Below are 72,089 nucleotides of genomic sequence, written 5' to 3'. Positions count from 1 at the left end.
TTATGGTGATAATCATTTTATAATACATAGGTGCATCAAATCAATACATGGTACAACTTAAACTGAAACAGTCTTATATGTCAATTATATTTCAATAAAGCTGGAAAAAAGGGGAGAATGTTTCTGATCGTGGGTAGTTTGAGGTTGCTGTTTTTGCAACTTAGATTTAACAATACTTTCCATTAGACCGTTTACAGTTCAGATATTAATTAAAAGCTCATCTGTTTAATTATTGGTTATCTTTAATTAAAATGTTAATTGAAAACAAATAAAATAAAAGCCCAAAAAGATCACTCCATTTAAGTTTGCTTAAAACTCTTCAACAGCTTGTTACTTGTAAAGTAAAGCCCAAAATTCTTAACAAGACTTACAAATTTTTTAAATGTGGCTTTAAAATAATATTTTTAATATGGCTTAAGACCAGCATTTTTCAAATGATAAATCAAACAATCAGTCAAATTAATGTCAAACTAAAGTATGATGATGTCAATTTGGTGAGTTGAGACCAGCATTTTTAAGAATAAAATGAGGTAGAAAATAATATATTAGGGTGTACTGCATGTAGTATTATTTCATGAAGTTTTTTCAATTATACTTATATGAGATATGAGGTTATATTATATACTATAGTAAATATTACATAGGAAAGCTATCACGTCACATCATATATTAGCTTAATATGTATTTGCTGGAAAAAATGAAAGTTACTGAAAGTAATTATCCCTAAGAAGTAATTGTCATGAAGATAGGTATCCCAATAGTAGATTCTTGAAAGAGAAGCAGCATGACTCAAAGAACAAACTTTTAAGGAGGAAAGTCAGGGCTGTGTTATGAGCAAGTGTTCTCCCCAGGTATCTTGCTCAAATCTGGCTGTCAAGGCTGTAGTTGGATAACAATCCACTGGGTCCGTTAGTCTTACAGTGAAAGCACTTAATGAAGAGTTCTCATCAGAATTGTCATTTTGTAGGACCCATCCCAGGTGCAGAATCACGAGCCCTTATCAATTCTTCACTCCTATACTCTTTATAGAGATGGAGCAGAGGCTCTATCTGTATATATATCTTTTCCCCAGGCTCCCATATGTTAGGAGATCCACTGGAGTCTCTTTTGCTCTCTATTTTAGGAACCATAAATTATGTTGCCTGATCCTGTTCTGAACCAAGTCAGCCTATCAAAAGAAAAAGGCTTTGAGAGAAAAAAATCATTCATCCCTAATTTGGATATCTTCTGTGGGTCAGGAAATGACCCACTGACAACTTGGATTAATATATTTCAGGAGTTACCAATGCATCAAACAATCTCTGAAAGCAAGTCAATGATTATTTTAAGAGACATCTTCGAAGCCCTTCCAAAAAAAGTGAATTTGAGTATATGTACCGACTAGGGAACACAAAATTATAGGTCAAATTTGCATGCATTTGTGAAATTTTAGCTAATTACTGGCAGTGGGAAGAAAAGCCGGCTAATAAACTGAAATATTCCCCAGAGGTCAATGACTATAATAGGTGATCAAAGTGTAAAGATATCCCTTGTGAATGATTTTTTTTCCTTCAATAGTTCACAACCTATTAATCACTCCAATTTGGAAAATCTTAATATAAAATTGAGATGCTGCGTTGAGTGAAGAGAGCCTGGATTCAAGTTCGAAGTCCAGGGTTCCAGTTCAGCCCTCCAAAATCAGCACTATGAGCCTGGACCGGTGGAGACACTTGGGCTCTTAAGTCTTCTGTGTCCCCAACTAGGAAACTGCTTTGGGCTACCTGGGCCTGCCTTTCAACCTTTGCCACGCATGACTCTGTATATACTTTATACTCCCAAGTTGCTCATTGTTACTTATTTGCCACGGGGGATAATAACTTGACTCAAATGACATATCTAAAGAGAGCAAATTAAACATTAACGTGAGTTTTTCCTACTTTTAAAAAATGATATTGCTTCACACCAAATGTTTAAGAATAACTGACTACAGCTTTCTCTTAGTAAATATAATGTGAATAGACAGATAGATGGCCATCCCCACAGCAGGTTGCAGATAGAGTGAGTCATTGGTCACCAGTTTGTATTGCTAAATGCAATTGGGATTAAACAGCTTCCACTTTAGCTGAAGCAATCTTGGTTTCAAAGCCAAAATGCCGACAGCCTTTTGATTTTTACACGGTTGCTATTTGAGCAGTAAATCTGCAGGTAAATATTTTTGCAATTATGCAGCACAATAATGACACTGCATTTTGAAGCAGGTAGAGAAGAAGAGGACTGATTTCGTAAATGTAGCAATGATAACATGGAATGATTGCTCAGTGGTGAAACATTTTCTCCTATAGGACATTGGGAAAGGCTGGGTCGAGAAGTGCTTTGTCATTATATAATGATTGCAGTTTAAATTAGTTTGATGCTAAAGTTCACAGTTAAGATAAAAGTTATTCTTTAAAAGATTCCCTCCCCCACTTAAAGATAAGATATTCTTGATATGACTGAGTTTCCTAAGGAAAGCTTCTGAGACTTAGGAAAAAGCTAAAGATATGTGCAAAAATTTGCTAGAAAAAGGATTCTAATGTTTTTCTATAATCATACTAGACTATAAGATACAAGAGGAGATTATTTTAAATAATACTTCCTCAGATATTTATTGAACATCTCCAATGTTCTAGGCGCTCTCTGTGGGTTGTTTATAAAGGGCAAGGCCATGCTGGGATAGGTCATTCAGAGATTGCAACATTCTTGACTTTTAGGACATTGGTTTGTTTTGAAGGCAGGGAGTAGACCTAATGACCTTAGCTATTTGTTGCCATATAATTATGAGATAGTTCTCTAAATTGTGTTTCCATGATAATTATTTGAAGAAAAGTCCCTATCGAGGTTGAAAATGGATGAATGAACACTCAAGACATTTCATTATTAGTAAGGAGCAAGAAATGCAGCAAGTCAGAGCTGCCTCGAGGCTGGTCACTCTGAAGTAGCTGGCCAGTCTTGGTCCTTCTAATCCTTTCTCCACAGAGCCAGACAAATCCTTCTGAAACACCAATCTGGTCGTCATCTCACTGCTAAAACCTGCTGAGTGGATCCCCATTGTGCTTTGGATGCTAAAATTCAGGCTCCTTGGCCTAGAGTGTTAAATTTGCTTCACTGTGTAGGCTTGCTTACCTCCCAGCCTCACCGCTCACTTTTCTGTCCTAAATGCTGAGCTTCATAATATCTCTTTATTCCCTTGAACAGAACTCCCTCTGCTTCTGTGAATTAGGATATACTATTTTCTCTCTCTATAAACAACTCTCCATTTCTTTTCTTTTCTTCTTTCTTTTTTTTTTTCCCCCACCTTCCCTGTCTCTCTTCACTTGGTTAATTACTACTTCTAGGACTTTCTTCTAGGAAAACTTCCCAGACCCCTTAAGACTGTTTGGGCTCTCACAGCACCTAATGCCTTCCAGCCACGGAACTTATCACACTAGGGTGTCCATGCATCTGTCACATCCACTCAGCTGTTACAGGACTGTGTCTTGCTAGCATTATATCCCCAGAAACTAGTATAGCATGTGGCTTAAAGTAGGTGTATTGAATAAATAATTATTAATTGCACAAATAAACATTTATCATCATCCTAGGGGGTAATGCAAGAAACCATTGCCTATGTGTGCTAGGTACATAACAGATTTTTTAATAAATGGTTGTGGAGACAGAGCAAGCCAAATTCAGAGGCACGTTAAAGTTTGTTCCAAGAGAGCTGTGGGCAGCAAACTAGAGAACGATTTAGAATCTCACACAGCAGCACCGGGAGGACGAGGAAATTGTTTAACATAACTATGTAGAATAGGTCCCCTGAGGAACATGGCTATAAAAAGCAACTGCTTCCAGTTTTAGACACCTCGCTTCAGCCCAGCTTGCAGCCAGGTACATGCTGTCTCTTGTCTGGCAGCCTGGGATAGGGTTACACCCTCTGCATTGCCTTTCATTCCTTTGATTATTTACATAATCACTCCGGCTGCGCCTATCAATTTACGGACCAAAAGGAATCCCCTCATAAGCACACTAAGTCATATACTTGGCTGCACCATGCAAATGCTTTTTACCTGGATTATGTCTGGCAGTACAAGCCCCCAAGAGATGAGAATTTCATTGTACTTAACATAAACTCTCCCTAGAGACAGTGGGGGATGCCCGAGGTGAAGGAAAATCAAGGCCTGTTAAGCATAATCATCCTTGATAACTTGTCTTCTTTCCACAACTTGTGACTTTAGAAATTAATACCATACAGGGTATTTAAAACTGGATTGCAATAAAATGATTCCAGTGCCAGCCCCCTTTGAAAACTTCAGACGCATGCTAAACTATCATGCTGTGATCATTGTGAAATACTAACTTGGAGAGACGAAAAATGGTTCATTTTTTCCCACTGAATTGTGAAGTTGTTAGATCTCTGAATATGTTAAAGGATAAGAGAGGATACCCTATGAACATTTAAAAAATATACAAAATGAAAATACGCAGATGCTACCAGAAGCAAGTTGAGAAAGAAGCTATTTTATGAGCAGAAGGATACAGAGTACCTCTTGGCTGCAAACAATAAAACAATTATGATGGTGCCCATAGTTCATTGATGTTCACAGGTTTATAGGCTAATAAAACGACATAGTACAGAAACATTAGAATGTCTCAAAGTGCCAAGGGAACTGACTACTCTTTCACTGGTGTGCTTTAGATGAATTTTCTGATACCAAGATGAAGAAAAGTAAGAATGTATTTGAATCCATCAATGTGGTTTAACACATTAATATCCTACAAGAGACTTTTTACTTCTCAAACAGAAGCACTGAGGCAGACTTCATGAAGATTTTGTTGAGCACTTTTAAACATTCAGATTTCCCATTTGTAGGAGATGTGCCTAGAAACAGAAACAAGTGAGTCTCAGCAGAGAGCCATTTTCTCCAATATGATCTTCAAAGTCAAGAAACATTTAATAAAAAGTATTCATTCCTCATTATATTCTCATTTATTTTTTGCATTATTGAAATATGAAAATCCATGCTGTCATTAATTTCTCCAATTTAAGTAAGTCCTGGAGAAGTTCTGTTTCAAGAATTATCCAAATAAGTCTTAAATATAAGTGCATGAGAAGCCTGATGTTCACACATACATAGAGTCTGGGGCCAGCGGATCTGAGCTGGGAGTCAGGGCACATGGTTCTACTTCTGTGTGACTTTGAATGATTCTGTGTCAGCTTTCACCATGACAATGGTTCTCAAACTCAGATTCACCTGGAGGCCTTGTTACAACACAAATTGCTGCTTCCCATTCCCATAGTTTCTAATTTAGCAGGTTGAGTGGGGCCCAAGAATTTGCCTTTTCTACCAAGTTCCCATAATGCTTCTGGAATGGAACAGACTTTGAGAACCACTGCAGTACACACCTCTCCCGATCTGCTCCTCTTTATTTGGGAGAGAAGCAGAGGGGTTACAGTGGATGTGGCAGGATGGCAGAATGTGTTATGGTCTTTAGCTGGCATTGTGGAAGTAGTGTGCTTTTATGGGAAATGAAGGCAGGGAAGGAGAGAGGAAGAAGCACACATTTGGATCCAGCTCCCAATAATCTCAGTTTCTTTATTTCATCAACAAGGAGATGGGCCTAGCATCTGCAGGTGAAGAACACAGAGCGGTTTATGGAAGAGTGAAGAATGTACCAGAAAATTCCGAGTACATTCTCTAGCTCTCCATCCTGCCCTTGCCCATCCTGTATCCTGGGGCTCAAAAATCCGAAATTATGCATAAATGTAAAGGGGCAAAGCTGACCTGCAGTTAGCCTGCTGGTAGGAATATGATTTTTCCCCACATACGAAGTGACAACTCTCAACTGCTTTGCATTCAGAAAAGCACAGCAAGGTTGGATGTATTGTTTAAATAAAGAGTATGAAGAATTATTACGTTTTAATTAGACTATTTTAAAATGTAAACATGAGTAGACGTGTTCTTTGTGATACCTATGAATAAATATTAGCATTTCCATGGCTAAATGTGGCATTATACATTGGTGAAAAACATTTTCCAGTAGGAACACCAAAATATGAAAGAGATTTTGTTAGCTTATAAGCTCACAAAGAATATCAAGATGGAGCTTCCTTTTTAAATTATGGAATTCAAATTCCCTTGTATATTGCCTTCAAAATAAAAACCTGTGGAACAGAATGTTTTTCTATACCTTAACTGATATATGACTTATTACGAACAGAACAGCATTACACACAATAAAATGCCCATATAAAAATTTTAAGGTGTGTTAAAGAACTTCTTGCAATAAGATTTGTCTTATAAAAGCTATTTTCCTTTAAAGGGATGAAGCCGCACATTTTTCCTATTTGCATGTCATTCTGTGCATGGAACACTTCTTTGTCGCTGCAATTCACTCCCTCTTCATGGAGTTACTGGACAGTTCAGCATATTTATAGTGGCATGAATTACATTGCTGGAATAAATATTACAATGCTTCTCTATTCAGAGGACATCACGTACAGGAATATGGCAAGACTTCTGCTCTCTCTGATTTCTGAAGGAAATTACATGAGCCCTCTGTCATTTTCAATGGGAAGAAGAACAATTTGTGAACCTTAACCAGTTGGTGTCATTTCCCCGTAAAAGTCATTCAAATGCACACCAAATCAAGCGCAGACAAAGGTGCCAATGTAGTTGAATAGATTTTGCAAACTGGAAACATTCAGTAAAGGAAGACTTGAAATTTTAGTGATTAACTGGCTCCCGGTATTTTGGACACTTTTTCACTGACTGGTCTGGGGTAGCAAAATTCATATAAAGCTTTCAGACAATGAAGGCTTGTAGTGTGATTTTTTTTCAGTATGTAATTTTAAAACAACATAAGTTTTAAGGAAAATTATTTTACATGACTTTCCATTATAAAATTTTGGTCTTTTTTTATCTCATCAAAGTGTCAAACACAAATTCCAAGATATTTTTAGAAAAACTGAGGCATGAATATTTTCAGTGAATAAAATCAGGAAAGTGAAAATATTTAATGTCTGAAATATTAGTATTTCACCTAATACTATTAGGTGCAAATGTATTTTTACATATGGAATTAATGCAAACTTGCAACGTTTATTAAGCAAAAACGCATCAAGAGTCTGAGTGATGTTTATCCATTTACTTAGAAGGGAAGGTTATTACGTTCAATTTTGCTTTCTTTTAGAGAACATATATTCAAGATTGTCATCTTGTTACTTAACGGTGACTAACCTTGTATAAAATAATAGAATAGAACAAATCCTCAAGGAATTTTTCCCGTCAAAATAATAAAGCTTATCTCTAAAAAGTGAAATTTCCCAGAACGTATGAGAAGGATATAAAAGTAGAAAAAATAGTGCAACAAAAGTTGCAGTAAACATTGATTTTTTGAATGCTTGGTAGATGTTTGCAATTCTTGCCTTGTTCCAAGGACTAGGAAAGTAAGCAGTTGAGTGTAAATACTCAGAATTTTTTTCACAATTTCATTTTCCAAGTTGCAACTTAAAAAAAATTAATAATATAAAGCATTAAAGTTAACTTCTCCAAATTCTTCCTCTTTATTGAAAGGCCATTCTTCTTAACAAAGAAATGAACTGTTTTCCCCTTTCTTTCTTGAAAGTAAAAAATACAAACTTCAATCAAGTTAGAAGATGTGGAGGAGGAGACACTTTTTTTTTTTATTGAAGCATCATTTGCATCATTTTTTAAACAGAAAATTATGAACGTGGCTATTACAGATATGAGTCATTTTGTGAAAAAAAGATAATCAACAGAGTAAGTTAATAAGCAACTATAGAAAATTAATATTTCAACAAAGTAGACTTTCATTACCCTATAAAATCTTTTGTATAAATCTATGTATTTTGTTAAAATATTACTTTTTAAAATTTAATCATTTACTTTTTAATTTAAATATCATTTTTAAAAAATTTGTTATATTTTCCAAAATCATACCTTAAGATTATCCAAAAGTCTACCTGATGATTAGGTACTTGAAAATTTTTATAGTAGCAACACATACTTGAAAATTTTTATAGTAGCTGTGTAATCAAACCGTGCTATCCACTACAGTAGGCACAGGCCACATGTGGCTACTGAGCACTTGAAATACGGCTAGTGTGACTGAAGAATTGATTTTTAAATTTTTTTTTGGTGAGGAAGATTAGCCCTGAGCTAACATCTATGCCAGTCTTCTTCTATTTTATGTGGGATGCCTCCCCAGCATGCCCTGATGAGTTGTGCCAGGTCCATGCCAGGGATCTGAACCTACGAACCCTGGGCCACTAAAGTGGAGCACGCAAACTTTACCACTAAGCCACTAGGCCAGCTGTTGATTTTTCAATTTTATGTTTAAAAAATTCTAAATATGCTTAGAATAACTTTACCAACTGTAAATTTTGTGAAATCTAAATACAGATGAAGTATTTCTGATGAAAATCAAAATCTCAGAATTGAGATTTGCTTTAAGTATAAGATACACACTGGATATCAAAGACTTAGTGTGAAAAATGCAGAAAAAAATAAAAAAGCAATGATTTTTTTCTGTTGTTTGCATGTTGGATTAATAATATTTTGGATATAGTGGGTTAAATAAAATACTGAAATTTTTAAAATTTACCTGTTTTAATATTTTTTAATGTGGCTACTAGAAAGTTTCAAATGACAACATGGCTCTCATTATATTTTCAACGAAACAACACTGATCTACATTGTAAATAGCAATTAAAGCTTAACAATCTTTGCAATTGGTGAAATCTGTGGCCAATTATTACTACATGTATTTCTGAGCATATCCAATAAACTTGTGGCCAATTATTACTACATGTATTTTTTAGTATATCCATTTGATATAGCCTCAAATAACCTAAGCACACAGGGCGTAAGTTTCTCTTTACTTATGAGGAGACCATTTTAGTTGTTAGTAAGTGTTCGGGGCCCATATTAGGTTAATTTTTTTTAGCGAAAACCTGAGTTTTTAAATTAAAGCGTATTTGGTGGGTCACAGTGCATTGTTATAAAGGTTGTTCACAACACAAGGGTTCCTAACTAAAAGACCTAACCCTTGCTTCGCTCACCAAGCCACAGCCCTGGCAAAGGCCTGCATCTGTCTGGAGGATGGGGTTCCTTTCCATCTGGCACAAAGACAGACATACAGGCTGGCTAACTGCGTGTTTGCATCAAGATGCAATATGGCGACATGCAGTATTATAAAATGCTTTCGCAGAAAATTGTTTTCTGCTCAAATCATCCAGGTAGAGTGCATTAATCTAAGTGATCTGCAGTAAGAATTCTGGTATCATCTTAAGTTTGCCAAAGGTTTTATTACTCTCCCAACTTTCACACACACTTTATCAGTATTCTCATAGTAATACCAGGAGATAAGTAAAGCACGTATTGTTCTTGTGTCACAGCCGAGAAAATGGAATAGAATTTCCTCTTTGAGTTGGTACAGAACACAAAATTGCCACATTTTTCCCTTGCAAATAAAATTATAACTCTTATAACTGGTGAGACAGCCCCATAAACATAACTACTGCAACTAAAAATGAATGTAACATTTATAGGCTAAGAATAGATGATAACAAAGGGAAACAATTCAATTATATTTTTGGTTGCTAAAATTTGACCAGAATATTGGTTTCCAATAAAAAATATTTAATTATGTTTTGTTATTTAATCGATGTTTTAAAAGAGCCAAAAATAAGTAGCAATGTAGTGTACCCAAAATCTAGTTTATTATTGTTTTAGTTCCATATAGTTAATCTAAGGGAGCCTATGAAAACAAGCTCTCTCTTGAAAATCTTCCCAACAAAAATAGTTATCTTCGAGAAAACACTTTACATTATAGTCAATTAAAATCTATATTTAGTTAGTAATAAACACTGTTTTCCTGCTATATGTTTTATTTAAAGATAATGAAAAAGCAACTTAGCTCATACTTTTATGAATCTAGAGGACTCTGAGGAGAATACCTTTAAGATAATTCCTTAATATCCCTTTTGGAAGAGTATTAGTAGTTTCTTATTCAATGTAGATTTCTTAAGTAGCTGACATTTATTTTGTTTCCTACCAGCTGATCTTGGTACCTTAAAATCTGTTTTTCATTTGTTTTGCATTTATTCATGTTCTAATGGCTCCCAGTGATTTTCAACTAGAATTTTCTTAAGGAGTGAGTTTGAGCTCTTTCTACATATACTATGAATATTGTTGGTACCTATGTATTTAAAAAAACCTTTACTTGTTAAACTTTAATGATTCATTCATATTGATAATATTCTTATCAATTACTAATTTTTAACCTTCGAATTGGAAGCTTATATTCACTTGAATACAGTAAATGGCATGTATACTTAATTATATCAAATATTATGCTTCTCTTTTGATGTTTTTATAAGCAGCATACTTGTTCATTGAAACTTAGACCAGATCTAAACCATATAGATTTTGAAGATTGCAGTGTCTTACCCTTATAACTAAAGTTGGCCTCGCAACCTACACACAAAAGCAAAATTTCCTTTTGGAGTATCAAACAACATCATAACTGCTAGATTGCCAATAAATTGGAAGTAATGGATCCACAATCTTTTATAATTTATTTCATTCTTACGTTTATCAAAACACTGTGGTCGTCAAAAGACATTATTCAGGCACATACTTCATCCATATTGATTTGAAGTGGGATTTTAATAAAAGGTGACAAAAAGGGAATTTATTTTAAAAGTAAAAATGTAAATTTACGCAGTACTATCACACCTACCACTCATTCTGTAAATCACGTAATGGACAGTGTCATTTTGACATGTAGAGCATTTCTTTTCTTCCATCACCTTTGAATTAATTGGATTGTAAGGGGCAGGACAAGGGAAAGAGGGATGGAATTTGGAATGTGCAATGGCTCCCAGTGCTATTTGTAGCACTGGAACATTTTGAAGTCAGGTAGATATTAACCTAATAAGGGAAGCCCCACTGGCTTTCTGTCTCCTCCAGACAATAAAACGACATAATTGTGTCTGTGCCCCTCTTTTCAATTGTTCTCCTATAACACAGATTGAGAACTAACCACAGATTCTAATTAACTCAAATCAGACTAATGAGAGAGATGATAAGTACTACAACAGGAAGGTTAAGAAATTAATCCTAATTTTAAACCTTAAAGATGTTTGGTACAAAGGAAATAAATGTTAAAGGGACAAATTGGACCACTAACTACTTCACAGATGTTGGTAGTTAGAGCTAACCAATCAATGGCTTTAATCTATTTGAATGCAAGTTCCTGACTTTCTACAAGGAGGAATTTCAACACCTGAAGGAGAGTGGCCCAAGTTTCTAAGCGCTGTTAAGCTTTTTTTCACTTCCTGCACTTGAGTCTGCATTTATCATTGGCTTGGGGAAGAGAAGGGTGGAAGCAGTGGGAATAGGAAAATAACTCATTGATTTAAACATAATTTATTGATTTCCAAACTTGCTTAGCAAGCTTTTTAAAGTTTAGAAAATTTAGAAAGATTGAATATTACAACACATTATTAAAAACATTTGTAAAAGATGTATAATGAGAACTGTTATTCTAATTTAATTGTTTGAGGAAACCATTTATTATGGAGGTGCATTAATGAAATTCCTTATTGAAAATGTACACACTTTCCATTTTTCCATAATTTGCAACTCACGAAAAATGTAACTTTTATATTATTGCTTCCAATGTTCACTAATTTCTCTGAATTCTCAATTGTTTACCATGAAAATAAACCTGTAGAGAAAAAGTCATCTTTTTTAGTGTTGCAAGATTCTCCTACAACAGTCATGTTGTTTGAAATGCATATTAGATGATAAATTTATTTGTAAGTACATGTTTGTAATTCTAATCCTTGTTACACAAAGGATTAAGATAGAAAAAATAAAAATCCATTAAAATAATAAAACTCTGTCCTTCAGTCACTGACCAGTACCTTCCATGAAAGGTTCTCTGGAGGCCCGTGTGACAGTAGGACCAGCTAGTCATCTAGTTGAAATTATATGAGTCTTCCATTTTGTCCGTGGGCCATGGGAAAGAACAGGAGTCCTAGGACCGGGGCACTGCTTTGAAGGACTTTAGGAGGCTGACTTACCAGGTTCTTGTGTCATCCTTACAATCAGAAAAAGTATTTCAAACATCTCTTCTGTTCTGTTGCAGGTGGAGATGGCGATATTAGAAGCCCTTGTTATTGGAAGTCATACAACACTGTTTAGGGTCTTTCAAGTGCTATCTAATTATCCTAATTAGAATACTTTGAATGTTAAGAATCCATTCTAGCATGTACATTACAGTTAATTTATCCACCCATATATCATACTATCTATGCTGAAGGATTTAAAATAAATTGTAAGCAACATAACAGTTGTTATAGTCTACCTGTGGGAAGACTCAGGGTTTTCCTAAGATGTCTATATCAACTCTTTCCCTTGAATATCTGCTAATACAAAATATTTAATTTGTAATAATGAAGACAAATATTCTTCTTTTTAGTACTTTATACATAGTGTCTAATGTTTCAAATTATTTCCCATATATCATTTAATTTATCCACTGAAACCTTGTAAATTGAAACACAATAGAGGCCATTATCGCCACTGTACAAAAGAAAGCAGAAAGACTCACCTTGGTATGGCACAGTATCCAGAGCCACACAGCAAATCTTGGCAGAGCTGCCATTTCTAGTCTTGTGGTTTTCCATTGTGAAATTATTCTTGGTGATCTTTTGTAATGTTCCCCTTGCTGTTTTTCCAAGAAAATCTACAAGAGAAATGTATTTATATTCTTTACATGTTTCATTTCCTCTAATTATTCAATAAAATGATTTTAAAACATTCTCTTTGGCTAGGTTGGAGTATGCTTTTAAATTCTCTGATGATTCCTAAAAAAACCCTAGCCTCTTCAGCATGGAATTTAACTGTAAATTGAACTCCATTCTTATTTAGCAAAGTTTGAATGGCAGCCTGTGCTTTACAAAAATGACAAAATATTTACCACATAATAAGCCTAATTTAAAAAATAAATGGAAATTTTTGTCCACTTATTTTGTATGGGAGAGTTAAGAAACTGGAGTATTCCAGACAAAGTTCTTAAACTTATTTTCGTTCTCTGGCTTATAATTAGATTTGAGTTATCTCTATTTATAATTTACTTCTTCTCCACTATCAATGTTTTCTTCAAAATGGAATTAGCTACTCCTAAGGAAATAATATTGCTTCATGAAAAAAGCACTAGATATGAGTCAGACAAAATGAGTTTGCTTTGTCCCATTTCTGCCAGTTATTTGCTAATTGACTTTGCCTAGTCCTTATAACTACATTAAACCTGGCTTGAAATATCTGAAGAGAGACAATAATATGAATGAGGACGTCATAGAGTTTTATAGAAGTATAAAATAGCACCAAAATAAGTCAGGGTTTTTTGTTTTCCTGGCAAACTCTCACTTCTTTTTCATGCTTCAACTCAGGCATCACCTCCTTGGAGCATCCAGCCCTTGTGTGTAGCCTCTTATCTCACCATATTGGACATACTCCCCTTAGATTACCTCTGTCAGTGCATTTATTCTATGTAGTATCTGTCTAACTCTATGCCTCTCCCATGAGACAGGTAGTCTGTGGAGAGCAGGGACAATATCTTATTAATCTTTGTAGCTCCACTCCAAGAGCTGTGTTAGACACAGAATAGATCCTCAAAAAAGGTTGTTAAATTAATGGATGGATGAATAAATGAATGGAATGGAAGAATATTTACTCACTGTTCTTGCAAGGTTTTGGGGGAAATCAAAACTGGTAATGGGTGATAAGTTAAACGTTTTAAATTCAATCCCATGTGCAGTTTCCCTGAGCTTGCATAACCTAAATAAATGATTGGGAAGTTGAATTAAACTGAACTGAAACTTTAAAACATTTGTTGTGAATACGTGCCTAACCATACGCAGTTTGTGAATGCTGACCTTGTGCAGATTAAACCCAAAGGCCTGCGTGAAGTCGTCTGTCCTACAGCTCGCCCTCCTTGGCATGGCCCTTGCTGAGGTTGAGAGCTGTGGGTGTCTCAGACTGCCAAAACATAAGGAGATATGACAAGTAACCAAACGGGAAACTGCTGGCTGCCTTGGGCTCCCTGAGATTTATGTCTAACAAGGCAGACTTGTCACTGGGCCCTTTGGAGGGGAAATGAAGCGATGAACTAATGCTGGGCACAGGAGGCGCCAGGTCCTGACAGGCTAAGGTGTGACCCGCTGAATCCTAACCATCCCAGACATCTTTAGAAGAACAAGTGAGCTGGGAGAGGGCTAGGGGCAGGCAAGGTTGCAGGGGAAAGGAGGTGTATACAGAGCCCACAGAGAGTAGCAGAAGAAAGGGCAAGTGAGATTACTGGTCATCTGGTGTCTTAGATTCACGCAAAGCAAACTTCAAGCACAACAGCAAATACAACCTTTGAGCCTGACTGTCTCCAAAGAGTATTTACCAAGTGCCGTCTGGCTTGATCTCCCAGACTTGGTTAAATATGCATTTTGTTAATGTTGCATTTCTGACTTATTGTTATTATTATTTCTATTTTTTTCTTAGATTTCTTTTAACACCTCACTTGCTTGAACACTATAATTCTGATACCGAGGAAAGGAAGAAATAAAAGAAAAGTGAGGAGAGAGGAGAAAATTCCACATAGCACTTTTAAAAGGTTTTCTAATAGAAAAAAATGATATTTGACATTTATAATTATATTCTTAAGTATAATATATTATGAATATAATAGCATTTGATCATATTATTAAATATAATATATACATATGCTTCTACACATGTTATTCTCCATTTTAAAACACTAATATTTAGAAATTAGCAGGCAATTCATTCAACTCATGCCGTTTTTATAAGCTACCTTTTCTTAAAGTGAAAAACAGGGTCAATAGTAACATTAAAATGTGTTTTATTTGGTGGCTGAAGGCACACAAACATAATCGAAGCAGTTACATATATCATTGTACTTTATTATATTAAGGAGAAATGGGAAGTTATAAATGAAGTGAAAGTTCTTATATGCCTTTATTGTGACCATTTTATCACATTTTATTACAGTTCTCTACTTATATGACCAATGCTCCAACTGAATCCAAGATCAAGGAAAATGGGGCGATATTTTGTTCACCGCTGAATTTTCAGCACCTAGAAAAATCCTTGGGGCATAATAAGTTCTTAATTAAAGATATTTAATACATAAAGAAATGAATAGAATTAAAACCTCACACATATCACACTATTTGTTTTAAGAATATAGTTTTAGAATGGTAGCAATTAATTTTTTTAACATAGTACACCTCTCATTTTTCACACATTGAAACTAGTCATAGAAGTATAAAATATTCAAAGAGGTAGATTTTCTAATGGGTTCATCACTGGCAATGAATATTTAATTGCTCACATTATTTTCAGCTCTATGAGAATTAGAAAGTAATAAAAGAAGATAATATGTGAATAGTCTACAATAAATTGAAGAGTAGAAAGCATTTTATCTGAAAAATATACCGAACTTTGTTTTTTTTTTTTTAAATTTTATTTTTTCCTTTTTCTCCCCAAAGCCCCCCGGTACATAGTTGTGTATTCTTCGTTGTGGGTCCTTCTAGTTGTGGCATGTGGGATGCTGCCTCAGCGTGGTATGATGAGCAGTGCCATGTCCGCGCCCGGGATTCGAACTAACGAAACACTGGGCCGCCTGCAGCGGAGCGCGCGAACTTAACCGCTCGGCCACGGGGCCAGCCCCAAAAATATACTGAACTTTTGTCTTTATATGGCATTCAGAATATACGGAGTGTAGAAGAGAACACATTTTTCCTTTTGGAGACACACAATGAGCTGGATTCTTTAGATATTTAATAAAAGTGGCTTAATTTGACATAAGTTTCAGAATGTCAAATTTATGTAACAAAATAGAAATGTTCACTCCTTACTGAAAAATCTCAGTAGTAGTTAGGGGCAGATCAATTAATATAGCACAAACCCAGAAAACCCATTTCATTACTTCTCAAGGATAGACACAGTTTTCACCACTAAGATAAGGAAATCACATCAAGCAAGGGTTTCTCTTCTATCCAGGTGGTACCTGCTAAGCCTCAATAACCTCAGGGGCACATAATACTGGAGGAAAAACCATCTCTCCTCCCTTCCCCAGACCTTGAGAAACCCTGCCAAGGCTAGTGCGTATCATGAGCGTCAGTCATGAGCATCAGTCACTGAAGCAGCAACAGATCATTGGAGATAACCTGTTTCCACACTGGGAGGGTGTGGCAGCAACAGCAGAAAAATAAGGCAGTGAAGATTTAAAACAGATGTGACATGGAGTTCCACATGGTTCTCAAACCTTCCAGACGAGAGGGATTCTTAAAAATAGAGACTTGTGAGCTCCTGCTCTAGAAATTCTGATTCATTATGCTTGGTATAGAGCTCACCCTATCTGAGTCTGTTGACCCTGAGTTTGGAGAACATCTAATCTAGTCCAGGCTCCTTTCAATCAGAAACTCCAGGCCCAGAAAACAGGAGGAACTGAGAGGATAGCAAACAATGTTAGAGCAAAGACCACATACTGGATTTCAGTAGTTCCATCTTCACGATGCCACACCTTTGACTGAGAGGGGCTTAGAGATTTTGAAAACCGTTGTCCATGATGCAAGTTACGCACAGCCCTTCCTCATGTGGAATCTACACTATTCATTAGCTGGAAACTTTTATTTCCAGTCTAGCAAAGGTAATCTTTAATCCCAGCCACTCTCTTGAGTATTATCATTTCTGAAGCTATAAATTAAAAAAGCATTCCAAGTTCAATGCCTTTAAAAACAGCAATTACAAAATACTGCTTATGTTACTATCTATTTTCCTCATTGAAAATAGTCTTATCAGTTTTTCTGATTATATAAATAATGTATAATCTTTGTAAAACTTTAAAGAATGCATCAAGTTATAGGGAAGGATGAAAAAAATCCTCTGAAATCCTGCTACTCTCATATCCATTTGTAGCATTTTGGTCAAATTCATTAGGCATCTTTACGCAGTCATGCAGATTTATATAGAAAACAGCATAAATGGGATGATATCTTACATGCTGAGTCAGTCGTTTTGTGAACTGACATCCCCTCTCCCTCTACTCCATACTCCCCTCCTCACTTCATTCCCTAGTCATCAATGATGTCGCCAACAATTACCTCCCTGGTGTATGTCTTTCTAAACCTTTCCCAAGCATATAGAATCAAATAAGCATACATACAAATACACAGGGCACAAATAAAACACATTTTACCACTTTGTTTTATATAAATGGAATGTTGTATGTATTTCTCTGGGTCTTACTTTTGCCCCTTAGCTGTATCGTGAACATATTTCCTGGGAAATATATAGAGATCTAGTTCATTCCTTTTAATGATTAAGTAATATTATATGGAACTATCATAATATATTAAATTATTTCCCAGTTGGTAGACATTCACTTTGTTTCTGAAGCTGTCATATCTTTGTCACATGTCCTTATGCACTGATACTTTCATTTCTCTGGGCTACAATACGAGGAGTGAGAATAGTGAGTAAAGGATACGTGCCAAGATGTATAATATTTATAGTGTCAGGATGCTTTCCTAGAAGGTTGTAATTATTTATGCTTCTGCCAGTAAGGTGAAGGACAAATGAAGGCACTGAGCCATCTTCTCATGTGCATCTCTCAAAAGCATTTCCACTTGATGATTATTACTTGCCCAAACTTCTGACTTGGTTGGCCATATAACACCCAGTTCGTGAGGGGAAGTTCAGATTGCATGGTCATTTTGATGTTCCACGGTCAGGAGTTCAGGCTCCACAGGATCAAAAGCACTCCAGGAACTGTTTCTCAAAAGAATATGTCAAAGAGAATATAGATTTGCTCCCAAACCCTAGAGGTCCGCAACGCAATCCTCTTATTGGAGCTTGCCGGAGACGCCCCGTGGTGCTCCTGTTTACCACAGACTCCCGGGGTCTTAGGATCTGCAGCTGTGGGTCTGCAAGCGGAAGACCAGCTTGCCCTGAAGCTGGGACTGGCTGCAGAGCCTTCTCTTGCTCTGGTTTCCACTCAAACACCAGTTTTAGGGGTGACTCGGTAAATGGGGGTAGTATCTGGGAGGGGACACTGCCCTTATGCTGGTACTACCAAGGCCTGTTCTGGGAGTGCTGAAAGAAGCTGGTGAGTGAAATTGCTGCAGCTTGTGACAAGACAGGCCATTGCTGAGATGACACCCCCTAGAAACAAATAGAAAAAGCATGTCTCTTCCCCGTTTTTGCCTTTCAGTCTCCTCTAGCACCCCTATTGGGAGAATCTAACAGGAAATCAGCTGGGAAAGAGAAAGATTATTTGCAGATTCAAAACCTCAGAATCACAGAGTAGAGTGTAGGAGGATGGGTTTGGAGATGATTTATATACAACAGCACCCATAAATTGATAATCAACTTAGTCTACTGCACAACATGCATAAAAGCAACTTGAATTGCCTTATTGTTCTTATTATAAGAGTAGTACGTATTTATTGAGGAAAATTTAGAAAAAGAATAAAATAAAAATCACCCATAATCCCACTGCTTAAAAAAAATTGGCACCTCCATTGCCCTTATTACATACACAAACACACATATACACACATATGTATACACCTTTATATTTGCAAAAAATGAAGTAATATTCTACATTCAACTTTTGAAACCTACTTTTACACTTAAAAATCTAGTGTACTATTAGCATCGTCATTTGTCGTTAAATAATCCACAACATCAATGTTATTGTCCACATAGGATATTAGTGTATCTCCTTATGGCATATATACTAATATATTATAAATCATTCCTTCACTTTTGAATATTTTAAATAATTTGTATTAATAAGTTATACTATGATAGATATCTTTCTTTTAAATTCTTTACAAACATCTGTTGATATACTAAGGTTTGGAGTAATGTTCACTCTACTTATTACATTGTGTTTGAATCTTAATGCTATTTACTCTGCATATAAGTTCTTTTGAAAGTATTGTTTGTCACATATAGTGAAGCAATTTCTTGAATGGCAGTTCAGAAGCAAACTTCCTCCCTTCCTTCCTCTCTCCCTCCCTTCCTTCCTTCCTTCTTTCCTTCCTTCTTTCCACCCTTTCTTTTGCCAATCATGTTATGGTCTTAGGCTTAGGCATTACTCACATTGCTGCATATTCCTTTCTAGAGCAGAAATTATGACTACAAATGCACATAGGGAGAGATTTTCTGAGTGTAAGTAGTGATGAGAACAGCTGGGATGGAGACTGAGGGAAAAGGCAAAGACATTTCACATAGATATAAATGGAATTGCTTAGCACAAGAACTTAGAATTTCTTGTGCTTGGAGAATAAATTGGAATCAAATATTTTTTTTCCTTACAAATATTAAATGCTAAGTCTTAAAACCATCTGTGCTCTTTCTGAAAGTTTAAAATTTGAATGTAGGTAAGCCAAAGTGAAAAAGCCTAGAGGGGGACTGTTGCATTGCCAAGCAACTTTGCTAATCTGAGATGTCACAATCAAGTGCCATGAAAAACTTGGCCACAATAAGTGTGTCCCCAAAGCCAGTGAGTCAGCATCAGCTATTTCAGGAGGAGTTTGTGAGGAGCCCAAAAAAGTCCCCAATGAGGATGAAATTGTCTTCAGTCTGTTTCATCTTTCTTTTGCAAGGCAAACTCTCATACCTCAATTCACTGGTACCCAAATCAAATATAGTCAAGGAGTTAAGACGTATCATGTGTCATCCTCTGAAGGTACTCACAGCGAAATGAGAGGATCTCCTGAATTTGCAGTGGCTAGGAGCCCTCTTATTCAGAGGACAGAAGCCCATGGCTGGAGTCGACTAACAGAGAAGTAGGAGTCCCATATGCATCTCCATATCAGCCTGAAGAACAAGAAGAGGATGAGAAAGTTTGCCTGTGTTCTTGTTCCTGGAAATGTTCTGTTTAAATTCAGATGTCTCTTTTCCTGTCCACCCATACATCAGCTTCACCTGTAGTTCTGTTTGTTTGTTTATTTCTCCCCTAAACTGCTGTGAAATGGAGTTTGTTGAAGTTAAGCATTTGTCACTTTCTATTTAGTGAGTCTGGCCAAGTGGAACTTCTGGGAATTTTAAGGAAATGAGTGAAACCTGCTAGCTGGGGCTCTCCTCCACCTATGAAGACCTATGTTTATTTAAAAGTGAAAGAACTTTAAGCCTTGACTTTCTGTGGGATTAAGAAAGAGGATTGATGGAGATAAATGACCCAGAAGAAAGTCCTCTTCTCTGACATAAGACTCGGGCAAGAATGAGAAGCCCAGCATGGGTAATGATGTTCATATCTGCACATTGATTTATCTTTTTTTTCTGAAACGCGGGTACCTTTTCTAGCTGTTCTTGAGTGAAGATGACAGAACCTGTTAATCGTTGGCCTGAAAATTTGTAATTGGATTTAGACCCAGTAGGGAAGCTCAGTTACCTTTCAAAAATTTTTAGTTAAGTCTAGTAAAAGTGAAAAATACTTTTGGGTTTTAGTCTTTGAGAAGGTAGATCCCTCTAATTTCAATTGTTCTTCTCTTGTTAGAATACCTATAATTGTTTATGTGAATAAATTATGCTGTTTGTGCTAGTTATGTTAAATATGGTTCATACATTGCTTTCATAGGTTAAGTGAATTTTGATAACCTGCTACTATTAGTTGTTATTGTTTGGTCAAATTATAGACATGGTACCATACTCCGGTGATTCTCTAATGTGCCATTGAAGACGTGATTTAATCTTTTTTATTGAATTTTATAGAAAGGTTTCAATAGAGGACTATGAATTTATTATTTCTGTTACTGAGACGCTGAACTTACTTCTGCCATTTAATGCTAACCTGACTACTAACCTTGAAATTACAAGGGTTATGGTTTTCAGGCCAAATAGGAGATATGTTGAATATTTTAAATTGCTAATCCTCTCAAATAAATAATTATTCCCCTTACTTTTTTGTAGCAGAATTTTTTTTTTTAAATGTTGGTTTTTTGGTTTTTTTTTAAGATTTTATTTTTTCCTTTTTCTCCCCAAAGCCCCCCAGTACATAGTTGTATATTCTTCGTTGTGGGTCCTTCTAGTCGTAGCATGTGGGACGCTGCCTCAGCGTGGCCCGATGAGCAGTGCCATGTCTGCGCCCAGGATTCAAACCAACAAAACACTGGGCCGCCTGCAGCGGAGCGCACAGACTTAACCACTCGGCCACGGGGCCAGCCCCATGTAGCAGAATTTTTTAACATGTTTTTTTGTGCTTGTGTGAGGAAGATTGGCCCTGAGCTAACATCTGTTGCCAATCTTCCTCTTTTTGCTTGAGGAAGATGGTCCCTGAGCTAACATCTGTGCCAGTCTTCCTCTACTTTGTATATGGGACGCCACCACAGCGTGGCTTGCTGAGTGGAGCTAGGTCCACACCCAGAATCCGAGACTGAGAACCGCAGGCCGCTGAAGCAGAGCATGCAAACTTTAACCACTATGCAGTTGGGCCAAGCCCTGTAACACTTCCTAATGATTTAAAAGTAGTATCACATTTATTCTAGAAAATGTGGAAATATAAAAAATGCTTAAGAAGAGGGAAAAAAACCTTCTGCATTCTTAGCATTCAATGGTTAATTTCATTCCGGTTTTTAACTCTTTCTAACTATTTTTATCACAATAAGATGTGCTTCGTTGTCTGTAGTGACAACTTTTGATAATCCCTCTCTTTTCTACTCTATGACTAATATATATTTCTATGTAAGAAATAGATATATAATACTTTATATAAAATACTATATATAATTAATTCTTTGGATTAAAAAAATGTCTTTTTTTTAATATAAAGAAGTAGTGATTCATGTCCTCCTGTAATTCCAGTGTTTTACTTTTGTTTGCGATGATTCAGTAAGTCTTAAACAATGAGGTATGTATTCTAATGGCAATTATGTATTTTTGTCTTATTGTAAATGGGCTCATCTTGAAAAGCGATCTAAAGGCAGCTCTTAGCGCTGCATACATGTACTTCGTTCAACAGTAGTTTGTAATTGTAGCTATTGTTTTTAAATGCTTGTTTTTTTTTTGCTTGGAAAATACTAGTTTTGTTTCACAATATAGCTACAGTCAAGAATATGGGCAAAATTCCTAGTTTTGTCTTGAAATTTATATGTAATCATCTCTTGTTTTCTTTCCTTTTGAAATATAGAATAATACCCTGTAAGAAATAAAAGAAATTTATATTTGTTTGTAATTGGATTTAGACCCAGTAGGGAATCTGTGTCTAAAAAGGAATCATCATCTTTTTTGGGGTTTTTTTTTGGCAAGTTTGTTTTGGCAAGTTTATTTTGGCAAGTTTGTTTTAAACATATTAATGCTTCTAAGTTTATGGGCATTTTTACTAATATCCAGTATACATTGCATCTAGAGGCAACAATATTGAATAAGTGCAAAACATGGCTGTGATTCTCACAAATTATGTAAAATTTAATGTTAATTTATGATCAGTGTTATCTCAGGAGAAATTATAGGCTCTGAGAACTGCATACTTTTACAAATGTACCCCTTAATTCATCCAGTATGTTTCACTAATATCTATACTGTGTTCGTATTTCATTTATCTAAGAGTATAAACCTGGAACCTGGATAAGTAAGAACATGGAGAAATTATGCCTCGAATCATGTTATTCAACAATAAAATATTTATCTCATTAGATTCTTTAGTCACTCATAAGCCCTCACTGAGGAACAGAACATAATCATTAAAAGCACGGACTCTGGACCAGATTGACTGGGTTCAAATTCTGGCTTTGTCATTTACAAACTCTATGATCCTAGGAAAGTTAATGAATTTCTTTGTGCTTTAGTTTCTCACTTATAAAATGGGAATAACGGTAGCAGCTACTGTTGTAAGAATTGAGTTATATTTAAAGCACTAAGAACAGAGCTTGGCACACAGTAAGTGCTACGTAAATACAAGATACTATTTTTGTTACTATTAATGTAGCACCCAGGGCTGGCCCGGTGGCACAGCAGTTAAGTTTGCATGTTCCGCTTCTCGGCGGCCTGGAGTTCGCCAGTTTGGATTCCTGGTGCAGACATGGCACCGCTTGACATGCCGTGCTGTGGTAGGCATCCCACATATAAAGTAGAGGAAGATGGGCACGAATGTTAGCTCAGGGCCAGGCTTCCTCAGCAAAAAGAGGAGGACTGGCAGTAGTTAGCTCAGGGCTAATCTTCCTTGGGGGAAAAAAAAAAAGGTAGCACCCTTTTACACACTATGGGACTTTAAAAATGTCTGCTTTCAAAAAGCTTAAAATGCAATAACAGAGATAAGAATTACATATAAGACACAATAGTGAAAAAATAAAATATGAAGTTAGTACTAATCTACTTTTCAGATGACATTATTTTACACATATTTCCTCTCTCAAATATAGTTATAGCCTTGATAACTTTTAATTTAACATCAACAAGTCTTTACCATGCGGCTTTGAGAAAGTTACTTAACCACTCTGTGACAATATTGTCATCTGTAATGTGGGAAAATATCAATGGTACCTATCGTAGGATTATTCTCAGGATTAAGTGAGTTAAATGTGGAGGGCTCAGAACAGTGTCTGGCCTACAGTAAGTGTTCCACAAGTTTTAGCTATCCTCCTCTTCCTCATCATCTGTATTTTACATTTTATGTAAGTTTAGAGTCCTCACAGTTTCAATTAAGTAGTAATAAACTTACTGAGTACTTAAAATGAGTAGGACACTACTAAGAAGAGTACAAGAGAAAATGAAAAAAAATACAGTTTCAAATAACACAGGCATAACATTTATCAAGTACCTTGTTTACTTAATAATATTCAATGTATACTGTTACGGCTCTGATTATATCATGGAAAAGGAAAGAAAGAGAGAAAATGAGAACAAAAGAGAGAGATCCTGTTAGATAGGAGCTTGTGTTCTAGTGGAAAAGAACCAATAAATCATTAAACTAATCAACCAATAAGATAACTTCAAGTACTGATCATGATATGGAGAAACGCAAAAAGGAATAAAAGATTCAGAGTTGTGGCATTGAAGGTCGCAGCTAGGTTAGACAAGTCCTTTCTGAGAAGGTGGCATTGGAATTGAGACCTGAAGAGTAGAAAATATAAATTTTCCAAGATATCTGAAGAACAGTCAAAAATGAGCAAAGGAAACAGATTAGGCATATGTATCCAATCAACATAATATAAAATGGTAGAACTAGGACAAAATATATCAATTACAACAATATATCAATGGGTTTCTTTCACCCATTAAAGACAAATATTTAGATGGAGTCACAAAACAAAAATCCAGCTCGACATTGCATGTATGAAATATATCTTTAAAAAAGTGATTCAGAAAGTTTAAAATAAAAGAATGGACAATAATTACCAGGAAAATATACAAAAAGTAATATTGTTAAGATACAAGGTGAAATTCAGTCCGAAAAGCATTTAATAAGATTAGGAAGGAAATATGTAACGCTAAAGGCTACAAATTACAGTGGAGACAAAAATTGGTACTTCAGTAATGAGTACATCTGATTTTCAAGTGTTTATGTAAACATTCCCCAAATTGCTGTTCTGTTAGGTCACATAAAGACCTCATCACCTTCTAAAAAGTAGACATAGTGCAAACAACAATTCCTGAATACAATTCAACAAACTAAAAAAGACCAAAAACTTTCTACCTAGAAATAATAAGAATTTGTTAACTAACTATTGAATCAAAGGGCAAATACAAACAAAATTGGAGCATTGCTAAAAATAATGATAATGAAGACGTTATATAGCAGAATCAACGAGATGCAGCTGAGACACTGCTTAGATGAAAATTTCACTAGCCTTAAAGACAAGATAATAACAATAGTATTTAAATTGTTTCAGAGCATAGAAAAGGAATGAAAATTTTCAAGTTTGTTTTGTGAAACAGGAATAACAATGTTTTCAAAATTAATGATTGAACAAAAAAGAAAACTACAGAATAATATCGCACATGAATATTGATGTAAAAATCTTAAAATTTTAGCAAAGTCATACAATGTCCATTAAAAGAATAATATATCCCAGATTAGACTTATTCTTGGAATGCAAGGATGCTTCACTATTAGAATTAATATTAATAAATCTAAGGACAGTAGTCATGTAATCATCTCTAAAGGCATTTGACAAAATTAGCCACCCATTCTGACTAAACAGAGACCCTCAATAATATATATATGAATATATATGTATTATATTTCATACCAAAAGTCAGTATATCACCTAGTTTCATTTCTAGTACCGAAATGATTAACTTAAGATCCATAAAGCCTTCAGCTCTAGCTTTGCATTTATAAGAAATACAGAGATTAGAGTAAAAAGTTGAACAGAATCACAGGAAGTCATAGACACATCCAGAATATGGGGTATTTTATAGGACAGAGCTCCAGTTTCCTTCAACAGGCAATGGCCACAAAAAGAGAATACTATTCATGGAAAGGAAAGCAATGTGTGGTCCTCACCAGGATCATGGTTTGGACAACAAAGCTGAAAAGGCCATTTTTGAGACAATTGAGGAAATTTGGGTATGAACTTGGTGTTAGATAATATTAAGGATATGTTATTAAGTTTGTTAGATGTGAAAAAAATTTTTTATGTTTTGGATGTTGTGCTAATTTACTTTAAATATTTAAATATTTAAGCTTAGGACTCAGGAAAGAAAAAAAAGACAATGAAAAGACAGATTCCAGAACCTACAGTGGGCCTTGAACTATTTGACAATATATTTATATTGGGGGAAAATATCCATGCAGCTGGGCAAGGTGGTCGCCTCCTACTATAACCCTCTGCCCTCCCAACTTGGCCCTTTCTGACTATGTTCTATGAATGAACATGCTCCTTATTGAGTTTTGAACTCTGGAGCTGCAAAGGGATGTGCCCTATAACTGTGGGCTCCAGGAATGTTAAAGAATTCCCTCACATAAGCTGACCTGAGATAGGCCAACAGAAGTTCACAAGCCCTCTTTCACCCCCATTTAGCCCCTTTCCCCCTCCACAAACTAAACAAGCCAACAAAAACGGAGCTCTGCTTCCAATAAAGGGAAGCCAACTTTAACAAATCAAACTTCTTTACACATAACAGCTAAAAACTCTGGACAAAACACAAAAAATGACTCCCAGAGGGCTTTAGAGAATGAACAAAACTAGGCAGTTTCTGGAGGGGAGTTGACATGTGAAGGATGCAATTGACAGGGGTGAGTTCCCTGTCTTTTACGCAGCCTCATTTGCAGCCGTGGGGGTGTGAGCCAGCTAACACTCCAATAGGAAGCAGGCTGTTCTTCCAAGAGTGACAAGGGGAGGGAGGCCAGAGCACCCAGGGCTGCCAGTGAGAAGGGAATGCCAGAAAAGACAGCCAAAGAAGGAGAACCCTGAAATCGGTATTTAGCTCTGCCAGTCTCTGGAGGATCCCTTAACTGTGTGTGTATGGGTCCGATCGAAAAGCTAATGAAATGAGATCTGAGCCACTACCTAATATGGGCAAGACAGAGTTCTCAGCTTGTGTCTAATCAAGCTAGTTTCCTGATAGACCAGAAGCAGCCACGTTCTTCAAGGGGATAGGATAGGATAGGATAGGATAGGATAGGATAGGATAGAATAGAATAGAATAGAATAGAATAGAATAGAATAGAATAGAATAGAATAGAATAGAATAGAATAGAATAGAATAATACAAAACAAATCTGCAATACTCTTTTCTTTGTTTTAAACTACTGAGCTGAGGTCTTCATTTTTCAGGTCTTGTATATACTTTCAAAAGGGATATCCAATATTAAAGTGTCTGATTAATTTACACTTTATCATCCAAAATGTTTTGTAAGAGACCTTTGATGTTTAAGAAAATCTTGTGATCCTTTTTTTAAGAATGAGCTTTTGTCAACACTATTTCTTTGAGGCAGAAAGTTGTTTTCCCAAGAAAAAGCAGAACTCAAACGCTGCCTTCACGTGGATTATAAAGCTGTGATGCTGTGTTCTTCTCTGTTTTGAATTACTCTTATTTCAAGGAAATCTGAATTTAAGTCTATGTTGTTGTGACATCCTTTTACATCTGGCAAAGTCTTAATTAGCAAAGCAATTCCAGATCCTTAGACAGTGCTGTATGTTCTATCTTTAGAATAACTAACATACCTAGAAAACGTGCTCTAATATTTTTTTTAACCATTTTTAATGTCAAGTCTGGCGTTTTGTTAATCAACTGGCTTGTTAGATTTGAGAGCATAATTTAACTTTATTCAAATACACTGGTGTTTTATTTTGTGTTTTTACTTTGAAAACCTTTATATCATTTAAGAAACCAAAGCGTTATTGAGCTCAACCACGTAATGGCATTTAGGCTGAATATTTTGTGACAGGCACAGCTGAGAACCTAGGATGCCTGATTTCCTGCCGTGGGCTATTTCCACTGTAGTGTGTTGCCTTTTCTACCGATCCGTGTAGACACGAAGTTAAAGTTACATTTTTTTGCCTAAACACAGAGAATCCTTTGATTTCTGAAGGAAAATAAAATGAAAATAATAAGTTAAATATTCACTAATGCTTCCTATCCCTGTCGCCCCCAGTATTCATTCATCCATTCCACAAATGTCTATGGGTCACCAAAGAAGCTTAAGATGTTGCTCTAGCTTCTGGGCAAGTAAGTGGTGATGCTTTCTGCTCTCAGTCCAGCTGGATTTGGAGACAAGAGTAGGGAGAGGATGGGAGGAAAACAGATATATTGGACTATGGATCGTCTCCTGCCACTATTCCCAAAATCAATACATTTTCACTTATTGCTTAACTTTAATTGCTTAAATTGTGTTGAGCCTTTTACCATATTTGCATCTCTTCTTTTCATCTGCACTCTTTTCAAACTTTCATTCCCTTTAATACCATTAAGAACTCTGGTCCTTGTAATTGTGCTTGAATGTGCCAACATGATTTTTTTTTATGTATTGGAACTCTTTTCTTTATCACTGCCATCCATTTCAAACATCAAAGTACTAATAAATTTTGTAACTTGGCCATTAGATTTGCTATCTCAAAGTTCAAGTTTGATCTAGTGGGTAGTTTTCCTATTTCACTGTTTGTTTTTTAAACATGCCGCTTTCATGGAATTTTACTTCCTCCTCTGTTCTCCCATTCTTCTTTTAGGTAATGAACCATTTATTCATTTGAAATGCTGAATATTGGACTTTGTTTTAAAATTGGTATTTTATAATTCTCTGAGGGCAGAAGTATCAGACAACATATATTTGGTTTTAAAGAAAAAAATGCAGCCAGGTCCATATGACTAATTCAGGGAATATTTAGTGAAGTTCTAGGCACTCTTTATCAAAAGAAAATGGAAAGGTCCTGAGAAGAACTACTAAATTGTTCAAAATATTTAAGACTTTCAAATTGAAAATAGATGAACACAATTCATAAATGTACACTGGGCAAAAGTAGAGCTTGAGAAGGGCTATAACAGAGATCTATCATTATCAAAGTTATAAAGGGTCAACATAGATAAGTTTAGCAGGTTTCAGAATGAGGAATACTAAATATTCCTTCTAGAACTGCATAAAAGGAAAGACACATTCATACATCAGTGGTTAGCATATATAACTTGTTACTCTGGAACATAAACCAGAAAGAAAACATGAATAGGTTTGGAACTGCATTTATGATGGGTTCAGTTACTACTAACATCGAGTTGATTCAGCTCTAATCCTTTAAAAAAGGTCTGACAATACTTCTATCAGAAAAATCTACTGGGTTTTCCAAAAGTTTTATATCACCAAGATTTCCCATGTCCTATTGTGCAAGACGTGATGTGTACAGGAAGCAGGGTGATATAAGCGAATCTGAGAGGGAACCTGTGACTGCCCAACCAATGGAGTGTGGCAGAAGTGATGCTATGCAACTTCCAAGGCTGGGTCATAACAAGCTTCTGCTTGGCTCTCTCTCTCAGGACGCTTCCCTTTAGAAACCAGCCACCATGGTGTGAAGAAATACAGATCACATGGAGAGGCCACGTATAAGTGCTCCAGGCGAAGGCCCAGCTACGGTCTCAGTTTACAACCATCACCAACCTCCCGACATGTGCATGAATAAGACTCCAGATGATTCCACTCCCCAGCTTTGGAGTATTCCGGACATCATGGAGCAGAGGCAAATTGTCCCTATTGAGCCCTGACCAGCTTCCTGACAGATAGAAACCAAGAAAGATAATCAATTAATTGTTGTTTTAAGCCACTGAGTTTTGGAGCAATTTGCTATACAACTTGTAACCCAGGCTTACAACCAGGCTTGTAACCAGGCTTGGGGTCTTAACAAGTCAGTGATCTGGATGAAAGCAGTTTTCTAGGTAGAATTGAAAGAGATAAAAAATTTCAGTGGGTTGATGAATGCATGAGCACTTAGATGGGAGAAACAGTGAGTTTAGGTAACTCTTTCAAGAAATTTGTTAGGGAGACAAGGTGTCTCTATTTCTCATTTCCTAAATATAGAGTAGCTAGTAAGGAATATGGATCTTGGAAAGCATTTTTCTTAACAGGAGAGATTTGATCATGTTGTATTTGAAATAAAAGAGCTAATAGAGACAGGAGAATGTTGAAGGTGTGCCTGTGTGTGTGTGTGTGAGAGAGAGAGAGGGAGAGAGAATTTATGGAAAGGTCCCCTGAGAAGTGGACAGGTGGAGTATCTGTAGCACAGTGGAAGCATTAATCAAGGAGAGAAGAGATTCCTCACCAAGTGAGGTCAAATGTTTCCAGTTGCAGATCTGTTTGCCAACAAGAAGAAAGTGAAAGAACTCAAGAAAACTGGTAAATATTTGGAGGACTAGGATAAGGAACTTAGGGAGAGGTCTGAAGGCTAAGGATCTCATATGTTCCTGTGATCTCACTTTGAGCCCTTTTATTTCTGAGTATTTTTCCCTCAGGACCCACATTTCCAATGTTCTCTCTTCTAGATAATCACGCACATGCTAATATTTACACATCTGGAGGTTATTTTATGCAATTAAATTATAAATAATAATGATATTAATACAAATTCATTGTATGTGGGTGGTGCTTGACATTTTCAGTTGTTTCTAATTCAACACCAGCTCCCCAACCAAGAAGTTGTATGTCCCATCAATGGTTTAGCATTTCACGTCTGTTCAGCCTTGACCTGGTGACCAATCACTGCCTTTGTATATCCTCAGATAGGATCAAAACTCTTCCCCTAGAAATATGTACTGAACAGAGACTTCCAGAAACTTCCATAACTTGTGCTTCACTGATCCCAAAGGGTTTTGGGTGAGTCAGGTGCTTTTCACTCCCATTTGCCAATGCCAGCTCATGCACCTCTTGCATCACTGAACCCTCTAATAGTAATATGAACCTTCAAATTTTGCATACAGTATACAGACCTTTCCTCATCACAGTCCTCAGGCTGCACCTTACTCTTGGCTTCTTCTCAAAAATCCTTTTCACACGTCATACCCAGGGGCGATGGCTACAGCCAATAATTACTGCTGGTGTATTGGCTCTTCTCCAAAATTCAGTTGTTTGTCTTCTCGGTTGATAACATAAAGATGATCCTGACAAAATTACTCAAGAGATTTTTCTAAAAAGTGATGTATTAGGGGGAGATTTTGGAGAGCTGTTGTGCTTTCAAATTCTTATCTGTGATTATAATAGTGAGCACAGGCCAAGGAATGCCATGCATTTTTCAACAGGTGAGGAATTTTATTTATCTAACTTTATGACTTAATGTGACTTTTCAACTAGGACAAAATGAAAAATGATAAACAAAAGTATCCACTCTTGAAATTCTATTACATACTGGCCAAGTCTGGCCTGTGCAGACACAGAGTACGAGACACAGAACTAGGCACACAGAGCCTTTGTGTGTGTGGACACGCTGCACGTACGCCCACCCTGCCCCGGGAGGACTCACCCCGAGAAAAGAACAACAGTTTCCAAAACCCAGGAGCTACCTGGAACTACTATAAGGCCTTGGTGCTTCTAGGAACTAGTCTGCCACTCAAGGCTAGGCCTTGCTGTTCTCCTACTGAAAATAAATTTCAGAGAATGCTGAAACCAGACAAGCCCATTCTGTGAACTTGTTGGTTCAAGGCAAAAACAAGAAGCTTCTGTAATCATGTCTTAACAGACAAAACAAGAACATTGTCCAAACGCTAAAAAAGACGAAGTATTACCCTAATCTGGCTAATATGAGTAACCACTGTCTTTTTGTGGATTACAACTTTAGCTCTACTCCATTCTTTCCCACTTCCTAGAAAACAATTTTTATGACGCCCAATCAAAGAATTATCCTGATTTCCTGAAAGCAGCAACCAATCCAGAATAGAAGCTCTGCTTCCTAGAACTCTCCCCCAAATTACCAAACATACGGTCCAAATCTTCTAAGTCCTTTTTTACCCCTCCTACTGAGAGGCCCCCATGGTTTCCTGGAGTGCATGATCTCCCTCATTACAAGTAAGTAAAAGCAACTATGTTCTACCACTAGTACAATGTTCCAGGAGGTTTTGGGCTGGATAGATTTGACACATTTGTGGCATAAGAATTTGGGGGCCAAAGGAAAGCTAGAAGAACACTCACCAGAAAAGGCAGACGTGCAAAGGACAGAGAGGTAAGTTAACAGCAATACAAATTTTCTCCAAGCGTACAGAAAAAGGGATATTGATACAGAAAGAGAGAGAGAAATATTATTAGAAACAATTTATGAAGAGAGGACTTGGGAAAATAGGCACAGGTCCAATGGGATGTTGGAGGCTAGTGGCGATGGGAATGGAAATAATTCACCCATGCACTCATTCATTTATTCAGCCCATCAACAAGAGTTTACTGAGTGCCAGTCATAGGCTGGGCACTAGGTTCTTGGGATGCAATGATAAACAAAGAAAGATACTACTCTTGCCCTAGCAATTTGGTGGTAAGAGGTGGAGGGAACAAACATTACTCACATAATTGTAAGATAAGAATTGCCACTGTGACTGGTGCTGCGGAGGAAGGGTCTGTGAGGCTCTGAGAGACTATACACATGGCTTCCTTAAATAAGTGGCTTTGGGACAAGATTGGAAGACTGAGTGAGAGCTAACCAGGTGAAGAAATGATAGAAAAGCCAGGCAGGCAGAGAGAAAGACATTTGTTAATTCCCATTGTGGAAAAGAATTTGATGAGTGTAAAGCATGAGGTAAGTGTCATTGGAATGGCAATGGCAATGGGGATATCCTGTCTAAGAAAGTAGAGAGGTAAATAGGGTTACAATATGCAGAATATTATAGGACAGGGGTTGGCAAACAATAGCCCACGAGTCCAACTCAGCCGGTCACTTGTGTTTATATGTGAAATTTTCTTGGAACACAGTCACCTGTTTGTTTATGCATCGTCTATGGCTGCTTTTTCATTACGATAACAGTGTTGAAAAGTTGCAACTGAAACCATATGGCCTGCAAAGCCCAAAATATTTATTATCTAGCTGTCAGAGGAAAAAGTTTGTTGACTCCTGTTATAGGCTAGGCCAGGAGTTTTGTCTTCATTGAAAGAGAAATAGAATGTCATCAGTGGAGTGGAAAAGATGCCTCTGTTTATAACATGGTGAGTTCATTGAACAGAGTCCAGAGAACATGTGGGTAGACCGATTATGAGGCAATGGAAGCAGTTCAGATGAGAGATGAAGGTGTTTCAGAATAGAGTGGTGGTGGTGGAGATGGAGACAAATGTGATGAATTGGATATGTGAAATGAAGGAGAAGAGAGGTCAGCGAAGACTTCTGGTTTCTGGCTTGTACAACTAAAGAGAAGGTTATGTCATTCACTGAGGTAGAGGACGCTCAAAAGAGGACCAGTATTTTGCTTATTTATTTTTACCCAAAGGAAAAGATTATGAGTTAAGTTTGAGTGTGTCAATTTTGGGGTCGCTTTGAGATGCCCAAGTAAAGAGACACATTAGACACTTTTATATATAGGTCTGGATCTCAAAGACGAATACTAATTTCATACATATTTTTTCCTATGGGTTATAAGCAATTTAGAACCAACTCAAGGAGATAAATGAGGATTAAAGTCCAGAATCAGGATTATTTTGAAAATGTTGGATTTGAGTACATCATAGGGCTTCCTCTCACTAGGATTTGATGGTCCCAATCTAAGGTGGAGAAACTAGAGAATGGCAGACACTCCCTACTGGCAGTTACCAAGTAACACAGAAGAGTTGGAGCAGGAAAGCATGTTCCACTTGAGGATAGACCACTCAATGAGGAAAATAGCAAGAGAGAAGGAGCAGGCCATTCATGGACAAGGACTTCAACACCAATCACCTCATCCAATAGAGAAGCTTGACCCTGACGATCGCCAGATTCTCACCCTACTCATCAATCAGATAAGCTACTCCATCCAAGGGAGAAATGGGCAGGTAGAGAGAGGGAATAGAAGTGTTTTTTCTAATACTATTCTAAATCTGGGAGTTGAGACTGAGCGCCATTTCCTTTATGGCAACGTGAGGAGTGGAGAAGGGGAGTGGATAAATGTTCCCCTTTAATAAAAGACATCAAAATCTATAAGGGACAAGAAACATACAAAGGATTCAAATTACTTTGTTATGTTCTAATTCTAGGAAAGGAGAAACTGAGGAGCTAAATTTAAATAAAAGAAACTCAGTATAATTACATTTTAATAAGCAAAACTGATGGGGTTGGTGTACATAAGGAGACAGTAGTAAGAAGTCTATAGAGAGCTAGAAGTCATTTCCCAGGGCTTGGCCATCTCATGGGTTAAGTACCAGTGGAGGGTGAAAAACTTTTGAGCCTGAACTTTGAGCAATAATAAAACCTTGATCGCTTTATCTCTTCAAGTCATTCACCGTGGCAAACAGTAGATTTAATATAGTCGATGTACTAGGAAGTGACTCATGAGAATTCTTTAATCACTCCTTCAAAACAAATCCACTTGTTGTTGCTAGACATAATTCAATACAGAGCACCATTAGGACTGAATTTTGAGCTCTTATTATTATGCTGGTTAATCACTGACCGACTATATTTTCAATAGGAAAATAATGAATGTCTTTGTTTTTTCATCAAGTTCAGTGGCCTTTCACAAAAGTAACATTTTCTTCCCGTAGCAATGTTAATGTGGTGATTGCTTTTATAGTTTTAATTTTTGCCTGTTAAATGTTCCTAAATTCAGAAGTTATGCGTGTTTGTTGTAAAAACTCAAATATTATGGAAGTGAATGCAGTATAAAGTGAAAGCTCCCCTGCTCCTTCCTCTCTGCCCGGAGAAGCATGGTTAACAACTTCAACTGTATACACCAGAGTATCAATTTCAACTGTATACACTTAGAACTTTATCCATGCATTTACATATATAGTTTTTGTATATGAATAAAAATCATTACACGGTTTTATTTTTATTATATCTATTGTTGTTATTATTATTTAACTTGCTTTCTTCATTCAATCTGACCCTCCAAATTGGCAGATAGATCTACTTGAGTAATTTTAACTGCAAGGCAACACTTTAGTACTAAGTGTGGATGTAAGGTAGTTTATAGTATTTAAACCCAAAGCAACATTTTTACAATGATCTTTAGCATAATATTGTCAGACTTGTGAAAGACCTATTTTATCTCTTTGTTTAAACTATACGCCAGGTTTTACCTTGTCATTCCAAGAGAGACAATGGAGCTTCATAGAAGAGCGCTGGACCTGAATGAGCCCTTGAACTTGTCATTGGACCTCTGTGATTTAATGTCCTTATTTGTAAACTGGAAGATTTTGGTCCAGATTATTCCTAATATTCTTGTAGCTTTAGAATTGTATATGTGTACAGTATTGGAACACCCAGTTTTAGCTAAGAGCTTTTCTATGTGACAAGTATTAAATACCTATCCACACTCAACACTCTAGTTAAATCGAGGGACAAAAAAATATGTTACCTGCTGTCCATGTCAGATACTGATTGAAAGATAACTTCTGGTTTCCCTTTGAATTGTTGTTTCCAATAATAAGTATTTTCCAAAAGTACTAGTGCCATTTTAAATATCCAGTTATTTGAAAATAGGGAATTAGGAACCTGAGTAGAAGTTGTGAGTGGCTACAGCATTTGAATCAGGGAAACTAAAATAAAATTTTCTTTTTAAGGTGAAGAAGGAAGCAAAGATGTGGGAAATACATGCAGGAGAAAACACAAAAATAGAAAAATTCATGGGAACAATTAGGGGGTAGAGTGAATATTGGGGTAGCACCCGTGGGAGCAAGAAGCTGCAGTCATTCTGGCTCCGGAAAAAGAACTGCTGCTCCCCCTTGTGGCGAGTGTAGAAAGTAACATCCCGACAAAGCAAAGCTTTCGTTGGTGCCAGAGAATGATGTGATCTCTGGATCACAGTGACAGACAGCTTTGAAGGGGAAAATGAAAGACCTAGTCAAGTGGACAATTCAAGTGATGATTCTGTCTCAGGTGTAGGCTTAATGTCACCAAGAGAAAAGGGCAGGTGATGTGAGTATGTGCCCAGAAGGAGCCACAGAGGCCAACTGTGGTCAATTCATGCAGTTGGTTAGTCAATACTCATCTAACAAATGCATATTTGTATGCCAACCATTTTGTAAGGTACTAAGAAAAGGGCAAAGTAATACAAGACTGTCGTCTTTCAAAAGTGTGCCATCCACCTGGGAAGATCAAATATAACCACAAGGAGACAGTTAATTACAAGATAGTAGATTCTGTGTCATACTGAATGACCCAGAGCAGGAGGAAAGGAGAGGGGCTTTTGCACTGGGACCTGAAGGGTAGGGGGTGCTTCAGACAGGTGTAGACTGATAGTAGGTCAATCAGGTAGAAAAGCACAAGACCAGGAATTTAACCAATATTACTAGAGCTTTGTGTTTACGGACTAAAGGCAAGAAGGAATACTTGTGGCCAGATTGAGCAACCCTGAGCTGACTACTTTGGATGTTATCTCCAGCAGAAATAGAATTGGAATTTCATTTCATCAGAAATTCTATTGAGCTTGCTTTATAGATGAACAATTGTTGAATGTGTTTGAACAGAGAGAAGTGGCATAACGTGAAATGTTTCAGGAAGTTTCATTTGGGAAGCTATATGCAATGAATTTCCTTTGTTTTGCATGTGAATTTAAATGTCAAAAGAACTATAATTATTAAGAAAAAGTTGTATCTCTCCATTCTATCATTTCCTATTCTCTTACTCTGCTTTTTTTCATATAATTTATTATTATCTGACATTATATGATTATATATGTGTTTATTTGCTGTATCCTTCACTGGCTACAAATTCCATGAGGGTAGATACTCTGTCACTTTTGTTCACTGCTGTATCCCTAACTCTTAAAACAATGGTGGATATCTGATAAATATTTGTTAATATTAAATAAATAAGTCCATATTGGAAAGCAAGAGGCCTGAGGCAAGGAGAACAATTAAGTGTTTAACAAGATGATGAAACTTGACCTTAGGTAGAGAAAGGAGAAGAGAAAAAAGACATTCAGTATCTTGAAGAATGAATAGACTTGATAACTCACAAGGAAGTGGCTGGCGAGGGTGAAAGTGGGATCTAAAATTGCTGAGGCTTCAAGGTTATCTGCATGAGAGGACGGTGATAGTGTTAACAAAAATTGGATAGTCAACTGGAATGGATGTTTTGGCTAGATAAGGATTAAGCTCTTGGCCCAGGAGTTTGAGTTGTTGAAGGACAGTTAGAGATATCTGATTGCAATCCAGGAGACAGGCTAGGCTTGTCGATTTAACTCTAGGGTAGAGATGATAGCTGAAGGCATGAGTTTAGATAAGATTTCTGTGGGATGAACTCTAGAACCAGGGAAGAAGAGAACAGAGAACTGAACCTTATAGTTATTTGAGCCATCTTCACAATGGACCTTAGTTCCCTGGCCCATTCATAATTTTTACATTTATCCCACATATATATCTGCTGAGTCCTGACTCAAAAAACATGATACGAGGATTCTGGGGAACTCAGAATCTAGTGGGGAGACAAACAAAGAAAAGATTTACACACATGGCTCACCTAAATGAATCAGCCACCCCAGCTCCAGCCAGCTATGGACCTTGTGTTGACAGATCTTATGATCTTTGAAAACAAGCTGAGTTTTTATGTGAGAATTTTTGATACTTAAATGTAGGACGTTTATTAAAATGTGTGGGCCAAACAAAGCATTTTTACTGGCCAGATCTAATTTGCAGGCGGCTCTGTTGTACTCTCAATCAAGAAGAGATTCCTCTATCTCTCTTGCCTCTTCAGTTGTAGTATCTCAGTGGAGGATGCTTTTAATCCTGTGAGAATCGGATCAAACAACTTGTCAAGAGAGGGTTGCTTTAAGAAGGCCATCCCGTGTGGGAAGATACAATCACTCTTGTCAGTAGATCTGTACTCAATCATTTATTTATTGAACAAATACTTATAGAGCCACAGTATGGGGTAGAAATGCGATATATAATGGTGAGCAAATTAGACAAATCGACATTTTGTTCTGGCAAATTTCATGAGGTAGGAAAGGACTTTCGATCATTATCAGCTGAAGGAAGAAGAACTCTAACAGCTAAGTTAAGTAATTACCTGGCACGCTGGCTGAAACTGCTTTAATTTTTATGAGAATCCGGGAGTGGAGGGGGAGGTGCTATACCTGGGTGGAGAGTTTATCTATGTGTATTGCCAAAGGAGGGTGAGTGGAGGCTGTGAAAAAGGCCCTAGAAATATCTAGTATGGGCGGGAGGCAAGAAAATTATTGAAGAACAAAATACATCATTTGTTACTTATAGGAAATAACAGCAAATAATAAGCTTGAATTGAATACTAATTAAGCCAGCATCTTTCAGGGGTTCTTTGCGTCACAGAAAACAAACTATTTTCTTTTTCCATATGGTACACAAAAGAAAAAGAGATGCACATACATATATATACATGCATGCATACCAAAACAAGAGTTTCACATATTAATATTTACATGACTGCATGAAACCATGAGATATCTTCCATTCTATTTTATCTCATTTTTTAAAAACACTCATCATGACCTACTAATGAGCTAAACCCACATCTTTGAAAGCACTGGGTTAAATAAAATAGTCACGTGTCATTGTATATCAATTCTTACTGCCTCTAAAAATAGGTCATAAATTTTCTAGGACTTTGGTCCTGAAACTGTATGGTGATATCTGAGATATGGTACAATTCTGATACTAAGTTAATATAATTAAATCCTTTTATTATTTGTTTATTCTTCTAGATGCAATACCAATTTATATTGAGAAGTTATGTTTATGTTCAGGGACTTTTTACTTTTCCTAGTCAAAATCAAGTCAATTATGATTTTTTAAAGGTATACAAACCGAAATTTTAAAATAAAGGATATCTAGGATAAATTTAAGTTTGTATTTGTAAGACTTATGTTTACATTTAAAGTTACTCATGGCCAAAACATCAATGATAATTCACAATTTCTTGTTTTTTTTGATGAGGAAGATCAGCCCCAAGCTAATATCTGTTGCCAATCCTCCTCTTTTTGCTTTAGGAAGATTGTCCCTGAGCTAACATCTGTGGCAATCTTCCTCCATTTTGTATGTGGGTGATAGCCACAGCATGGCTTGATGAGCAGTGTGTAGGTCTACGCCTGGGATCCGAAATCTCGAACACTCCAGGCCACCAAAGCAGAGTGTGTGAAATTAACCACTATGCCACTGGGCCAGCCCTGATAATTCACAATATTAATTGATTATTGCTTAAGTTTCAATTTACAGCATAATAGTGACATTAGATAAATTAGCCCAGGATGTATAGAGTTTTGATAATAAGGAAGTTTTTAAACTAGTATTGGCTCATTCTACTACTTTTTAATCTAGTGTGCTAACTTGTTGGATTTTGAAATAATTAGAAGAGCAGGATAATACAATGAAGTCATCAACTGTGTGCAAAGATTTTAGGAGCTGAAATTCTGGAATGCAGAGGAGTTTGATTGTAAGGTTTATATTACATTCTTTAGAAGGTGCCTAGTGTAAATTGACAAACTATAGAATCAAACTGATACTGTCATATTGTGTAATGAATTTTTAGGGGAAGAAAACAAGACAGGAGCCAAATAAGCAAGAAAAATAAGGAATCATGAAACTGATAGTCCACGACATACAAAATAGACTTTGATAATGTTGTCTATTAATCAATTTTTGAATTGCATTTCCCACCTAATAGGTAATAAACATGTACTTTCTATAATAGATCTACACTAAAATACCGTTTACTCTCCCTTCCCTCACATTCTATTATGTGGCAGAGCTAGAGTAGATCTTCAGCGATATTTATAGAAATTATTAACGTTTGTTAAAGATGTTGCATGAGAAATTCTATAATTATTCATGATGTTATGAGTGGAGGTTGAGAATCAAGGCTTTGGATTCTTGTTCAAGTTCAAACGCCAGTCCCAACTTTCATTAGCCGTATAACTTTGATAGAGATGTAAACTACCGTCGGACCTTTCAGGCAAAAATGCATAACTTGAACACAGTCATAGGAACATCAGATGAACTCGTGCTTAACAACACTCTAACAAAGGCCTAGACTGCATGATTCTAAAGTGTGAAGTCACAAAAGACAATGGAGAATTCTGAAACAATTCTAGGTTCAAGGAGCTTATAGCAACATGACACCTAAATGCAATAAATGCAATGTGTTTTTCTTCTGCTATAAAGAGCATTATCAGGTGATCTGGATAAAATAATATTATCCTATAAGGTTAATTTCTTGATTTTAATTTTACTATAGTTATGTAAGAGAGTGTCTTTCTTTTTAGGAAATACACTCTGAAACATGTAGAGGTAAAGGGGCATCACGTCTGCAACTTACTTGTGAAAGCAGAGAGAAAGAGAAGGGTAGAGCTGAGTTGATAAATGTTTGCATTTGGGGAGACCGAAAGATACATGGAAGTTCTTTGTACTGTTCTTGCAAAGAATACCGTTGAACCACAGTTAAGTGTCCTCAAAAATGCACATAATTATACTGAACTCAAAAGCTCTGATTAAGGATTAAATGAGAAAATTTGTGTAAAGCTTCGAATAATCCTCAAAAAATGGTAGGTACTCGACGTTTCTGTTGTTACACAATATATGTATTCCAGAAATGCCTAGATTTCTGCAAAAAGGTACAGCAACAGGGCTTATTGGAAAAACGTGGTTAGAAGTAGCCCACTCAAAATGTATTCTCATTTGTAACCGGAGCACAAACAGAAATCAGTGAAATCCTAATAAAATTTCCACACGGTTGGATATCCATTGGCAATTCCACTCTCTTCAGGCTTTTAGCTCAGGATTTCTGCTCGGGGAATTGGATCGAAGAGGATCTTGATTTTTAAAAGAGACCCGTTTCATCAAAATTAAAAAAAAAAAAAATTGACCTAGGGTCTAGACTGCTGAATCAACCACTTTTTACTTTGTAAACCATAAGAGTAAATGTTTTTGGAGACTCTTCACCGGCACTTTTAGTTTTACCAAATAGCTAAATGTGTGGAAAGTATAGCCACTAAACCAACCATCAAGGAAGGCTTTTCAGGATTGAGCTTCCCCCTACCCTCAGGTCTTCATATATTGATAATGATTCTCTTTAATTGACAGAAAATTTGCCCCTGCTTACTTTAAAATAATAATATGCTGGGAGAAATCACAAATTCAATAAGCCTGACTCCCTCTTTAAGATGGCATGATTCCCCTAACAAATATGAGCACATTTCTTTTACAGCAGCATGCCTTATAGGAACAGACTGCGTTATTTCCTAAGTAGGAAGAATAAAGGGAATGAAGTTCGTAAAGAGTGTATTGTCAACCACGGCCGATTTGAACCGGGAATAGAATTATTAAGAAATAAAATAGACTTTTTTGAATGAGAGTCTTAGAAAAGTGAACAAAATAATAAAGGGCCATCTTCCTGGAATGGGTGAGTCCTTCTTAGAACAGGTGAACTAGATGTCTTCTCGAGTTTTCCCAGCTCTCTAAATGGATTCACCATGTTCTCAAGTCAAATCCAGACCTATTAATATAGTCATAGTAACTACTCTTGGGGGTCAAGTACTCTTTAAAATTATTTTTAAGAAGAAAGAGTGGCTTTTATATTTATTTAAGAAAATTTCAAATATCCAAACACTGCAATTTTGAAATAAAGGATAAAAAAAGATTCCTGGTTTACTCAGCTCTGGAATGTTTAGCAGTGATACACGAATAAACCATTAAACTAAAAAAAAATTTTTTTTTAATTGCCAAGAGAAGATGCTAGGAAGAAAATTTTGACCACGTTTAATTTTTTAGTTATACCACGGTATCAGCTGAATGAAAAACACAATAAATAAGTGGGAACTGTGTTATGATACCGTGAACTGAAAAAGAAGACCAATATGTTGAGAATTACAGTTTTTCACTTGAAAATTTCAGTCATATTTCTTTTTCTGCTGTGGCAAAAATATATATAGCATAAAATTTGCCATTTTAACCATTTTTAAGTTTATAGTTCAGTGGTGTTAAGTAAATTCACATTGTTGTGCAACCATCATCACCACCCTTCTCCAGAACTTTTCATTTTCCCAAACTGAAATTATACCCATTCAACAATAACTCCCTATTCTTCCCTTCCCCCAGCCCCTGGCAACCACCATTCTATCATCATACAGTGCCATCATACAGTATTTGTCTTTTTGTGAGTGGTTTATTTTCCTTAGCATAGTATCTTGAAGATTTATTCATGTTGTAGCTTACACCAGAATTTCCTTCCTTTTTAAGGCTGAATAATATTCCATTGTACACATGTACCATATCTTGGTTATCTGTTCATCTACCAATGGACATTTGGATTGCTTCCACCTTTTGGTTACAGTGAATAATGCTGCTATGAACATGAGTATACAAATATCTGTTCGAATCCCTATTTTTGATTATTTGGGGTGTATACCCAGAAGTGAATTTGGACCATCTTACAGAAAAATTATTCTGGCGCTTGTTAAACTAGTAAGGAAGACTTTCTTCAGGACTATTGCAATAGGTGTCAAGACTATCATAAAAGGGGAGAGAGATTGGGCTCAACTCTGAAAACAGTAAGAACAGCAGGGGATTTATAGGCATTGAGCAAATTGAGGGGGTCAGTGGATGGAAAACTACTAAGAGGAGACATCAAGGGTAGGATTGCAACTGCACCCATTCAACAATAACTCCCCATTCTCCCCTGACTCTAGGCCCCGGCAACCACCATTCTACTTTTTATTTCTATGAATTTTACTACTCTAGTAGTCACACCCACATCCTAATGGATGTGAAGTGATATCTCATTGTTGTTTTGACTTGTATTTCTCTGATGAAGCGTGATGTTGAGCATCTTTCATATGTTTCTTGGCCATTTTGATGTCTTCTTTGGAGAAACGGCTACTCAAGTCTTTTGTCTATCTTTTTCTCTTGGCTTGTTGTTGTTGAGTTGTAGGAGTTCTTTATGTATTCTGGATCTTAATCCCATGTCAGACAAATGATTTGCAAATATTTTCCCAAATTCTGTAGGTAACCTTTTTATTCTGTTGATAGTATTCTTTTTTGCACAGAAGTTTTTAATTTTGATGAAGTCCAAGTGATCTATTTTGTTGTTATTATTGTTCTTTGTGCTTTTGGCATCATACCAAAAAAATCATTGCCAAATCTAATGTCACCAATCTTTTCCCCTATGTTCTCTTCCTAAAGTTTTATAGTTTTAATTCATGTTTAGATCTTTGATTTGTTTTGAGTTAATTTTGTATATGATATGAGGTAAGGGCCCAACTTCATTCTTTTGCAGGTAGATATTTAGTTTTCATAACACTGTGTGCTGAAAGGACTGTCCTTTTCTCACTAAATGTCTTGGTATCCTTGTAGAAAATAATTTGACCATATATGTGAGGGTTTGTTTCTGGCTCTCTATTTTGTCTATTGGTCTATGCATCTGTCTTTATTCCAGTACCACACTGTTTTGATTACTGTAACTTTGTAGTAAGTTTTGAAATCAGAAAGTGTGAAACCTCCAATTTTGTTCTTCTTTTCCAAGATTGTTTTGGCTATTCAGGATCCCTTGAGATTTCATACGAATTTTAGGATGTATTATTCTTTTTATGCAAAAAAAAAACCATCGGAATTTTGATCCAATTTTTATCCACACAGAATATCTTTCTACTTATTTGTATTTAATTTAATTTCTTTCAGCAATGTTTTATAGTTTTCAGTGTGCATGTTTTTCATTTCCTTGGTTAAGTTTATTCTAAGTATTTTATTCTTCTTTGCTGCTATTATAAATGGAGTTGTTTTCTTAATTTTCTTTCAAATTGTTCATTGTTAATGTATAGAAACACAACTGATTTTTGTGTGTTGATTTTGTATCCTCAAACTTTCCTGAATTTTTTGATTAGATCTAACAGGTTTTTTGAAAGAATTGTTAAGGTTTCCTAAATATAAGATCATGTTGTCTGTGAATACAGATAATTTTATTTCTTCTTTTCCAATTTGGATGCCTCTTTATTTCTTTTTCTTGTACAATTTCTCTGACTAGGACTTTCAGTACCATGTTGAATAGAAATTGTAAAAATGGGAATCCTTGTCCTGTTCTTGATCTTAGAGGAGTAGCTTTTGGTCTTCCACCATTGAGTAAGATGTTAACTATGGGTTTTTCACATATGACTTTTATTATGTTGAGGTAGTTTTTCCCTAGTCCTGGTTTGTTGATTATTTTTATCATGAAAGGGTGATGAATATTGTCAAATATGCATCAATTGAGATTTTGGTTTTTATCTCTTCAGTCTGTTAATGAGATATATTACATTGATTGACTCAAGACTTTTTATTTTTTTAACTTTTTTATTCATTTTTTGAGGAAGATTAGCCCTGAGCTAACATCTGCTGCTGATCTTGCTCTTTTTGCTGAGGAAGACTGGCCCTGAGCTAACATCCAGGCCCATCTTCCTCTATGTTATATTTGGGACGCCTACCACAGCATGGTTTGACAAGCGGTATGGAGGTCAGCACCCGGGATCTGAACTGGCGAACCCTGGGCTGCCGAAGCGGAACGTGAGAACTTAACTGCTGTGCCACTGGACTGGCCGTGACTCAAGGCTTTTTAGAGCAACCCAGGTCTCATACAGGAAAACACTATGTGTGGTATAGTTTTAGTATGAAATGCATCTTATTTTAAAATAATTAATCCATATGCACATAAACAGTTAATTGAAGTACTAAATTAACTAGAAAGTCCCATTTCTAAACTGCCTGAGAGATTACTATATTTTAAAACTGGTATCCTGGAATTCTGAATATTTGATTCTAAAGTTCATCTTACGTGTCGAATATTGCCGTGATGATAAAAACTTACCAGCTGATTGATTTTACTTTTTGCCATGGTACCATGTATTAGATGTAGAATATATTAAGCTCAAAACTGCATCAAAAACCAATACATGTGATTATGAATTATTTGTCAAGCCTGAACACCCATGCATGAGAAATTAAAGAGAAATTCATTAAAATTGCCTTTGCTTCCAACGTGTGCAATTTTTATTAGTAATTTTTCACACTAGTAATATAAAATTTATCTGAATGAAACATATTATAAGTATTTGAAGGGAAATGCTTGTGCTTTGTAGAAATTGAGACTGAATCAAAAGTTTAGTACGGTGTAGAATACGCCACAGATCAGGTGTTGTCTATCTGAGGCAAAATTGTGTGATTTCTGCAACAGCAAATTGGATTTTCTAGGACTTAAGCAGGTGCTGTTAAATTAAAATTTATGTTTTATCATATCTAAGTTAGATATAGAAAAAAAACTTTTTCAAGTTGAATCATTATGAGTAAATAAATTTGGTAGTACTTCATATTTTTAAGAAAAGAAAGCAATTTTTTGTGTTGTGGCATAAGAACACCCGCCCTTCCCCCTCCGTGAATTATCTTTTTTGAATGGCTACATTGATAAAATTCAACATATGATTTTCAATATTACGTATCTTGATATTACAGCAGCAACAGCAACAATATTAATAACAGTAATCACAACTATCACACAATTGAAAGCCTGTCATAAGTCAGGCATTTGACATATAGTTTTCTAGTCACCACAGCAAACTGCAAATGAGAAAAAAAAATGGAGGTTAAGAGAAAACAAGTGAGTTACCCTAAGTCACTCAGTTAGGACCATGCTGTATTTCCTCTCCTACATCCTTTGGCATTGGGAATCTCCTGTTTCTTCTTGAATCCAGCGTGTCTATGACCTGTGCATGATCAGACAAGCTCATTGGTTGCATTGTGTTTTCCCCACCAGTCTGTAAGCCCTTGAGGGCAGGGATATACTGTCATCGCTGCTACAGCAGCTGCTCATGTCAGAGAGGCTGTTTTACGTGTGCCAGTCCCATTTCCTGGGGAGATTTGTAATCCCCTAACTTCGTATTGTCAAGTAATGCTAACGGTTGTATCGTTACCAATCATAGCAACAGAAGCGATATTATAACAGGTAAAAATAACTAAGTATAGTAAGTATAGAAATGGATATACTGATAAAAAAACTTTCACTCATAAAAGCATGATTTAAAAATCAAAAGTAGATTTATATATTTTTTATTTTTTTATTAAATATGAAGAAGAAAGTGAACACCTTTGCCAATCCTCTTGTAACCAGATAAGAACATGCCTCCAGCTATCAGCTCTATACGAGTGTATATATGTGCTGAATGTTTGGTTTTGGATGCATAATTTTATATGGATGATTTCGTCTTAAGCATGCTGTGTGGTGTCTACTTTTTTACTCAACAATATGGCATAGACGTCTTCCATGCTTATAAATATTGAGTTACGACTATGCTTTTTAATAGATGCAAAGTATTTCTTATATAAAATGGTACACTGAAAAAAATAAGTAATTGCAAAATTTTCATTGTTATAAATCTACAATTTGCATCTTTGTGCATACATTTTAATTCCCTTGGCTGATTATCTCTTTAAGATTAATTCCAAGAAATTGGCCATCTGGGTCCAAGGATAGAAGCATAGTGCTGTAGTATATAATTGTAAGCTGCTGTGTAGAAAAGCATTATTAGCTGCTTTTATTCCTTTTCCAACATTTATACACAAATACTTGTTATATGTAATATATAAGTCCACTTCTATCTTTCTGTGATATATTATTGAATAATTATTGGGTTTCAATGAACAAAATAAGGTTCTCCTAAGGCTTTGTGGTCCTTTTGTGCTGTTGCCACTCTGTTGTCTAGCCCAGGCACCAACCATAACTGCCTTTGTGAGCCACAACTGTCTTCGAAGGTCCTTGGTAAGAGTCACAGTAACTTAACTACATTCTGTAAATACTTGCTCAATTCAGACACCTCGGGCGCTAACAGGATGGCAGGCCAATAAAATGATTCATAGACTCCATAGCTCCCGATCTTAGGCTTAGATAGCTAGATCGGAATACTTTCCAGAGGATGTCTGCATGACTGATGTCCTATGACATCTCTCCAAGAAGATATCATTCCAAGGAGTCTAGCTAAGCATCAAAAGAGAACTATAAAGCTTGTGTTTTACTGCCTCTTTTTCCTATATCTGGTAGCCCCCAAATGGTTACTCTGAAGTTAATCTTTCATTGTTCCCCGTGCTGCTTCTTAACAGTAAGGAGACGGTTGGATCTTGGCAGGGGCAAAGAAACATAGGCAACTGACATCTGCTGTACGTCATCTACATATGGTACCTCTTGTACAAAACCGTATTTCATTGTCAAAATGGGGAGCAAATTGGCTTTATTCTGTATGCATACATAGCAAAGAGATTTAAGCTGCTTATCTGAGAAGGAGCCAATGTAGGCGGCCTATATTTGAGTCTTCTTGGATACCTCCTACTCACTGTCAAGAACACTCCTGTGTGTATGTAGGAAGGTATTTATGTGTGTGGTGGCTGTGGGGTGGGCTTGGGTGTATGTGAGTATGATCAGATGGAGTGGTAATGTTAAACATTAATGTAAATATTCTGTACCAATACAGACACTTGTGTTTATAAAACTGTGGCTTTTATGACGGTTGTTTTGGCAAGACAAAAGGAGGAGCATTAAATAAAGGTTCTAGTTTTAGGGGAGGAGGTGGCATGGCTTCCTAATAGCGCTTTTTCTACAAAATCTTTCTTCCTATTTTAAACTTTGAATGCAAGATGAATAATCCTTCTGGTATGATAGGAGTCCAGACTCATAGCAGAGCTGACTGCAGGACAGAGTCTGTTTATAAACATGCTAAACATCCCTACATGGCCAGCATTGGCCAAAAGATCAAACGCAATTTTTCATACATGCCGACATAGCTGTTTTTAATTGGGTTCCCTGGAAACAGATTCTGAATGAAATTTCTACATAGAAGTTTTATTAAGGAGAATTATCAGAAGCTACATTTGCAAGGAAGTGAGGAAAGCAGGTTTGGGCAGGGGGGGAACGTGATCTACAATGTAGACGCAGTTGCAACCAAAGTCTGAGCGGATCCTCTAGGGAGCGATGGGGCTAGAATGAGCCTTCACAGCTGTCCCAAACTGAGTCAAAGCAGCAGGGCCTTTGTTTCTCTGCATCTGCCAATCACTAGCTGCAGGCCACCCCTGGAAGAGAGGGAAGTCCTGAGCTAGGGGATTTCCTGAAACCAAGGGCGAAATTGTCTAGGGAGGATGCAGTTGAGAGCTATCAGCAAAAGATATTCCCACTGACTGTCAAGATGTGTGCATTGACCCTGAAGAGCAGACGTGGCTGAGACATCATGGTATCCACTCCAACAGCCAAGAAAGGAAAAAGAGAGCAAGCAAGATCAGGTTTCATAGAATCAAGTATATCCTGAAGATTAAAGTGGTGTTTGTTGGGTCTACAATATGGAGTATAAGGACATTCCAGGCAAAGGGAACAGCACAAGCTAAAGTATAGAGGCCAAGTAAAACTTGGGGTGTGTGAGGAATTCATTCATTCACACCCCGCATGTGTATTGAGTATCTCCTATCATCCAGACAAAATTGCAGGTGCACAGTGACTAAGAGGAAGGAGAGAGAATCAAAGCAGATAAAATACAAAATATAAGGAAGTAAATAGCAAAAGACGGCACTGGAAAAGCAGATAAGAGTCAGTAACAGATGGTACTGAATGACATGCAACGCACTCTGCATATCGGCTGGAAGTAATGAAATAATATGGTCATATTTATCTATTTGAAACCTGATTAGCCCCTCGGAGGGGGGCATGACTTGGGGGAGAGACTGGAGCCAAGATCACTAGATGTGAGGTGTGGCAGACGGTGTTAACTGTACTCCCAATATCTAGCCTACCCTCCTTTCTTACTAATTAAGCCTTCTTTCCTTTGCAATAACTGTATGGCAAGCCAAATATTTACTTTCTCATCTTCTCCGATGGTAATGAGATTTAAGCAGATGTCTGCTGGTGGTTTCTGGGAAACTATGGTTTCTTGAATGATAGACTGGTACAGAAGTGCCTGACATGGTCTTTCCTCTCTTCTTATTGTTTTGAATATGGATATGATGGCTAGAGATGTAGCAGCCATATAGCAACCAAAGGAAATGGCCCAAAGGATGGTAGAGATATCACCTGAACTGTCAAGAAGCTGCCGTGACAATGGAAGCAGCCACTTACCTTTAGAAATTTTGTTGTGTAAGAGTATAAACTCTATTTATTTAAGCCACTTTAATTTTGTTGTTGTTCTTTCTGGCTGCTGAATACAGTCTTAACTCGCAGAGAAAGCCATTATAATAGCCCAGGAAAGATTTAATGGGGACCGGATCTAGGTAATGGCAATTAGGAATAAAGACGCCAGGACAGAGAGAAATATGCAAGTGGCTGAATCCATAAGACCAAGCCACTAGCTGTGGGATATGAGAGAGACTGAGGATTCAGGAGTCATTTTGAGGTTCTGGCTTAAGATTTTTCCAGGCTCACCTTCTACCATCTTATATTTTACTTTATTTCTTAACCACGCCAAGTTCTTTTAAGCTTCTCTACCTTTTCATATGCTCTTCTCTGCTTAGCATCTCTTCATTCCTTACTCCATCTGGAAAGCTCCTATTTATGCTTTAAAATTTATTTCAAATATCTGCTTCTCCATAAAGCTCCCTCCCTTAATCCTTAAGGCTATAGCATTGCTTTTCTATGGACAGAAGCTACTATTTTTTGAATGATTATGATGTGCCAGATATTGTGTTTTACAGATATTAAATAATTTTTATTCTTTTAACTAACCTCTGAGGTAGATACTGCTAAAAGACGTCATTTTACTGACAAGGACTACTGAGATAGAGAGAGATTTATCAACATGCTCAAATCCATGAAATACGAGACCTCGTATTTGAGTATTTAAACCCAGGAAAATGATTTCAGAGATCCTACTAAACTGCTTCCCACAGGAAAAAGAAAAAGAAAAATCTACAATGATCAGAATGACCTGACTTCAATTCCTCTACCACAGGGCAATGGTAGCGACTGTGACATCCTATCTGTAGTGGTTGAATGGTGGCCTCCAAAAAGATATGTCCACATCGCAGACACTGTGAAAGTGATCTTATTTGGAAAAAGGATCTTTGCAAATGTAATTAAGTTAAGGATCTGAAGACGAGATTATTCTGGATTATCTGAGTGAGCCCTAAATCCAATGACAAGTGTCCATATAAGAGACAGACAGAGGAGAGATAGGGAGAAGAGGAGAAGCCATGTGAAGGCTGAGGCAGAGATTGGAGTTAAGCAGCCACAAGCCAAGGAACACCAAGTAAAATTCCCCCTTACAGACTTTAGAAGGAGCAGGGCCCTGCTAACACCTGAATTTCAGACTTCTGGCCTCCAGACTGTGTCAATAAATATCAGTTGTTGTAAGCCACCAGCTTTGTGGTAATTTGTTAAAGCATCCCTAGGGGGACCAGCCCAGTGGCATAGTGATTAAGTAAGTTTGTGCTCTCCACTTTGGTGACCCAGGATTCTCACTTTTGGATCCCAGGCACAGACCTAGCACCACTCGCCAAGCCATGCCATGGCAGCATCCCACATTAAACAGAGGAAGATTGGCACAGATGTTAGCTCAGGGCCAATCTTCCTCACACTCACACACACAAAAGCATCCCTAGGAAACTAATACACCATCCCTGGGGCCCTTAGTGCATGGGTGGAACTCAACTCAATTTAGAGGGGTAGCCCCATGTATCTTGAATGGTCATGTCTTGTATTATGAAGTCACATCAGGAGTAAGGGTGGCTATTGTTAGCAGTAGAAGCTTCAGGTTCCAGCTGAAGGACTCTCCAGTAGAAGGTGCCATAATCAGAGGCTTAGGGCACAGATGCTAGAGTTATACCACTTGGGTTCAAATCTTTTTTCCCACCACTTACACATTGTTGGCCTGAGCAAATTTTGTAACTTCTTTAAGTAAATTCTTGTCTCAGAATTCATCATATGTCAAACAGAGAAAAAAATAGCAGCTCCTTCAGAGGTTGGCTCTGAGAAATAACTGAAATAATACGTAAAGTACTTTAAAATGCCTATTTCTTTCTTTCTTTCTTTTTTTGTTTTTGAGGAAGATTAGCCCTGAGCTAACATCTGCTGCCAATTCTCCTCTTTTTTCTGAGGAAGACTGGCCCTGAGCTAACATCCATGCCCATCCTCCTCTACTTTATATGTGGGACGCCTACCACAGCATGGCTTGCCAAGCGGTGCTGTGTCCACACCCGGGATCCAAACCAGCAAACCCTGGGCCACCGAAGTGGAATGTGCTTACTTAACCGCTGCGCCACCGGGGCCGGCCCCATAAAATGCCTATTTCTTATAAACACATAATAAACCTTAGCTGTCACAATTATTATTTTAGAATGGATTTCTCCCCCAATCAGTGGGAATGCACCACAATTCTCATTATCCTCTCCTAGCAAATTTTTCAAATGACACAGTATCAAGCCATTATTATCAATTATCTATAATATGAGTACTTGCACAAGGAATTTGATATGGCTACATAATGTCTGTACATTAATCCTGTGTGATGTTAGTGATAGCAGAGAAGGTGATACTTCATGGAACAACTTTAGGAGTAAATTTTTTTTTCATTAGCTAAGTAAGACATGATTAAATGCCAATTAGCATAACTTCTGCCCGTGGGTCAGAAAATTCCTATGGTTTACAGCTGTTGTCAGATTTTTGGCCATATGACTTTTAAAACTTAGGTATTTGGAAATCTATGATATTTTGTGAATATGACACTGTAACTCAGGGCCTGAGGGCTACCCTTGAGGGAATATATTAGGTTTAGCATTCGCTGTGGAACTTGCTTTCTTCCCTATGTGATAAAGTACTGGCTACCAGTGATCGTTCTTGGACATTCTCATTAAAAGCTGACTTTGAAATCTCAAATATTTACAGAGCCAAAAACTCCAAATTAAAAAACAAATCTATTATGCAATAGGTTGCCGACCTTGACAGGAAGATAGCCCCAAACCACACATTATTTACCCAGTAACAGGTAGAAAAACTGGTGTTTATCCAACTTGGGCAAAACTGCCTTGATGAGAATGGGATTATTGTCTCAAACTAAAGCTATGACTATCATACTCAGAAGTTAACTGCTCTAGCTGTGGAAATACAAATCTATTCTGTTGGTCAAGACTCCAGAGGAATCTTCCAAACCCACCTAAAAAAGAGAACCTAAGTTTCCTGGATTTTTAAATTTCCTCCAGCCCCTGCACTTGCTTGTTCAGTGTCGTGCACATTTTCCTGGTTTCCTGAAACTCACAGCAAAGCAATGCCTCTCTACTGTGATTTTTCCCTCCCTGCTCCTTGCTTCTTTGCTGCTTCTGGTTCGACCCTACCTCTGCTGGTCACCAGCAATTGAAAAATGTTTAGTTTTCCCCTTCTCCCTCTCCCGTCCTGCTTTTTTTCCAAGATCAATTTCCATCCTACCCTCTTCTCCAAAACTCCTTGCACCGGATGTGGTTCCTCTCCTTCCACTCACGCTGGAATTTCCCAGCTTCCTGGGGCCCGATTCTGGCTGCAGAGGCCTCTCCATCCCCCGCTCCAGTTCTCAAATGCCTAATTCAGCTCCAAACTTCTCCCCACACAGGTCCAAGGTCGACTCCTCACTCTCTCTTCCCAGAATGTCTCTCCCAGCCTTTCCCCAGGCCTGCTGCTGCTGTGACCAGGCTGTTCCTGTTTCCTAGGAGACTCTCAGTGTCCCTAAAACCTTCTCTGTCATTAGATCCCTCTGCCAGATTCCTCCCACTGACTGGCAAGATTTCTGGGCTCGGGAGAGCCTTCCAAGCTTCATTATAATTGGCAGAATGTATTTGTTGATCTCCCGAGATGGTTGTTTTTCCCCAAAAAAGGTCCTCAACCCGGAATGCCCCCCGTCACATTGGGGAGATTTTTAAAATGCATCTACCCCTAGAGATTTGGATTTAATTGGTCCATGTAGGACGTGGACATTGCTACAAGGACATTACAACAGCTCCCAAAGGAGGTCTAATGTTCATTTCTAGGTTTGAGAGTCAGTACAAAAACCTTCAACTCACATACGCCCTTCTCACCTGGCTCTTCTCTAAAGGGGTGAGAGTTCTTGAATGTCTGATGGCGGGTGCAGCAGCCCATGCTTAGGAAGCCTTACACCCGCTGTCTTCAGCCCTAGTTCACCCCCAAACAACAGGAACAGAATGCGCCTTCAGAGCTTTCCAAGAAATTTGCTGGAAAAGTCAGCAGTGCATCTGAGCTTGGAAAGCTGCTAAAGAGAATTTTATAAAAGAAACTAGCAGGGCCCAGGCTGAAAAAGAACCCAGGTGATCGATCACACAACAGTTACTTACATTTGTTGATGAACTAATTGCTCTGGCTATTCTGGCAAAATCAAGTTCTTGGGCAGTTAACCTCCTGTACATGCCACTCAGGCTTCTGCCCCGTTTTCCCCTCTTCCTTTGACTACTGAAGGCTGGAGCTGGCCTTCGAAGTCTCCTAGTCTGACGTGATCATTTTACAGATGAGGAAACTGAGGCCAAGAGAGGCTGTAATTTAACAGAAATCTCACAGCTAAATAGGGGAAGAAGGAGGCAGGAAACCCACTTATCTTTCTGAGGGTACAGTGTTCTTCCAGACACATCCACTTCTCACCTATTTGGAAGTCTAGATTGGAAATGGCTCTGATAATCACCAATGCATAAATTGGTGGTTTGATGAATGCCCAAGAGAAATTGAGTTTTGTAAAAAAGCAAATGCTGGAGATAAATAATTGATGATTCATTATGAAACTCAGAAAACATGGGAAATATATGGGAAAAAAATGACTTTTTCTCTCCAAGCCCCTCCATAACAGGATGATACGTTACCAAGACGGTGAAGATTCAGTGCTTAGTTCTGGGTCTGGCACGTGGTAAGAATGCAACAAATGGTCACAGTTATTGCTAATGGGAGAGGTTTTGCAAAGTCAGCATGCTGCAAAGCAGACAATGAAGTCCCACTGTTTCCTTTCTGAACTAAGAGAAAATGAAGTTTTACTAATTGTAGCTGTTGCATTGATTAGGGACTCAGTTTTTCTTTTTAGGTTAAATGCATATTTGAGTTATTTTTTCTTTCATCTGAAGAAGTTGATCTCTCACTTTTAACTCCAAAGTTCACTACTTAGAAAACAGTGCCAACCAAGTTGTGGCAGACAGCCACATTTTATCTGTGAACTTGGAAAGGTGAAACAGACAGATAAGACAGGTGACAAGGGTTTGCTTGCATATTGAGCGTGGGAGCTATTTATGCTGAGTACCAGCTTTCAGATAAACTCTTTTTTGAGCCTTGGTACTTTTTTAAGTAGAACATAAGTGTAATGGTTTTGATCACCCTATCACCCTCTTCTGAACTGGAAGATAAATTCATTGCTGTTTGCAAGAATGCTGCTCAGTTTAATAAAATGCATTTTTTTAAAAAAATGTCTAGAAGAAATCAAGCGTTAGTGTCCTCAAAAATCAAAGAGAACTGGACATTTACAGTGGCCAATGAGTATACTGCCCACCAACGCTGTCTCAGTAAATAATTTGAGAAGTGTAAAACAGTTTAGTTGTATATTCTTTTAAAAGAGAGAAAGTTCTGTATTTCCTCTGTAATCACTATACAATGCAACAGCTAACAAAATGAAACTTTTTTTGGTAAGGACCCTCTTGATTGCAAGTAACAGAAAGAAATTCTTGCTAGTTAAGCAGGAAAGAATTCAACCCAAGGTCAAGATCTCACGAAGGTACTAGAAGAGTGAATGAGGCCTCTCTCTGTCTTATATTTCTTTTTGTTTCTACTTCATTTACTTCTCAGATCTGCTTTCGCAGTTTCTCAGATGCTCCCAGTGGGTAAAAAGTTCCTAAATCATATCTTCAGACTTAGATTTTATAGATCTAGCTGCCCAAAGAGAGGGTGATCTTTCACAGTCCCAATTCCAAATTCCTAGGGTCACTGGCTCATCCTTGGCCCAATCACCCATGTCCACATGGGGCCGGTGACCAGGCAGAAAGATAGCTTCTGAAAGTCACCCTTAAATAGAAGCTAAGGACAGACTAGACAGAGCCAATTGGATTTCCAATAAACGCCTTGTAATTCACCAAGGACTTTTAATAATGACTTAATTTGATCCTCAATGACAGACCTCTCTGTGCTCACGTCTCTATAGCACTTTTCACTTTGTAATCTTATTTTTGTTTATCTAGTTTCCTCATTAGCTTGTGAAATTTTATTGTGTGATTTTAGTGCCTGACGTGGGGGAGAGGTCAATAAATATTTGTTGAAAGAACATGTGACTAATTCTGTCAGGTAGGGTACTTAGATGAGAAAACCGGGGTGCACATAGATTAAGTGACAAATCGAGGATCCCCGGGTAGTAAGTATGAAATCCTCTCCTGTAGCCTCAATGCCTTTCTCAACCACCAGGCTGCTTTCTACATCCGGTTGTCCTCTTCTCCTATCACATCAATGACTGACATGAAAGGATTTGGTCTGGTGGTTAGAATAAACGAACTGTGAAAATAATAGAACTGGCATAAAGGTACACAGCACTTTACAAGAATCTGATTTTGCCTCTTGGTGCATTGGTTAAGAAAGCTTTCAACTAACTACAAAGTGTCTGTCCTTTGCTTCTAAACATTTAAAAGGAGAAACGTTACTTAGTCTATGCTTAGAATGGCAAAAATAAGGTTTACATTGTTCTGTTTTAGGTGTTTTATTCCTGAAAATGATATTCGACATGGCAGTCACTCCTGGAGAGGTGACCACTTCCCCCGTAACTGTGGCGAAGGTTTTGTTTTCGTGAGAGCAGTAAGGAGCAAGGGTGGAAAGCGGGCATCTCCTCCTGGCCCGTGGTCCTTCCCCATCATGGGAAACCCTCTCCAGGTTGGAGCCCATCCTTGCCTGACAGTTATGGAGATGAGGAGGAAATACAGAGATGTCTTTCTCATCTACTTGGCATGGTGCCTGTCGTGGTGTTGGAATTTCCCTAGTGTGTGGATAAGGCACATACTCGAGTTATGAATTTGTAATTGGCTGATAAATGATGACCAACGTGTAGGTGAATCCCTTGTAAAATTGAACCAGTGATTTTATTTCTTTCATTTTACATCTGAGACTATGAGCTCTCAGACTTAGAGTATCAGCCATTGAAATGTTTGTGGCCCAATTTGAGGGTTCACAGAAGAGTTCATTTCCCCCTTAAAGTATGTGCATACTAGAAAGAATCCTACATATTGGGAGCCAGTTTGCTGAGATGGGAGCATCAGGGGAAAAATAAAACATGAAAAGGTTCATAACTGAGCAAGTGAAGAGAGGTGTGAGGGGTTACTTCCCCTCCAATGAAAAGGAAGAGGCAGGACACAGTGTGTTTCAAGGCACCAGATGGGAATGCTAGATCAGGTAGAATAAGTAAAAGAATTTGGGAAGTTCATAAACTTTTCTTCCAACTCCCCAACCTACTCCAGCCCTGTCTCTTTTGACATGGTGATTACCATAAAATCTTCACAATAGGGTTGGAAACTTATTGTATTCACTGTCCAGCAAATTCTCTATACTAAGTTAACCTCTAATTTTTTTGTGTGCTTCCAGACATAGGTACTCTTTTTTATTGACTGAAAGAGAAAACTGAGTTTGGTAATGTGGTTTTCTGTTCTATACTCTTTTAGGATTGAGCATAACCATTGACAAATAAAATTGGTTGCAAAGTTTAAAATGATCTACTTATATTCCTAAACGAATTGGGTTCATTTCAAGTTACATGGTGGTACAGCTCTTCCTGCATGAGATTCTTATGTGATGTGAAATCTAGGTAGGGATGAATCGTCATGCCAAGATTTGTCTCCTCAGAACCATATCTGAGACATTACTTATGTTCTAATTAATACATGCCACAGCAAATATGCTACTACCAAAACAGCCACCTTAAATGATGATGAAATCATAAGCACCATGAATGGCATCTTTGGAGCAAGCATGTGAAAGTATTTGTCAATATGTAAGGTGAATAAAGATGAATTGCAATTTTTTGTTTCCTATTGTTTACAGTTTAGAGCATTTCCCTCTTTCAAGATTGGCATGTACGGTAGTCTCCTCTTATTTTGGGGGGATAATTTCCAAGACCCCACTGGATGCCTAAAAGCACAGATAGTAACAAACCCCATATAGACTATGTATTTTCCTATACGTACATACATATGATAAAGTTTAATTTGTAAATTAGGCACAGTAAGAGATTATGAACAATAACTAATACTAAAATAGAACAATTATAACAATATACTGAAATAAAAGTTATGGTTGATCTTAGCAACCTGGGCACATGATTTTTTTTCTTTCCTTATTAAATCGAGAACTTTCACCTTTTCACTTAAAGGAAGCACTTTAGGGCTTCTCTTTGGCTTAACCGAATTGCCAGCATCACTATTTTTGCACTCTGGGACCATTATTAAGTAAAATAAGAGTTACTTGAGCACAAGCACTGTGATACCCTGACATTTGATCTGATAACGGAGGCGGCTACTAAACGGCTAACAGGTGGGTAGCATACACAGCATGGATACACCGGACAAAGGGATGATTCACATCCCAAGGGGTGATTCACGTCCTGGGTGGGCCAAAGCGGGAGGGCGGGAGATTTCGTCAGGCTACTCAGAATAGAGGCAATCTACAATTTATGATTTGTTTATTTCTGAAATTTCCCACTAAATATATTCAGACCATGGTTGACTGAGGGTAACTGAAACCTCAGAAAGTGAAACTGTGAGTAAGAGGAGACTATTGTAGTTGCTCTCATTCTGCATAAACCATTTGACGTTCTGCCTTCTTCCCATGTCATTCAGAAAATTTTATTTTTATCTCAGGTGTAGAGACTTAATCGTAGTCCCCAGTTCATGTGCATTAACATCATTGTTCATGCGATGCCTGGCCTTGTTTGTTTGTTTATTACTTTTTATCCCCACTCTCCACTCCCAGGCCCTTCCCCAACCAATTGATAATTTATTTTTAGTGTGTTTAAAGTGTTGCTTGCTTTATGTATTCTTATAAAATGGGCTTTATTTTATCATATATTACCATGTATTCTTATATTTTCATGAACTTTATGTAAATGCCATTGTTATTTACTTCTCAATCTATTTGTAACGTTTTTCATTAAGCCCTATATTTTCAAGATTAATCACGATTGCCAAGCATATTTCTAATTTGCTGTTTGTAATGGTTGCATAATATTTTGTGGCATGTACCTTGCACATTTCACCCATCTGCTGTCTCTGGGATGGGTACCTGCATTGTCTGCAACTCAGCCTGCACAGATAACGCAGATGTTGAGTATCTTACTGATGCTAAGACGACCATCTTTGTGCAACTCTTTTGCCTCTTTTTGAATTATAGCCTTACACTAAGAAGCAGAATTTCTGACTCACCTAATGAAAGTATTCTTGAGTTTTTATACAGATTACCAAAATCCTTTTCAGAAAGACTGTACCAATTTATACTGCTACCATAACACTAACATTCTAAATGTCATAGTTTTCTAAAATCATTTTTACCTCAAATTTCTTACAGTTCCTATAAGATGTTAGAGAGCAGGAAACAAATTCCCTTAGTACAACAACAAAAATAAAATACTAGAGGTGTCAGCAGTTTCATTTTAGGTGGAATAGTCTTCAAATTCATTTTTTCTTTTTCTTTTTATATCGTATTTATTGGCAATTGAGTTCACTTGTTTCCTAAGATCTATGCATTTATGTTCCTGAATTTTCTTTGCAAACAGAGGTATTTATTTTGATTTGTATTATTTTTCCTCATGCAAATACTCACTCCCTATACACATAGATATATTTATTGTTTTGATTATGATTTAAATTTGATGAATGCACCAGTTATTTATCATCCATTGTGATCACGCTGTACTTAGCATTTCTTCTGCCAACTATCTGATGCTAAATACTAATGTTAGAATTTGTGAGGGCATTTTTTTAAAGCCTGAATACCACTGAATATCAAAGACTGGATGTGCTTGGCTGTGACTAACACATCAAGTGGGCTTTATTTTCATCTTGATTTGATGAGATAATATCTGAATATATTTCAGAAATATATAATACTGCCAAGATCCTGAAGTAATCAACAAATAGAAAATTATGGCAGATGAAAAGACGATAGGATACAGAACTGCCCATCAGATGTACACAACACAGTTAAAAGGGGTTTGGATAAAATGTGTGCAAAACAAGTATTCAGTATAATGCATTACTATATAAAGCATTTATTCACTCAACAAACATATCTGATAGAATTTGTATTTTGAATTCAAACAAGAATAATAATTAAAATTAATAAAACATAAAATTCCACATATACCTGCTACCTCACTCATGATATGTAAGAGAACACTATTAGAAGAAAATAGTGAACTCTAAACCACATATTTTAGTGGATAAAATTTGCGAGCACATTGTTTCATCAGATCTAACATATTATTAACATTTATATTTCCCTATTTGACTTTTCAAATTGATCGTAAAGATAATGGATATGGTCAGGCTTTCCCCAAATCACTTCCCATAAGTTCAATTTTTAGATAATCTACCAAGATAAATAATAAGTTGCTTAAGCCTTGATGTAAAAAGCACAATTTTTGATGATCAAAATATGAATCCTGCTATTTTTCCAGATAGCCCTAGGTCTTAGATACAATGTCCATGGCTCTACTATGTGCAAAATCAGAGCTTTTCACACAGTATCCAGGGCCAGTTCTTTTCTCTTTTGCAAGAGAATAGAGTCATTATATTCTGCAAACCAAATTTTCTCCCCATGCTGTACTCTATTATAGACACCAAGGTCACAACTTTGTTTGGGCAACTTCCTTTAAGGATAATTTCTTGCAGTATGAAGTCATATTAGAAATTTTGTAACTGGGGAATCATAGAAGCCACTGGTTCACTATGAGAGATTGCCTTGTTCAAAAGATGTGAAAACTAGGGCTTGAAAAGAGAAGTCTAGAAAGGAGTTTACAGTCATCCCTTGGTATCTGTGGGATATTTGTTCTAGGACCCCATGGATACCAAAGCCCAAGGATGCTGTAGTATTTGCATTTTTCAGAAATGCTTCGTTAGGTGATTTCATCGTTGTGTGAACATCATAGAGTATACTGATACAAACCAAGATGGTATAGCCTGCTACACACTTAGTGTACACCTATGGTACTAATCTTATGGGACCATAGTCATATGTATGGTCTGCTGTTGACAGAAACGTCATTATATGGTGCATGACTGCAAAACCGTTTATAGAAAAGCTTTTTAATATGGTGTCTCTGAGTGTTAGGTTTTCAAGAACTAAGTTAACTCTTTAATGTTGTGTTAAAATTGCCCTTGAGAAAAAGGTGAAATTTGGCATACAGAGTTACTTGCTTTTATTTTCAATAATCAAAAGAACTAACCAAAGTATAGATAATCTCAAAAATTAAGATACTCTATTTTTTTTTTTTGAGGAAGATTAGCCCTGAGCTAACTACTGCCAGTCCTCCTCTTTTTGCTGAGAAAGATTGGTCCTGAGCTAACATCCGTGCCCATCTTCTTCTACTTTATATGTGGGACGCCTACCACAGCATGGTGTGCCAAGCGGTGCCATGTCTGCACCCGGGATTTGAACTGGCGAACCCCGGGCCACCAAGAAGCAGAATGTGCCAACTTAACTGGTACGCCGCCAGGCTGGCCCGAAGATACTCTACTTAAAGGATGTGTTTTAAACCATAAAAAGTACACTAAAATCTACTATTTAAAAAAATTGAATGTACTCAATCCTCTGTCTTGTGCTCACACAACCTTATGGCTTTTGGAGCCAGATAAGCCCAAGTTTAATTCGTGGCTCTGCCTCTTCTGAACTGAGTCAACTTGAGCAAGGCCCATGATGTCCTCGAGGCACAATTTTATCTTCAGTAAAATGAGCATGATTATATTCACCTTGCAGACCTGTATTATGATTTAGATACACACACAGACACACACACACACACACGGCCTGGAACAGAGTAAGTACTCTACAGCTACTTTCATTATTAGTAGTACATAGATCACAGGCACTATTATCATCATCACAATAGTGTTTATTTTATAGTGAAATATTTCCGATGTTTTCACTTGTCTTATAAATAGTACCTATATATTTTTAAATGTTATTATTTTTAACTGTGGTTATAAATACATAACATTAATTTTACTTCCTTAAACATTTTTAAATGTACAGTTCAGTAGCATTATGTATTTTCACGTTGTTGTGCAACAGATTTCTAGAACTTTTTCATCTTGCAAAACTGAAACTCTGTGCCCATTAAACACCAATACCTTCTCCTCCCTCCCCCCGCCCTTTGGCAACCACCTTTCTGCTTTCCATTTCTACGATTTTGACTACTTTACACAACTCATATGAATGGAATCAGACAGTATTCGTCCTTTCTTGACTGGCTTATTTCATTTAGCATAATGTCCTCGACGTTCACCCGTGTTGTAGCAAGTGACAGAATTTCCTTCCTTCTTAGGGCTGAATAATATTCCCTTGTATGTATATACCACATTTTATTTATGCATTGATAGACATTTGGATTGTTTTCACCTTTTGGCTATTGTGAATAATGCTGCAATGAACATGGGTGTGCAAACTTGCTTTCAATTCTTTTGGTTATATATCCAGAAGTGGAATTGCTGGATCACATGGTGATTCTTTCTATTAATTTTTGAAGAATTTCTATACTTTTTTCCATACTGACTGCACACCATTTTACATGCCCACCAACAGTGCATAGAGGTTCCAGGTTCTCCACATCCTCACCAACACTTGTTGTTTTCTGTTCCTTTGATAGTGTCTTTGCCAATAGGTGAGAAGTTATGCTTACATTTTGAAATAAACTTTAATGTATAATAATTATTTTATTGTGATTTTATTCATGTGTGGTTATACTTACAGCCCTTTCTCTTAATTCTAAGTATTCAAATATGAAGTAAATTGAGGATACCAATTTTACTAATGCTTTTTTCTGTAACACTTTGCCTCATTTCTTTTTCAGGGTTTGAAGCAATATTAACATTTCTATTTTGGAGCTTTCTTTGTTTGATACACTATCCAGCAATTCAAGCAAAAGTTCAAGAAATTGGTAACCTGCTTTCAGATGACAAATACAATTCTTATAATTATCATTTTTCTTTCAGATGGAAACATTGGGCTGAAATCATCCAGATTCTAAGATAGGAAAATTTTATCCTACACAGAAGCTTTTGTAAATAAAAGTTCAGATATGCCTCATCTTTTCCTTTTCCTCTGCCTCATTGGAAAGCATATGACTCTCCTTTGAAACGGCACTGATGATGGGGTGGGGGAAGTGAAGAATCCAAGGTGTTAAAATACTTTAAAGTGCTTTAAAATTTATGTTAATATTATTATTAGTAGTAGTATTTTTATTTTTTATTTTTTTGGTGAGGAAGATTTGCCCTGAGCTAACATCTGCTGCCAATCCTCCTCTTTTTTTGCTTGAGGAAGATTGGCCCTGAGCTAAAATACATCCCAATCTCCCTCCGTTTTTTGTATGTGGGATGCCTCCACAGCATGGCTGATGAGTGGAGTCTGTCCACCACCAGGATCTGAAACCACGAACCCAGGCTGCCAAAATGGAGTGTGTGGAACTTTAACCACTTGGCCATGGGGCCGGCTTTTACTATTATTTTAATATTACTTTAAATCTTATTTCATTTTATTTTGAAACCCTCTAATGAATTTTTTACATAGAACAAGGTATATCTTGTGAATATTTTTCATAACTAAACCATGATGCCATCAACTTTCATCTTATATGCATGAATTAAGAGAAGAGAAGGGTATAGAAATTCCAAACAATGGATAATCCAACCATAATATATGTGGCTATCAAGTGTCATAGAAACTTGCTGAACTTTCTCCTGTGAGCAGCCTTAGCCACTTGCCGATAGGGCTTCCTCTTCAGTAGCTTAGAATTTGGCTGGGCAACAGACTAAGGAAGCCAGCGTTGCTACAAACAGATTGAGCAGAGTGTCCATGTATAGGTGTTTGAAAGTCTATTGAACCCTATGCCAGACTCTCCAGCCTACAAATGCATACCAGTGTAGAATAAGTTGATAGGCTTTATTAGATACGTCTGCAGAGAAACAAAGTTCTGGTAGTTTGAACTGTTTCCATTCCACACAATTAAAACAGAAAATTAAATTGTCAGTATTTTTTCTCTTTCTGTCATTAAATAGTGAAGGAATGGGAAGCTGATATAATCATGTGGTAATTGGCACAGCAGAAGGTAGCCCCCTCAGCTGAGGTGTCTCAAAGGGCCGGACCACCACGTGCAGAGTCAAGGTCAGACAGTGAGCAACACGGTCCCCTGTATTTTGCCTCTTACGTTTGCTCTGCATGTTCACACATGATGCTATCTATTCACAGTGATCCCTTTCCTTCACGTTCTCTTTCCGGTTGAAGCAAATTTCATCTTAAACTAAACTTTTAAAGGAAAGGTCCTACATTGGCAGAAGCAACTCTTCCATCCCAGTGACTTTCACAAGGTGACTTTGGGTGCTTCATAAAGGAGTCCGACCTACAAGCTCTCCTAAGGAAATGGGAACAGAGGGCCTGTGCCAAGTTCACAGGCATCATTTGGGGTGAAATGAAAGTGATCATCTACTTTGGGGCCCTGAAAACACATCTAAGGGCCTAACTGATAGGGAGAAACATATCTCGGGGCGTAGGTGTTCATTATGTCATTAAAAATGGAGAAATAAATTAATATATAAAATAAAAAGAGGAAATGCATTGGCCAATGAGAGTGGTGTGATACAAACCAAGAATTTTTGCATGCTCATAAAAGACATCTTATACACGTTGTTTGGGACTGACATATTCTTCTAAACTGAGAAGTTACTATTTTCTCTTTGAAAGCACAGGAGATCAAAAAGCAGAAAATATGTTAAGATGAAATAAATTAAAACAAACTAAATGGAATACTTTTAAGTAAAAGGGGAAAAAGTTTTACTATTACATATAACACACACACACACACACACTCAAAAAACCAAACAGTATCCTAATAAATATTTATTGCATGTATGTTCCTTAAAAGTTATGTGGGAAGGTTTCATACATGGAGTTTCAGGAATATATATATATAGAGAGAGTGAGAAATGTTATAATTAATGCATTTATATATTGAACCTTCCTTTGTAATAAATAGTCACTCATATTTTAATATTAGTGAAATCAAATGTTACATGCTAGGGTTCCATAAAATAGGAACATGTAACTTTTTATGTAGAATAGAGTTTGAGCAGCTGAATGCACAGAGCAATTGTGGACAGGAATGCATTGCAATAGGCAACAGGCTATGCCTAGGAGGAGGCAATCCTTCCAAAAAATAGATCCATTCCTTGTTTGGCCTTCCCCTTTGATATGTTTTGAGGACACTCAATGAATCTTGTCCATATTATTTGCCAAAGTTTAGTACCAGCTGCAAGATGAACATATAACATATAGAGATCAAAATAGTAGCTTTTCTAATGATCAGCGCTCCTTTGCACAATTTGGCTTGGAGCCAGACCAAGTAGGCTTGCTCATACCTTTCACCTGAATTACACATACCTCTTCATCAGTCTCCGGCAAGCTTGGACAACCACAGACTTCTCTGGAAGTACAAAACCTGCTCCTCTAAGCTCAGCCCATTAGTGATTATAGATGAATGTACCTTTTCTACAGGTTTGCTAATCAGAGAAGAGAGCCCAGAAGCAGCTATGCCTTTTCTCAAACTCATCAAATTGAAATGTCACTGATTCTCCTCTAGGGAGAAGGGAGTGTGAGGGAAATCTAGTAAACTAGGGAGTTCCATATGGAATCACAACATGATTTAATGTAATCCATGCATAATGACAGAGCTATAAAGGGGAAGGGTGTACAGCTTGCATAACGAAGACTGAGCGTGGGACTAGAAAAATAGAATATTTGCTCTAGAGGAAACTTAGAGATCATCCAACACAGCCAACATCATTTCACAGCTGGGAAAAGAAATCACAGAGTAGATGTGAGATTTTTCCAACCTCTTACTGTGAGCAGTGTCTAGAGTTCAGGTTTCCTAGTTCCATCTCCATTGCATCTCCTACCAAGTACTAAAACATGTTGTTTTGTTTTTCTAATCTAGTAATAAAAGCTAAGAACTCACTGGGTACATAGAAAGTGTTTTACAATTTTCTTTATAGTTTCTGAATGTAATGTGATGTGTCTACTTATGACCAACTCTGTCATAGACACATTAAGATAACTTCCTACTGAGATTTTAGCTCATAGCAATGCCTTGAATATAGTAAGTGCTCAATATGTTTAACAAATATAAGAAAAATAATAAATTAATAATTTAACAATAGATGGACGATGTCTCAATTAATGAAATAAAGATTTATAAAGATATATCATTATTATAGTAAAAAAACGCATTAATATAAATAGACTGTGAGTTGTGGGAGGCAGCTTGGGGGTGGGTTATTTGAATTGACAGGATGTGTTGTGATGCTGTGTTTTGCTTTCCTAATACTACAGCAGACACTACTCTGAATGGCTATTTCATTAACACGTACCAAGTAAATCATGATGAGTAAGTCACCAGCATTATTTCTTGGGATAAAATTTGCTGGTTGCTTCTTTACTATTTGTTAATCTTGAAAAGATTTACCTTCTTCCTAACCAAACTTTATTCCTTCTGTTTCTCTTGAAAGAAGTTGGAAAGAAATTGAGTTTTCTCTCCTCACTGATGATGGGGAGGATGGTATCTTAATGAAAAATTCATTCAGGAAAAATCCAATTTCAAAAGTGGGCTCATTGGGGGAGGTGTGAGCCAAGAACTTCATGGGTTCACTCTCTGCATGGATATGACCAGCCAATATTTGAAATACAGACTGAAATCCCCCGCTGGAATGTGATCCACCAAGCAGAGATGCTTTTTATTTTCTATCTTTTTGTTTGTTTCGTTTTACTTTACCTCAGCACCTAGACCAGTGCTTGACACATAGTAGGCACTCAATAAATATTTGTGAATAAAATGCAACTAGAGCGGCCAGCCCCGTGGCCAAGTGGTTAAATTCGCGCACTCAGCTTTGGCTGCCCAGGGTTTGCTGGTTCAGATCCTGGGCAAGGACCTAACACTGCTCATCAAGCCATACTGAGGTGGTGTCCCACATAGCACAACTACAAGGACCTGCAACTAGAATATGCAACTATGTACTGGGGGATTTGGGGGAGAAAAAGAAGAAGAAGAAGAAGAAGAAAAGACTGGCAACAGATGTTAGCTCAGGTGCCAATCAAAAAAAAAAATGCAACTAGAGGCTCATCCATATTAGCTATAAAATGGCGGGCTGAGATGAAGGTACCTCATGTACTGAAAGTGAGGATGATGACAGTGGTGATAGTAATAATAATTATGGCTAATATTTACAGACTCCTACCATGTACTGGGCACAGAATCGTGAAGTATCTTCTCTGAGCCTCAATAATAACGTCATACAGTGACACTATCATGATCCCAGTTTTGCAAATGAAGAAACTTTCAGCCAGTTCCACAAATTGCTGAAGATGACATGTTCAGCAGGCAGCAGAAGCAGGACTCACACTCAGGTGAATAAATCCTATTTAATGGAAATCAGATGCTCCATGTGGTCAGTGTTTGATGTCTCCAGTAAGCTGGTAGAGATTGCATTTTCATGTACTCCGCAAACTGTATACACAGCCATCTGTTCAGCTTCTCCACCTTCACCCAAGATCTAATCTGACTGATGTCTCATGCTCCAGACTGTTAGGGAGAGAGGTGATGATCCTGTGTACCTAACAGCAACTTCACAATCTCTGTAACCAGCAAAATGGTGGGATACATTGCATAGACTATCCCACTGCACAACTTGTTGTCAGAGAGACTGATACCTCCATTCTCCACACCCCATGATCACATTGAATAAACCAAAGGAGTTTAAAATACACAATAATACGAAATACAGTCAGTGTAAATTTAATGGCATTACTCTCAGTTAGTAAAATCCTAAATAACCTGCTTTCTAGTATCCTAAGAACCTGTCATTATATTGAATATTGAGTAATGTTCAAACAAACTGAGTTTACTCAGGTGCCAATAAAGAAATACTGTTTGTATGGAGTCACTTGTTTAAGCTAAATGAGTATGTGATTTAAGACTTGATATGGAAAAATCATTGATGTTTAATCAAAAACAGAGGTCACAAACCTAAGCACCTATTGAGTAGTGGAAAGTACCAAAAATGAGAGAATTGTCCTTGTTGAAGCAATGGGGAGGGGTCATCTGCTGTATCTAACTCAGGCTAGTAAACTGTCGACAGGCAGGAAATTATCTCAATGTTGTCAGCTCTTTCAGTTATCAAACAGAACTTAGAAATGCAGATTTTTATGTGAAGTCTTCTGACTTTTAAATGTGAGCAACAATGAGTTACTTTTTAAAAGATTATGAGAGCAAAATTAAATTTATTGGAGGACTGAGTATTCCTTGTGAGCCTCTAGGTCTGTGACCACTGGTGTAGGGAGAAAACAAATTTTTCTCCAAGAAAGAGGGTGACATCAACACACAAAGAGGCCTGGTTCTTTGTAATGTCAAATGGGTCCCTGATGCATGGCTTAGAATGTGTTAGGAAACATGCTAGCAATACTGTCATAGACAAGCCAAATACGGGGCCTACAGCAAAAGGCAGAGGGAAAAGAGAGAACCAGATGCATGGCATTTTGGAAACTGTGGGCAACCCCCTCAATGAGGGCTGCGTTCTGGAGACCTGGCTCCTCTCTGTGATGATGTCTTTTCCTAAACACACTTGTACCAGAGTATGAGATGTACTCAAACAGTCTTATCACTCCCATCCATTTTGCTTAAAGCAAAGGAGATTGAATATTTATTACTTTTTATTTGTACCACAATTTTGGAGTATTCTTATGAGAATTTTGCAAAACGCTTCATTTGAAATAGGAAAAAATTGAAATAAAATTTCAAGCATTTTTTTCACTATTTAATGAATCAGAAGTCATTTTAGTGAAAATTAAGTATAATTGTACTAAATCTTTATCGTAACTAAATGCATCAATATATTAAAGGAAGAATGACATATGCATCCATAATAATTATATATACAACTATATATCTCCATAATTATATATACACATATTTGTATGTATATGCACATACATATTACATATCTATGTGTGTGTGTGTATAATTTATAAAGGATATTCCAAACTTGCACAAAACATTTTGTGCAAAACAAAATTATTGTGGAGATGTTGACAACAAAGATAAAAATGACAAAATGATTTATTTTTAAAATTGTATTTTTGTCTATTTTATACAGAACTATTTGGATAATCTAGAGATCTAGGAGATTTCTAAATGAAAACAAGGAATTGGATAAAAGTCTTGTTGAGAAAGTTTTGATATTTGGAATGGGAATCCGGAAGTGTCTTGGAGATGTTGCGTGAAATGAGATATTCATTTTCATCACCACAGCTCCACAACAGCTCAAGCTGAAAAAATGCCCCAGAGCCAGCCTTGACCTGATGCCTCCCTATGGGTTAGCCATGAGGTCAAAATCATATCAGCTCCAAGCAGAATCCCACTCCTCAGGTAGTTGGTGTTCTTAGATTACCAGACTAGGTGGAAGATTTCTTATTTAATTAGGAAAAATTTAAGGATTCAAATTCATTTAACAAGATATTTAAAGATCCTACCCCTAAGCTGTGCTATTAGTTCAATTCTTTGTCTATCATCCTAATGTAGGAAGCATTTTTTAAAGTGTATGATAAGGTCTCACTTCTAATATGACAGGTCTTGTCTCATGAGGATATTTTAAGACAATAATGAAGTGTGATGTAATTCAGGAGTTCTAAACCCACTCGTGTAGTAGTGTCCCAGGCATCACTATGTCACCATGAGTATGAAAGGAAGGGAAAGATGTGTTGTGGTTGAACAAGCAGACAAGGGAGCTCTGTCTACCTTCCTTTACAGCAGCCTCAAAGAGACAGAAGAACAAAGTTCTGATGTTAAATATATTTCTTCCCAGTGGCCTAGGAAACAGATACTCAAGAGGGCCAGAGAAAGGAGCCAGAGTCACCTAGGACAGCAGAGAACATCTTATGGTGGTAGTTGATGAGCTATGCGTGATTTAAAGAGAAAAGGACATGAGGGGGAATTTCTTCAGAATCCATTTTTATATCAGTTCTTATGTTCTCTGTATTATGAATTTACCTTCAGGGCAATTTGGCATTTTTACAATGTTACCAATTTCTTTTCACATCTACTAGATATACTTGTGTATTGGTCTGCTGGGGCTGCTGTATCAAAACGTCATAGTCTGAGTGGCTTCAACAACAGAAATTTATTTTCTCACCGTTCTGGAGGCTGGAATCCAAGATCTGATGTCAGTGGGGTAGGTTCCTCGAGGCCTCCATCCTCAGTTTGTAGATGGCCACCTTCCCATTGCATCCTCACATGGCCTTTTCTATATGTGCACACATCCCTGGTGTCTCTCCCTTTTCTTGTAAGGCCACCAGTTGCATTAGATTAGAGCCCCATTCTAATGGTTCCATTTTAGCTTTACCTCTTTAAAGACTTTATCTCCAAAAACAGTTTCATTCTGAGGTACTGGGGGTTGGAACTTCAACAAACGGATTTGTTGGGGGGACACAATTCAGCTCATAATAACATTGCAAGAAAATGAAAGATAGAAATTAAAAAAAAAAAACAAAAACGTTTCAATATAGTACCCAGCACTATGTATGTGCTTCTTTAATTGAACTAAAGAAAATTTAACTTGTTAATGAGCTAAGACATATAAGAAACATAAAATGGACGATGAAAGACCATGTATTCAGATTGAAGCATTAAGGGGAGTTGCACTATGAAGGACTTGGAGTCTGAGCTGGAAGATAAGAGCCTATCTGGGCTGTAATTCAAATGGATAGAGAAGTTAGGGAGGTGTGGCTCTTGATAATGACCATGCTGACCAGAATGTGGCAATGGAGGCAGAGACGTTAAATAATTCAGAGACATTGAGAATTAAAATCAGGACTTAGTCTTTCTTTCCAAATATAAAATTCAGCATTATCCTTGGGAATAAACAAAATAGATTGCTTGTCCTTTTTTGTAAGAGCTTTTGAAATTATTTATATTATCCACGTGACAGTATGTCAAACTTGAAACTATTCTTACATTTTTTCCACAAGAAACTGTCAAATCTTCTGTATATTCAACACTACAGGAATCTTGGATTCTGTTTATCTGGTATTTTCTTTAAATAATTATATTTTTCTAACTCTTTTTTTAACAGTAAGCAAATATGATTCTATGCTTTTATTTTAACATGTTGTATTGTAAAATGCAAATTTCCACTTTTACTGTGCTGCTAAGGCATAATTAAACAGTATACCATTGGGCTTTTTGTATAATTCATAAGTCTGCATTTTATATATTTTTAGAAACATGGATAGAATAAAACAGGGAAAAGAAAGTTTAAAAGCAAAATGGGAATAACTTTTCTTTCTCATTTAATATGTAAAGATGAGTTATTTTTAATGCTATATATTTACTTATCCGGAAGCAATAATTTATTTTATGAAATGTAATCAGAAGCAACACAGAGTACCAAAATATGATATTGAAATAACCTATAGTAACATAAACACTTGAAATAATTATCTGGAAACCACACACAGAAATCATTACAACTATAGAGCTGTTGATAATATATGGATATATGCATCAGTGGTAATCTAAGACGAGTGAAGCCCTTAAAATCATCGTATATAAAGTAAAAGGGCAGAGATGTGGGAATTAAATATCTTGCTACACACAAGTATACATGGATACTTATAATTCTGTGTCCTCCTTGTAGCTACAGTTCCTTGGGGCTTTTGGTAACATCACGAAGATGAAGATCAGCCTAGAAACATTATTCACTGTGGGATGCACGTGGGTACCGAATGTGTCTGGTCCCAAGGGATTTTCAATGAAGAAAACTTGCACAAAATGTGTAAAGACATTTATATATTTCCACGTTTCAATTCTCTAATTTCTTCCCAGTTAACCCTATAATTCAAATGTGATATCAATCCATAGGACAGGATAAGAAATCAGAATCATTTTTGAGAGGCAGAGGGGTCTTCGGGGATTTTACTACCTACATAATTATTAATTAGACTGTAAAATCTACAGATGCTTCCAGGCCTCCAGATGTGTGGATACACAATTTGATATTTCAGATTCACATAGGACTTACCCACAAGATCCAAGGTTCATGCTTAAATCAAACAAGAAAGCACCGTAACTTGTGCACCTTAAATCAGAAATAGCTAAAGGGAGTTGTTTTACGGCTTAACAGGCTATAAAAACAAATTTCCTGTGAGGAATGAACCATTGGCTTTCTCTTTAGATAAGAATAAAGTGCAGGATGGAGGCAATTGATTCTCTATCATACATTTTTAACACTGGGAGAGCCCAAATAAATAAAAATCATAAAAGTTTATAGGTCTTTCTTCTATCCTTCAAGTTATTTACAGAGGATGGTTTACCTCAACTCAATATGGCTATCAGGCCACACCAATAGTAAACTACACACTTACACACAAGACTGTTGCCTTTATCTGCTACCCCTGTGGATGGAAGCATGTGGCATGAATGAATTTTGTAGCTAACTGAGATGACCAAGTTCCAAAATGCTCATTTTAATGAATCTTAATAGGAGTCTTTCTGAGTTTCTAAATGTTTTAAAGTGAATTTACTAAACATAGTTTTATCTTTTCCAGACTTTATAGTGACATTTATTTCTATAAGGTATTGCACTGGGCTGTTCTCATTTGTTGCTCTTTTGATCACATGTCCATCCTTGTCCCAATACCTGGTTTCATTCATTATTTTAATGTCCGCCTCAACTCCCCTGCAGCCTCCACAAAGGCAAGGCTAAGTCTTCTTGGCTTCCCATTGTATCCACAGTGTCTAGCACTATTTCCGGCATGTAACAGACAACCAATAAGTAGTCATTCAGTGAATGCGAAAATGAATTAATGATTAAACGGGTGCATCTAGTTAGGGAGCAGGAAAAGCGTTAGCAAAAGGAAATGTCTGAGATTGTCTAGTATGGATGGCATACATCTCTTCTCATATTTTAATGTCTACCTTGCTGCCTACAGTTCCTCGGTCTGAAAATCTGTTCAATCATCTCACACTTGTTTAAGCTATGAGATCCAGATCTCATCAAATTAGCCCTTAATTCTTTTTTTTTTTCACTTACATTTTTATAGTACCTGACCCTAGCTGGAAATTAGCCCCCTGTCTCTTTCCCCAGGACCACTGTCAAAGCATGTCTTAGGAATTTAGGAAACTTTCCAAGGGGAACACTTCAAACGTGTTCCAAAAAGTCACTGTGTTTCTCCCACTCCAACTTCTTTG

This window comes from Equus asinus, chromosome 23 (genome assembly GCF_041296235.1).
Source record: "Equus asinus isolate D_3611 breed Donkey chromosome 23, EquAss-T2T_v2, whole genome shotgun sequence".
NCBI lineage: Eukaryota > Metazoa > Chordata > Mammalia > Perissodactyla > Equidae > Equus > Equus asinus.
This window is presented reverse-complemented; position numbering follows the sequence as displayed.